At 37.8% G+C, this 62,934-nt stretch overlaps 3 protein-coding genes across 10 annotated transcripts; all 3 read left to right on the top strand.

Moving 5' to 3' along the window:
* Positions 1–20,184: 20,184 nt before the first annotated feature.
* On the top strand, positions 20,185–20,798 carry LOC118347626. The gene is made up of 2 exons (XM_035687289.1): positions 20,185–20,337; positions 20,430–20,798. The coding sequence occupies exons 1-2, from the start codon at positions 20,185–20,187 to the stop codon at positions 20,751–20,753; spliced, it is 477 nt and encodes a 158-aa protein (XP_035543182.1). The 3' UTR covers positions 20,754–20,798.
* Positions 20,799–27,708: 6,910 nt separating this feature from the next.
* On the top strand, positions 27,709–35,777 carry LOC109000478 ((+)-neomenthol dehydrogenase). Of its 7 annotated transcripts, none has more exons than XM_035687590.1 (6): positions 27,709–27,796; positions 28,072–28,217; positions 28,299–28,397; positions 29,196–29,454; positions 33,318–33,512; positions 35,172–35,777. In XM_035687590.1, the coding sequence occupies exons 3-6, from the start codon at positions 28,306–28,308 to the stop codon at positions 35,559–35,561; spliced, it is 936 nt and encodes a 311-aa protein (XP_035543483.1). In that variant the 5' UTR covers positions 27,709–27,796; positions 28,072–28,217; positions 28,299–28,305; the 3' UTR covers positions 35,562–35,777. The 7 variants fall into 7 exon arrangements, with proteins under 7 accessions (XP_035543483.1, XP_035543486.1, XP_035543487.1 ...); XM_035687593.1 differs by having other exon boundaries at positions 27,721–27,796; positions 28,080–28,217; XM_035687594.1 differs by lacking the exon at positions 27,709–27,796 and adding an exon at positions 27,822–27,969 and having other exon boundaries at positions 28,080–28,217.
* An 8,514-nt stretch (positions 35,778–44,291) lies between these two features.
* Positions 44,292–62,934, top strand: LOC109000513 (protein MHF1 homolog). 2 transcript variants are annotated; one of them, XM_018977420.2, is made up of 7 exons: positions 44,292–44,433; positions 44,653–44,880; positions 44,959–45,031; positions 60,643–60,849; positions 61,023–61,094; positions 61,858–61,938; positions 62,472–62,934. In XM_018977420.2, the coding sequence occupies exons 3-7, from the start codon at positions 44,986–44,988 to the stop codon at positions 62,618–62,620; spliced, it is 555 nt and encodes a 184-aa protein (XP_018832965.1). In that variant the 5' UTR covers positions 44,292–44,433; positions 44,653–44,880; positions 44,959–44,985; the 3' UTR covers positions 62,621–62,934. The 2 variants fall into 2 exon arrangements, with proteins under 2 accessions (XP_018832965.1, XP_018832988.1); XM_018977443.2 differs by lacking the exon at positions 44,959–45,031.

Raw genomic sequence — 62,934 nt, 5'->3', positions numbered from 1 at the left:
CTTACAAATGAAACATGAACTATCTTCCACTATTTTCCTCCTTTTTAAGTTAGCTAAGGTGGGAAGAGCCTCGCTACATGCTATCCAGATGAATATATTGGTAGCAGGAGCAACTTCCAGCTTCCAAAGGGTCTTCTACACCAGTTTGTCCTAGGATCTACTTGATGGCTCCCTTTCCAAATTCTTTTCCATTTCTCTGCTGAGGTGATAACCACTCTTTACAGTGTATTGGCCATTATTAGTGAACTGCCAAACCATCATGTTATCTCTCCCACCAAGACTAATAAGTATTGCTTTGATGGCTTCAATATCCTCTGGGGAGAAAAGTTCATAAAGGAAGGGTTCCTTCCACAGTTTTAGGTTAGGTCAATGAGGTCACTTACTGTCTCACACCGGCAGTTTGTAGCTTGAGGGGACAGAACCTTGTATGAGGGAGTAGAGGGTATCCAGCTATCAGTCCAAATATTCACATCGTATCCATTTCCTACCCTCCACATGAGTCCTTTCTTTAGCAAATTCAAACCTACATGAATGCCTCTCCAAGCAAAAGAAGGCCCTGACCCCAACTGTGCTTCTAACAACCCAATTTGACTGAAATATTTCTACTTGAGGACCAAAGCAATGAGAGAGGATGGGTTCTGTTGAATTCTCCAACCTTGTTTTGAGAGCAAAGCTAAGTTAAAACTCCTAAAGTCTCCAAAACCAAGGCCTCTAGAGTCTTTGCTGTAACTATGTTGCTTCCAACTGACCCACTGTATTTTGGAGGTGTCTTCATTATAGCCCCACCAGAATTTCCTAAGCATTTGGTTTAATTTCTTTGTAATTGAGGTTGGTAACAAAAACATTCCTATGGCATAGGTAGGTATGGCTTGAAGTACTGCTTTGAGGAGGATTTTTTTTCCTGTAGCAGATAAATGTTTTTTCTTCCAGTTTGCCACTCGAGCCTAAGTTCTATCAATAAGGGAGTGGAATGCAGCACTTTTTGCTCTACCCACAAATGCAGGCAACCCCCAAGTATCTCTCAAAAGTTCCAGTTGACTTTACCCCTGGCAATTGCAGAATCTGTTGTTATGCCTCCTACTGAGTGTTCTTACTAAAGAAAATTGAGGATTTCTCTTTGTTCAATGCCTGTCCTGATGCCTTTTCATATAGATCAAGTATGTTGAGCACACAAGTGAGTTCCTCAAAGGTTGCTTAACAGAATAGGAGACTGTCATCTGTAAAAAAAAAAAGGTGGTTCACTGTGACTGGGCCTCTCCTTATTAGGGCAGGTGTTAAGACACCACACTGCTCAGCTCGATTCACTAGTGATGTAAGGGCTTCAGCAGAAAGGATGAATATGTAAAAGGACATGGGGTCCCCTTATCTAAGTCCCCTTGAAGGCAAAAATTTTTGTTGAGGCTCCCCATTTACAAGTATTGAGTATGAAACTGAGTTGAGATAGTTCTAGATAAGATTGATCCAGTGCAGAGGGAAATCCATCTTAAGTATCACTTCTTCCACAAACCTTCATTCTACCATATCATAGGCCTTACTCATATCTAATTTAAGGGCCATGAAACCACTACTCCCTTTCATTATTAAAATCATGGAATGGAGGGCCTCGTAAGCTACTAATGTATTGTCTAAGATGAGCCTTCTAGGTACAAAGGCACTTTGATTCAAAGAAATGAGGTTAGGGAGGATGCCTTTCAACCTATTTGCAAGAGTTTTGGATACAATTTTGTACAATACATTGCACAGACTAATGGGTCTATATTCAGGTACTTTCTTTGGGTTTTTTACTTTAGGGATGAAGGAGATATAAGTGTCATTTACCTCAATGAGAGAACCACCTTGGTTGAGGACCTGGAGAGCATAGTTGCACACCTCCTCACCCACCACCACCCAGTGCTTTTGATAGAATTGAGTTGGGAACCCATCAAGACTAAGGGATCCTATTGGGTTGATTTGAAAAACAACAGCTGTGACTTCTTCTCGAGTGAAAGGATTCATGAGCCAAGCTCTCATCTCAAAAGGCAATGTAGTATGTAGTGCATACAGACATTCCTCAAAATTAGTAGGCAGAGGAGTAGTAAAAAGAAAGGAGAAAAAACCTGTAAACACATCACCAATGGCTCCCTACTCAGTTACAACCAATGTTTTGAATATCATACTAGAAGCCGTGTTGGTCAAGGCACTGGAACGAAATATTTTAATATCGGTATCGTTTCGTGTATCGTTTCGAGATAGTCGATATATGAATAAATTATATATATAAATATATATAAATTATATTCCAAAATAATAGTCTATATATGAATAAATTATATATAATTACATATATATAAATTATAAATAGTCTAGTCTGAATTGGGGGTCAAAAAATAAGCTTGTAGTTTGAAAAAATGAAAAAAAAAAATTGAAGGCAGAAATATTGGCCGGTACAGACTAAAATTGAGGCCAGTATGGCCGATATTTGGGCGGTACGAAACATATATGGTACCTGTACGGCAAATATCAGCCATATTGGTCAGTACAGTACGAGATTGAAAATAGTGGTTACAACCCGCCCATGTGGATCTTCTACACATTTGATTCCATTTGTCTTCCTTTTTTGACTTGCCTGCATATGGAAATATTGGGTATTTCTGTCTCCATGTTTAAACTAGTGCTGCTTTACTCTTTGGCACCATTTCAAATCATTCTGTACAAGTGAGAGCTCCAGTACCTTCTGTAGTTGTTTCATGGGTACCAAGTGATGGTCAGTGCTAGTTGATAAGTGTTATTTTTATGTGATTTTTATCACTATTTTATTTATGAAAAATATAATTTTCCTTTCAATATTATTGATTTTATTTTATTTCTATATATTTTTATTTATTTTCTTGGATTTGAAAAATGAGAAGATTTAATGCAAAAAGAGAGCATTTTAGTACAAAAGAAAAGACTACGAATACAGATCGATGAGAGACAGTGAGATCTGAAGAGAGCCGATGAGATTTAGGCAATGAGCATTGTCTCCTGAGAAGAAAAGAGATTTCTCTCACCCAAAAGCGAGAAGACTTACCTCTCGGTAAGCAATGAGACTAACGAACAGAAGGCGCAACCTCAATGGTTCTCTCATTGAGATAAATGACACTTATATTTAAACTTAAAAAGTCAACCTAAACGACATCACAGGCAACAACTAGAAAAAACGAGAGGAGTCTTTTGGTTCTCAATCAGGATGAAAACCAAAAGACTAGTCGCCCAATTTAGCTAACTAGAGCATTGCCGCCAAGTCTTCGTTAGTTGGCTAAAGAAAATTGAGGATTTCTCTTTGTGACTGGGCCGGTACAAGGAGTTCTCGAGCGAGAAGTGTTGAGAATGTTTGTGAATAGTTATAAGTAGAGATTGAAGTGAATTTGTGGGTCCCATTAAGAGTATTTTGAATTGTTTGGATGTGTGAAGTATGTTGAGTTGTTGACTTTTGAGTAGGTAGTTGAAAAATGTGTGGGTCCCATAAATATTATAGTGATTTTATTTTTAGTAATAAATATTATAATGATTTTATTATAGTGATTTTTTAATATTAATAAATATTTTAATGATTTTATTTTACTTTTATATATAATAATGATAAATATTATAATAATTTTATTTTTAATTTATATATAATAGTGATAAATATTATAATGATTTTATTTATATATATATATATAATAGTGATAAATATTATAGTAATGTTATTTTTTATTTATAGATATAATAATGATAAATATTATAGTAGAGTTTCTGTCGAGCTAGCTGTCGTTGACCGTGGAGAGGTGGTTTTTGTCGAACCAAGGAATACAGTCGGAAGCCTCGCACTCTCTCTCTCTCTCTCTCTCTCTCTATGGGCTTTGGTTTTTGTTGGAGAAAGGAGTGTTGAAATGCAGTGAGTCCAAATCTGCAGCATCTAAGGCATGATGGAGGAGATTGGGAGGCGATGGCCTTCGTTCGGCGACATCTACCACAACATGCAAAAAAATAAAATAAAATAAAAGACCAACGCCGCATAAAACAAATTTGAAGATGCAAACACGAAGACGAAGAGAAGATAGAAGATAGAGACAGAGAAGGAAAGGAGTTTGGTAACATTGCAAGACAAAAAAAAAAAATGCAAAAAAGGAAAGTGGAGGGAAAGTGCACCGTTTCCTTTGACGTTGCATGACATCCCAAGGTTTAGATTGCCAAAGGAGCCCTTCTCCTTCATGTACTGACTCAGATTTAACATGCAACCGAGAAATCCAAATAAAAACTCTCTCTTGAGAAAAAAATAAACTCCTGCAAAAATAAAATTTTAGAATTTTACCCTTTTCCTCAAAGGCAACGACAGAGAGGCAAGGAACAACAAGAAAATAACAAAAAAAAAAAAAAAAAAAGAGGAAAACATATGATTGGCGTCATTTCTTGAAGCTTCTTTAAGAGATCGGCGGTGAGCTTTTGCTCCATGCCTTTGGGTGTGTGAGCCAAAAAATAGAGAGAAACCGATTAGGGAGAGCAGAGGAGGCACGGAGGGAGAGCAGAAAAACTTCCTCTTGAGAAAAATGGAGAAAAAAATGCAGAGAAAAGAGAGGGGTCTGAGTTGAGAGAGAAAACTCGAGAGGGAGACTAAGATAGATAGGATTTGTATGGTCTAGGAAAAAAATGCAGAGAAAAGAGAGGGGTCTGAGTTGAGAGAGAAAACTCGAGAGGGAGACGAAGATAGATAGGATTTGTATGGTCTGGGAAAAAAATGCAGAGAAAAGAGAGGGGTTTGAGTTGAGAGAGAAAACTCGAGAGGGAGACGAAGAGAGATAGGATTTGTATGGTCTGGGAAAAAAATGCAGAGAAAAGAGAGGGGTCTGAGTTGAGAAAGAAAACTCGAGAGGGAGACGAAGAGAGATAGGATTTGTGGCGAAGAAAGGTAGGATTTGTGTGGTATGGGAAAAAAATATCACTGACACAACGATGTAAAGACTAAGAAGACGTTTGGATTCGTAAGTCATCTCAGTTCATCTCAGCTTATCTCAACTTATCTTATTACTATTTATTACTATTCAGTAACTTTAACTCACAAATCTCATTACTATTCATAACTCATCTCATTACTATCCACAATCCATCTCAACTCATCTTAGTTCATTTCAAATCATCTCAAATCATCTTCAAATCCAAACGTTTCCTAAAATATCTTTACATAAACATATACAAAACGTTAAAATAGAAGGATAAAAAAGATAAAACAAACAAAAAAGAGACCACATGCACGGAAGATAATAAAAATATTGTTCTATTCACGCTTATTATATATAATATAGATATATAATAGGAAATACTTCGTTTATAATGAAAAGGTTTTACGTACAAAGAAAACCAATTATATAATAACATCTAACAAGATTCAAGATTCTAGAGTTAATTCTATCAAAAAAAAAGATTCTAGAGTTAATGAAATTTGGATATTGATGCCATTGTACAGTGTCATCTATCAATCTAGCATGTCGAGCCAATAAATGAACAGCTTCATTTCCTTATCTTCCAACACGAGTCGCTTCATAATCCATGAACCGACGAAGAATAAGTTAGATTTACATAATCAAAGAATTTTGATATGTTAGACTAGAACCCCATGAGCGAATGACTTCAATAACCATTAATGAATCTCCTTCAAAAATCAAAGCAAAAAAACGCAAATGCATAATCACATATAGTCCTCTTAGAGCAGCCATAGGTTTAATCTCATCAACTTTAAAAACAACTTCCTTACTACACATAGCCAATAAAATTGTATCTTTATCATCGCATACAATCACCCGAAGACCCATAGTTCTAGAAGATATAAGAAAGGCACTATCAAAGTTAAGTTTATCTTTACCTTGTGGTGGTAGAATCCATGAGAACAAACAGTCTGTACATGCAAGCAAGTGATGAGATTTCACATTTACATAACTCTCAACATAATCAATACAATTATCCACAAATTCCATAACCACACATTCAAATTGTTGAAATCGACAATGATTTCTATATTTTCAAATATCTCACCCAACAGGTAAGAAATATTGGAACACACCCCAAATAATCTACCATCAATTGCCAAACCAAACTCCAAAAATCAGAAACAAAATCCAACATTAACATAACCTTGGGGCATTGAGCAAGCCAAACTCCCCATACTACTAGACATTGATAAAGAGCATGAATACAAGTTTCAGAAGTGGAAATACATTGTGCACAAAGATCCAGCTTAGTAGGAAAATTATCTTGACAAGCCCTACACCACAAATTCTTTACTTGATTCGACAATTTTAAATTTCAAAATTTCTTCTAGAACATAGAACTCCACAATGAGTTTGAACTTTCAGCAATAACCCCTTTACCTTTTAGATTCAACAATAAATTATAACTAGACTTTACCGAATACATATCATTTTTGGAATTTTTCCAAAGCAAATGATTCTCTTGAACTTGTGGGAGTAAAGGAACATTTAAAATCTGATCAACTTCAAAAGGAGAAGAATTTCATGTATTAAGGCATGATTCCAAGTTTTGGAAGGAATGTTGGCACCAGCATTTGGGACACCCACATGAACACATTGTTGATTGCCTACACTTAAATATACTTATTTCATTTGTTATTAAGCAAATGTCTTCACATGTTTGTACTAGTTGCCAATTAGGGGAATCCAACAGCTGCCTTTTCTTTCTAATGAATCCAATAATAATGTTCATTTCTTTAAAATCTATTTTAATTTGTGGGGCCCTGTCCCAATTCTCTCCACGAAATAATTTCAATTTCATGCAATATTTGCTTTGATCAAACATCTTATCCGAGACATACCACGATGAAATCATCAAACCAACAACATAATATGGTTTAAAAATGTGTAGAGTGGAATGGACTTTTTGGAGCTGCCTTGGGCCGAGTTGGTCTGCTATGGGTGGGTGGAAACTTCCTCAAGAAGTTTTTCCAAGGTGCCCAATATTTGTGGGCCTTAAATGGGCCTTAGACGAGTGGATTTCATTTTGGGGTTTAAAGAGGGTTTGGTTAGGGTTTAAGATGCTATCAAGCCCAAATATAATTTTTCTTGGCCCAATCGAGTTTTCAAGTTTTAAAGGATTGAATAATGATATCATAACATGAATTTGATTGGTTAATAGCAAGTGAACATGATTTAATTAAGTGATTAAACACTAAGCTAGAAACCAAATCCATTTAGGGTTTGAAGGCAAACTTTAGAGTTTGGAGAAACCGTTTAGAGTTTCGATTTCAACCAATTTTTTGGAGTTTCAATTAGAATTCAAGTATTTATGGTTTCACAAGGGTTAAAACCCTCTTTCGTTTGACACAATTTAGTTGTTGAATGGAATAATGTTTTGCTTAGGTGGCATGATCTCATACCTTGATTTCCTTCATATTTCCATCTCGTGATTCATATTGGTGCCATGTGTCTAATACTATTCAACAAATGTGGCTAAGATCTTACAAAGTGTCCAAACAAAATTTCTCTAACTTAATTTAGACATTTCATACTATGATTTTGAAAACACTGCACTTTGTGCTACTATCGAGGTTACTATTCACTTTGAAAAAGTAAAAAATAAACTTTGCACTAAATAATCATACTAACCTAATAGTCTTTTATCAAAATTTAACTCTGAAATGTCTCAAAATAATCAAAATGCATTTTTGAACAAACGCTTCGTCCGAAATTTGAAAATGAGTTTATTGCACTATAAAATCTTAAATATTCCACTGAGTCTAATGACGTAGATGCATTCTAGCACTTCTAACTATCTCAAATAAATAAAATCTTGCTTTTAGCACCATAATGAGTGGTAAGACTGACTAAACTGACAGACTAAAACCTACACAATTGGTCAATTTGTAAAAACTTACGGAGTTTTCACGAGAATCCTAAAACCTATAGAAATTCTATCATTAAATTTCAAGCTGACTGTTACAAGTTGGCCCAAGGCCCAATCTCAGTTTAGGTTCTCCATATTTGAAAAACCTCTTTCAAAAATTAAAAAAAGACAAAATCACCAATAACCTAGTGAGCTTCCCATTTTTGAACAATATTGTAAAAATAATTTAAAAAAAAACATAAATACAATGAGTAAATTACATACATTACAAAACTAAAGAGAAAAAAAATACATAATCATAAACACAATGTAAATAACAAAAACAAAAGAACTACCAAACAACTAGTACAATCACAAGTTCACAACCTTTGAACCACAACAATTACAATCACAATCACCACCAAACAACTACCTGTCCACCACAATCACAACGAACCTTAGCCAACTTCACCAAAGTCTTCAACCAAAGTATTTCTTCTGGGAGAATTATCTAAGAATTAGAGAGTTCAAAGAGCGTTATTCATACTTGGAGTTTAGCTTTTATACAAGATATTGGGGGTACATCTTGTACCCTGTGTCAGGAGTCTACGTCACACCCACAATTGTAAAAGTCATGGCCTTTAATGCGGCGGTGGCACCATCAATGCGGCCTGGCTCCCAAGGTGGCGTATCAATGGTAGGCGGTCGAAGCGATCACTTCTTGTCTCCATCATCAAAGAATGGAGGGTTGTCAATGTTCTCTGTTTACTTGCCAGCGTAGATCTTTTAATGTTAGGTATCACAGGTGGGTGTCAGGGTTGATGTGTCTCATCTGTCCCCCCACGGACCAGTTTCCTGGGTGATGTATCCCCTTCTTTTAATCTAGCTCATGGTTTGGGTTCTATTGGTCACCCTTGGCCCATAGAAGAGGAGCGACCATAACCAAAATAGGGTTCAGGGCCTTGCTTAGGCTCAACTCAGTGGGCCGAGATGGAAATACTCCTTTCCGTTACCCCTCATACCCCTTCCCGTTATGTCCCTCAATTCTTACCAAACGTGTACAGTGTGCATTCATCTATTTTCAAGGAAGTTTCGGCAGCACGTCTTTAACAAATTGATGTGCACTCGTGTGTGCATGTCTGGCTTCCCTCGTCTGGGTAATGGCTGACAATTCTCCTCCTGCATCGCTTTGTGCAGTGCATATTGAGGGACCTGCGCCCGGCCACACTCCCTTTCGCAGTGCGAATCAGTCTGTGGCTTGGGGATTTCCAATGGACGCGAGAGCCTATTTAAGTCCAACCCCCTTCTATTCTTGGTCTGTTTGCTTGCATTCTCTTGAAGCCTTGTATCCCTGTGTCCTTGCACTCCTGCTTCCTTGCTTTCTTCTCCTTTCCACCCCCTTTTAGCCAGCTTCTTCTACTTCCTTCCATGGCTCCCAAGAACTCTTCTCGTGCTACTCACCAGCGCTTCTGCCCTACTTGTCTGTATGAGTCCTTCGGGACTCCTAGGGGCATGATCCTAGGTTCATACTGAGTCCCAGCATTTAGAGTGGTTCAACTGGTGGTCGGAGGCTTCTACAACGATTTTGAGGCCACTGAGCGCCTCTTTTGGAGTCCCTAACTCTATCATTTTCGTAGTTCCCAAGGCTCGGCAAGGGGAGTGCCATGGACGTGGTGTTATAGCCCATTATATTTTCCAATGGAATGCGACTTACATTTTACCGAATGATTCGTGATGTGCTAGACTACCTCTATGCTCCTGCATAGCTCTACCCCAATGTGTGGAGGATTCTAGTGTGCGGTTGAATCGTTTGGGTCTAGGCGCTAAAGGAGATCGACCTAGAGCACCCGGATCTCATTGCCTGGGAATTCCTCCTCACCCACAGCCTCTTGAGGTAGAAAAGAAACACCTATAGTTTCGTTTGTGTCAAGGGCAAACGATTGCCCGTTTGGAGTTGCAATTTTCTCAAGTCAAAGATTGGACACAACAATTTTTCTTTGTATTCGGCAAGAGGTGGGAGTTCCCCTCAGGACAAACCACTCGGCGAGGGTTTCCCGCACGTGCCATCTAAGAGGTCATGAAGGAGGAGATCTAGCCAAAACCGAGTAAGGAGTTTCCTGCTAGACAAGGAGGTCCAGTCGAAACTAGTTAAAGAGAATAAGGCAAGGTTGGCGATTGTCTAATCTTGGGTGAAGTCACACTAATAGGATGTTTACACTGACGCGCTGTTGGATGAAGTTATCATCGGGCAATACCTGGCACCCCTAGGGGGTGATCACTACAATGATTGTCGTATCCCCATGCCGCCCACAGCCTGCTAGGATCATAAGAGTTCCCTGAGCCCGCTACTGGAGGGGAAGGGGAAGAAGCTTCTAGCCGAGGGTTCTGGGGGCAGCAACTCTGATTCTGCTCCGCCACCCTTCCTGGACAACCTTCCAGTGCTCCCATTGTCCTTCATTGGCCGAGACCATTTTTCGGCCACTGTGGGGGTTGATGCATCCATCCCGACATCTTCTTATTCCAAGACCACGCGACTCTTCACCCCACCAAGCAATACGAGTGTCGCGGGCATGTCCTAGGGGGTTTAGGTCACGTCCAGGATGGCTGAAGTTCCTCGGTCAGTGATACCCCTCCGGTTTCTCAGGTCGTGTCTTCTCCTACTGTGCCAGGCAATCACCTGGGCTGAGGAGGAGCTTAAGCCGTAGTTCTGCTATGCTCTCTTGGAGCCCGCCCCCATGGAGTCCAAGATTGTTGTTCCGCCGCTTGAAATCGACAGAGGGCGAGGGGTTCCCAACTACCAACGAGTAGGTATAAGCAAACAAGGGTGAGGATGCCTTCAATCTTGGAGATGATAGGGTCTCTATCCCTGAGTCCCCCTTTGATTATTCTCTAGAGCATGAAGTCGCCTCGATGGAGGTGGGCCCCCCGACTGTGGTTGGGGCCTTGGACACCCTTTCGGTGGGAGGGGTGAGCTCAATGCTAGAGTCAGCAACTGAGGAAGTGGTCCTCAAGGAGGGCAAGGTTCTTTTGGCCATGCCCGAGGAAGGGGCTGGGGTGGTGGCAGGGAGTTTAAGGAGGTTTTAGGGGGCCGCCCGAGGCTCAGGCCCTGGCGGTGGTGGCACTAGAGGTTAGGGAGGTCTCGAGGGTCCCGCCCGAGACTAAGGCTAAGGTGGTGGTGGTACTAGAGGCCAGGGAGGGCTTGGGGGTCCTGCCCAAGACTGAGGGTGAGGTAGTGGTGGCACTAGAGGTTGGGAGGTCCCCAAGGAACTAGTGGCGGAAGAGGGAGTGGAGATCGTCGTGGTTTCCCTAGAGGCCGAGGTCAAACCGAGTATTGAGAACATTTGGTCCCTAGCTTAAGGGGACAGGAGATAGATGATAGCTTTGGCCACATGGGGTCATCTCATGAGGCAAACGGGAGTGAAGCTCCACGAGCCAAGTCTGGGTTTGAGAGAGCCCGTGCCAAGTCCACCTAAGGGATTTTTGATAAGCTCAAGGCCTTTTTCTCTGGGGTAAGTTTTGGCATACCCTTTCTCTTTTCTCCCTTCTATGTCCTTCTCTTGTTGTCGACTCAGCTTGTTCCCTTGACAGGGGGTGGAGCAATTGGCAACCTTCATCATTGATGATCGGGGAGCTCTAAAGGAGTAAAACCAGGCACTTCGCTCTTTGGCCAACTTGGTTCGGCGGCATGCCTAACAGGTGAGCAAGGAGAAAGAAGAGCTGAAGGAGACCCTCGTCAAGATGGACTTCAACAGTCGACAAAGGTATAAGAGGATTGCCCCGCTTTGTTAGTAACGGGCCCAAGTTAAGTCCAACCTTGCCAAGTTATGGGAAAAGGCCGGCCAGCACCGCCTCTAGGTTGCGCTTTGTGGGGAAGTGCGGCCAACTTGCAGGGCTTGTTGGAACGCCGGGTAGAGGCATTTGACGAGCAAAAGAAGTTAGTGGGGGAACTTTAGGAAGAGAATTCAAAGTTAAAGAAACAGCATGATTTGGACACTAGGTTATACGACTGGCTTTAGAATAATTTTCTAAACCTCTCCGACTACTTGACTAGCAAGTCGACGCTCCTCAAGTCTCGGACCAAAAATGTGAGGGACCAAGAGGTCAAGGTTGCCCTAGCCCGGGCCACGATGCAAACAGCAAACATAGAAGTAGCAGACGGAGGAGTTGGAGGCTAAGCTGGCCAAGACGGAGCGTCAGTTGGCTGCTCACGATTTCGTTATCAAGGACCTGAAGTTAGACTTGGCTGACATCCCATATATTGTCACTCATTGGATAGCCAATTGTCGTTGGCCAAGCTTGTCCACAAATGAGCCTAGTCCTACATTTATACGGAGGGTCTGGAGAGGATGCGAGACCATGTGCTGGTGAACCCAAAGGATGATCTGAGGTCTCTTAACCTGTTGTCTCTCCTCCGGACCTAGCAACTTTGAAGCACAACACCTCTATAGGTAAGGATTTGATGTCGGATGCCTTCGTGGACGACCCTGTTGGCTGATGTTCATTCTTGTTTCCTTGAATTTTATTCTTTATTCTTTGTGTAAAGAGATACTGTAAAGGAATTCTTTTTTTGTATATGTATACTTTAATTGTGCAATATATGTATTGATAACGTTCTCTCTTTGGCAGCTCTTTATCTCTTTTTCTTTTCCCTTTTATTTATCGTTGCCGAGTGTGAGAGGTTGGGATTTAGTGGGGTGTCGACATGGTGAGAAGTGAACTGACTTCCCCCCCACTCATTAAGAGCTAACATGGTAGTTCTCTTCGTTTCTGTACTTGTCATGACCTCGCTATGGGAGTGGTCGGGCAGCAAAAATGGCTAAACCCTCCTACCACCTCTCCTTGGGATGGTAGTGCGGCCAGACAATCAAAAGACTAGACCCGCCATGACTCTGCTGTGATAAAGGTCATGATCTGTCTTTTGTTTGGAAGAGGTCGATAACCATGCTAAGACAAACTAAATCGGTTAACGTAGTAAATCCAAACTATAGATACGAAACTTGCAAACCTAAATTGCCTGAATTGCTTGGTGAAGGTCTGAGGCATGTTGTGGCCTAGCCGTGAGAGAGGTCAGGCTGCCAGAAGGCTGAACCTGCCTGTAGTTTATCAACATGAAGGCTGAGTAGTTGGGCAGCCTAGGCTGAACACGCGCTTCACCGTGAGGGAGGTCGGGTCAATTGAAAGGCTGGACCCGCCTATTGACGCTCACAATGAAGGTAAGTAGTTGGACAGCCTGGGGCTTGGACCTGCACTTTGTCGTGAGGGAGGTCTGGCAATCGAAATGCTAGACCAGCCTCTTGCCCCCAATGAAAAGGTAAGTAGTCGGGAAGTAAGGGCTGGACTCGTGCTTTGTCGTGAGGGAGGTCGGGCAGTCGAAAGGCTAGACTCGCTTGTTGACGCTCATAAGGAAAGTAAGTAGTTGGGCAGCCAAGGGATGAACCCACGCTTCACCATGAGGGAGGTTGGGCAGTCGAAAGGCTAGACTCATCTGCTGACGCTTATAGGAAAGGTAAGTAGTCAAGCAGCCAAAGACTAGACCCATGCTTCGTCGTGAGAGAGGTTTGGCAATCGAAAGACTGGACCCGCTTGTTGACACTCATGAGGAAGGTAAGTTGTTAGGCAGCCTGGGGACTAGATTCGATATTTGCTGTGAGGGAGGTTGGGCAGTTGAAAGTCTAGAATTGCTTGTTAACGCTCACGTGGAAGGTAAGTAGTCGAGCCACCTAGGGGCTCTACTCGATCTTTGTCGTGAGAGAGGTCGAGTAGTTGAAAGGCTAGAACTGTTTGTTGATGCTCACAAGGAAGGTAATTAGTCGAGCCACCTAAGGGTTAGATCCGTGCTTCGGCGTAAGGGACGTTGGGCAGTCAAAAGGCTGGACTTGCCTATTGATGCTCACAGGGATGGTAAGTACTCCAGCAGCCAATGACTAGTTCTGCACTTCGCCATGAAAGAGGTTGAGTCAATCAAAAGGCTAGACCAACCTCTTGACCCCCAACGGGAAGGTAAGTAGTCAAGCAACCAAGGGATGGACCCACGCTTTGCCACGAGGGAGGTCGAGCACTTGAAAGGTTGGACCTGCCTGTTGACTCTCATTGGAAAGGTATGTAGTTAGGTCGCCTGGGGGCTGGACCTGCGCTTTACATGAGGAACGTTGGGTAGTCGAAATGCTGGACCCTCCTCTTAACGCTCATGGTGAAGGTAAGTAGTGGGGCAACCTGGGAGCTGGACTCACGCTTCACCATGAGGGTAGTCAAGTCAGTCGAAAGGCTGGACTCGCCTCTTGACCCCAAATGGGAAGGTAAGTAGTGGGGCAGTCAAGGGTGGACCCACGTTTTGCCATGAGGGTGGTTGGACAATTGAGAGGTTGGACCTGCCTCTTGACCCCTAACATGAAGGTAACTAGTAGGGCAACCAAGGGGTGGACCCATGCTTCACAATGAGGGAGGTCGGGCAGTCAAAAGGCTGGACCTGCCTGTTGATGCTCACAGGGAAGGTAAGTAGTCGGGTAGCCAAGGGCTAGACCAATCTCTTAACCCCCAACAGAATGTAAGTAGTTGAGCAGCCCAGGGCTGGACCCGCATTTTGCCTTGAGGGAGTTCAGGTAGTTGAAAAGCTGGACCCTCATGTTGACGCTCACGAGGAAGCTAAGTAGTCAGGTAGCCAAAGGCTGGACCTACTGTTAGCCGTTAAGAAGGTAGGGTAGTCAAAAGGTTGGACCTGCCTGTTAAAGCTCACGGGGAAGGTAAGTAGTGGTGTAGGCTAGGGCTAGACCCACTCTTCGCCATGGGAGAGGTCGGGCAATCGAAATGATGGACCCTCCTATTGCCACTCACAAGGAAGCTAAAGTTGTCAGGCTTCCTGTGGGCTAGACTCGTGCTTTGCCATGAAGGAGCTCGGGCAGTCAAAAGGCTAGCCCCATCTGTTGATGATCACGAGGAAGGTAAGTAGTCAGGCAACCTAAGGGCTGGACTAGCACTTCGCCTTAAGGGACATCAGGCTGTTGAAAGCCCAGACCTACTTGATGACACTCAAGGCGAAAGTGCGTAGTCGGGCCACATGAGGGCTGGACCCACTCTTCGCCATGAGAGAGGTCGGGCAATTGAAAGGCTAGACCCACTAGTTAATGCTCACAGGAAGAGTAAGTAGTCGGACAACCAAGAGCTAGACATGTGCTTCATCGTGAGGGAGGTCTAGTCAGTCGAAAGGCTGGACTCGCCTTTTGACCACTAAGGGGAAGGTTAGTAGTTGGGTAGCAAAGGGTTGGGCCAATGCTTCGCCGTCAGGGAGGTCTAGTTAATCAAAAGGCTGGACCCACCTTTTAACCACTAAGGGGATGGTTAGTAGTTGGGCAGCAAAGGGTTGGGCCCTTGCTTCGCCGTCAGGGAGGTCTGGAAGCAAAAAATCAGGACATGCTTGTTGACGCTCAGAGGGAAGGTAAGTAGTCGGGTCGCTTGAGGGCTTGACCTGCCCAATTGACCCCCAAGGGGAAGGTAAGTAATCGGGCAGCAAAAGGCTAGACTTGTTATGAGCGAGGTCAGGCAGTTGGAAAGACTAGACCACCTATTGTTGCTCACGGGAAAGGAAAGTAGTAGGGCTGCTTAGGGACTAGACCTGCGCTTCGATGTGAGGGAGTTCGGGCATTCGAAAGGCTGGACCAGCTTGTAAATGCTCCCAGGGAAGGTAAGTAATTGAACTCCGATATTAAAATACTGAGTACCTCCAACTCAGACTCTAAATTTCGACTTCTCTAACTTCATCCGAGTCGAAGCTAAAGCGAATGTCAGTCGGAGTCAGAGCCGAAGCAAAAGCGAGTGCCAATCGAAGTCAGAGCTGGCAAAAGATTTGCCCACCCCTGTCATTTACCCTCCAATGGAAAGTAAACCAAATTTATATTAGGAAAAATGATATATGAACTTTAAATATATAAATTTTGCTTTGGTCTTTTATAAAAAAGTAATATTAATTATAAAAAATGTGAAAATTTTACTTTTTATTAGTGAGGTCCATATTTTTATAAAAAGACTTGGATAAATTTCGTGCATTTGGAATTTAGATTTAGAATTACTAAAGTCATAAGTTTGGTTTGGATAGTGAAACCATCTCAACTTATATAATTTAATCATACAACTTTCTTAAATTTTTAAACAAAATAAAATAATTAATTCAACTTTTATAAATTTTAAAATAAAATTAATATTTAAATAAAAAATTATTTAACTTTCAACTTTGAATTAAATTTCATCTAAACTCAATATCTAAACCATTAAAAAAAATTCCAACTTTTGGGCTTGTGTTGAATAGCCCCGCGCATAGTGGCAGCAATTGTGCGAAATGGCCGGAGTTTGGTTTTGATGTTGGCGTACGAATGCGTTTCACAAGAATGGATTTCTCTAGGGTGACGGTTGCTGGAAAGGTGAGTCAACTCGTCGAGTTTTATTTGTCTTATTTATTTATTTTTATACAGTCTTTGGCCTTATTTGGATTAATAACTCATTTTAACTATTCTTATTTTATTATTATAATTTTTTTAAATTTTTAAATAATAATAATAATATTAAAAATAATATTTTATTTAATTAATTTAAAATTATCTCAACTGAATCCAAATGGAGACTTATTTATTTACTAGCGGTTGGGTAATGTGCGAGGCACATTTGCCCGGTTAAAAAACAACTTATTTTGTAAAATATAAATATGTTTTGGATTAAAAAAAAATATATAATCATAAGTAAAATAAGTAGTATATAGAGAATTTTTTATGAACTCAATTTCTACACCTAACAAGTGAAAAGAGATGTGGAGAATTTTTGTGATAGTGATAGTACTTCATTGCATAAATCGAAGCAATCCAACCGAAGAAAAAAAAAGAAGAAGTGGTAAAATGAAGGGTTGGATTTAAATCTTAAAAATTTTAATGTACCAGCAGCAGCCTCGTCCTTTAAAAAACAACACACGTAGACATCATATCCTTAGATATGATTTGGATCGATGTATTAATAGTAGTGACATGGTTTGTGAATAGTAATATATAAAATTATTTGGATTAAGATGTTTTATTTGATTTTAGAAAATGAGAGAAAAAAAGTTAAAATAAAAATATTATAAAAGTTAAAATATTATTGGGAAGAGATAGATTGTCAATTCCCTCTTGACTCAATGATGTTGTAAATTTTTTATTTTTTTAAAAATATTTATGATGATTAAAAAAATACATGAAAAAAAGAAAAAAAAAATAGAAAAATGAAATACACATTCATGACATATTTTCAGGTTACTTTTTTATTAGTTGTAGCAATTCTCTTTAGTTAATTAAGAATATTATCATATTTAAATTATGTTAAAACTTTAATTATTTATATAGTTATATTTTTTTAAAAATATTTAACAAAATTTTATTATTTATTTCAAATATTAAAATAGTCTAATGTATAAAAATAAAATTATTATTTATTTTTGTTCATCATTTATTATGAAATTTAAATTATATTAAAAATTCAAATTAATTAGATAGTTTTTTTCTCTTAAAAATGTACAGTAAAATTTCATCATTTATTTAATGATAAAAAATTAGTATTTTATAAATTAAAATTGATTTTTAGTGTATGATATAATAAACAGTAATAGGATATGCGAAAAAAACATGCGAAGAAAAAAAAATAGCTTCTTTATTGATCATTTAAAACTCAAAAATCAATATTTTTTTCACTTTTTATTTCTTCCTCTCTCTCATTCCCTACGCATGATTGCGGTATTACGTCGCACATTGACATTCACACGGACAAAAAAAAATCTATACTATTCATCATACTGTCGATGAACAGTAATAAGATATGAAAAAAAAAAAAAGCAGCTGATTTAGATTGTGTATGATATAATAAACAGTCATAGGATATGCGAAAAAAACATGCGAAGAAAAAAAAAACAGTTTCTTCATTGATTATTTAAAACTCAAAAATCAATATTTTTTTTACTTTTTCTTTCTTCCTCTCTCTCATTCCCTACGCACGATTGCGGTATTACGTCGCACATTGGCATTCATAGGAGAAAAAAAAATTACTGTTCATTACTGTTCATCATATTGTCGATGAACAGTAATAAGATATGAAAAAAATATATATATATAGTTATACTTTTTTAAAAATATTTAACAGTTTCTTCATTGATTATTTAAAACTAAAAAATTAATATTTTTTCTATTTTTTCTTTCTTCCTCTCTCTCATTCCCTACGCATGATTACGGTATCACGTCACACATTAGCATTTACACAAAAAAAAAAAAATACTGTTCATTATACTGTCGATAAACAGTTATAAGATATGAATAAAAAAAAAATTAAAAAAAAATTAAAAAAAAAAAAAAAAAAAAAAAACACGGTTGACTTAGATTTACTGTTTATTACTGTTCATGATGAACAGTAATAAATAGTAACGTGATGAACAGTAATGAACAATAACGTTATAGCGACTTTTAAGTACAAAAACTCTATATGCAAACGGGGTGGTGCAGTCGCCATGCAAACGGCTGACGTGGAAAATTGAAAACGGCGTCGTTTTCAATTTTCCACGTTTTCGCCGTTTGCATTTTCGTTTTCCCCCCATTCCCATTTCTCCCTCCTTCCCGCTTTCGAGTCTGAGATCCCCAATCCTCCTTCCCGCTTTCGAGTCTGAGATCCCCAATCCCCCTTTCCATCTCCGTTTCTCACCGCAGCAATCGAAGACCCTTCCATCTCCGTTTCTCACCGCAGCAATCGAAGACCCCATCTCCGTTTCTCACCCCACCAATCGAAGACCACCGGTGCCCTTCCTCTCTGTTTCTCACCCCACCAGTCGAAGCCCACCGGCACACAAAAACTCTAGCCCATCGTCTCTGTGTCGCGGCGAGGCGAAGATCCAGCTCCAGAATCCCACCCGCGCCCTTCCACTCTAGCCCATTCCTCTGTGTCGCGACGCGGAAGCCCATCCCCTTCATCCCGAAACCCTAACCCAAACCCAGCCCATCTCCTTCATCCCGAAACACTAACCCTAACCAGCCAATATCCCTCATCTCGAAACCCTAGCCCTAACCCAGCCAACCCGAACCCTAACCCTAACCCTAACCAGCCCCTTTCCCTCATCCCGAAACCCTAGCCGTGACCCAGCTCATTAAGGAAGAAGGAAGAGAGTCGCCCCTGTCCGGTCCAGGTTGAAGGCAGGTTCAAATTTGTTCTGGCCTTTTGATATATTCTCATTGTAAACAAAAACTCCCAAGGTAGCTAAAACAGGTATGTTTTTTTTTTGTGTGTGTGTGTGTGTGTGATGTTAAGAAACGCCAATTTGAAGTTGGAAACAATAGTGTTCTGTTCAAAGTGGGGTTATCACCTTCAGGGACCATGCAGATTTACATGTTTAATATTAGCAAGTAGAGAACCATATTTTCTAACTGCAAAACATCTCTAGCACCAATCATACTATTGGTTTTGAGCACTAAGCTGTGGCAATAATGTGTTTCCAGTTTAACAAGACTTTGAGTAGCACACTGTAAATCACTGGTTGCATTCTCGTGGAACACCATTCTTAACATGTGATACTTTTTATGTGAGAATATAATCTACCAAAGGTTCCCTTTGAAGTGGAATTCACATTTGAAGAAGTTGAGAAACAAATCTGTTCATCAGACTACATTGGAAAGTATACCTAACCGAATTTGCTTCAAGAAGATGTCATGGCCTCATATTAAAAAAAAAAAAGTTTCCATGGAATGTTTGCTTGCCGATACATAGCTGCAATTGTACTTACAAGTTAGATTTCAAATATATGGATGACTTTTACCTAGTTGATGGGAATTTGATTTATAAAGTTTTGAGCAAAATACTGCATGTATTATGAATTGTTTAGTTTTAGATGTTTATCAACTAGAAATTGAATATGTTCATGGGTTGTTCAGCACTCTGCATCTGCACAATTAGATTCTTCTGCAGGTGCAGAGTGGTTTGAGAAACTTTTTTCAGTTTTGGTTGTAGGAAAAGACTAGAGGCATGATTGCTGGTTGCTATGATACTAGACCCTCAAACCACTCTTAAGGCATTCCAATTTTATTTTATTTGGTATGCTTTTATAATCAGTGCATGAGGGGAATCTCTGTCCTTTTGCCTCTTGTTTTAGTGTTGGAAAAGACTCTGTTTGACTTGTTGCCACTGCTTTTAGAAACAAGAATCCATTGAATGGTTAAGAACTCCATAAAAGTCATGTGACAGAATGGAGGGAATTTTATTTCAAATAAGAAGGGTCGTGCTTTTTTTTTCAGTGCTTCCCTGTATGTGTGTCTTTTTTATATGTGTGGCTTTCTGTAATTAGTTATTTAGGTTCATGTTAGAATGTCGTCGTCATCACTGTCTTCTTCATCCGTTGGCAAACGTACTGCGGCAAAGCCCTTGTGCTTCTGTGACGTTGAAGCTAATTTGAGATACTCAAATACTAAGGCAAATCCTGGACGACCCTTCTTAGGGTGTTCAAAGTACAACACGAAGGTAGCTACAGGACTTACTTTTTGATATAAGTACAATGAATTGATTAATATTACGTATCTAACATTTGAATTGATTTTCTGTGCAAATATTAGGGATTACCACACTGTAATTATTTCAAGTGGGTAGATAGTGAGCAAGACATAAAGCTAGAAGAAAGAAAAAATTTAGTGTCAAGGAAAACCGAGGAAGAGCTCCAAAAGAGACTCAGCGATATCGAAAATAAAGTAACTGAGCTCCTTAAGATAGTGGATGACATCAAGAAGATAGAGTTGGTGCTATATAGTATATCGGAGGAGATCCGGAAAAAGGAGTCGGTGCTTCTTGAGAGAGAAGCTGCCCTAAGGCGTTCACGCATGTTATCCCGTCTGTACTTTGGTGTTTTTGTAATTATTTTTTGCTATTTATACCTTTGGTAGTGGTTTATGTTACATTTAAATATTCGGAAGTTGTAGGTTAAGTGTTATTAGTTATTTACTGTTATATATTACTTATTTAGTGCTGTAAATCTTTAGTTTAAATCTTTAGTTTAAGTGTTATTAGTTGTTAACTGTTATTAGTTATCTACAAAACTGATTTATTAGTTAAGTATTATTTAAGGTGTTATAAGTTATTTAATTTGTATAATTAGATTTGTATAATTAATATAAGGTGTTATAAGTTATTTAATTTTTTTGAAGTTAAATTATTCTCAAATTTAGTTGTTTTTTTTTTATATTATTTAAAGAACTGTAATTATTTCCCGATTCTCTTGTCTTGGAGATCCATGCTCATGACAGTGAGTTTGCATAGACAGTGAGTTTGCATAGATAGATCAAGCTCCATGGCAAGGACATTCGAAAGTGAAGAATGATAGCAATTTCATTCACGTCATTTGAGAAAAAGTGAAGAATACCTAAAACAATCCTTACACTTCATTAGCAATGTACGTGAATGACCATTTGCCAATTGAAAATGCCACCTGCACTGGTTGGCCAACTACTAAATAAATACAACCAACGCAAATCTGCAGCAACTAAAGAAAGTTCTCCAATTGACCATTTGGCAATTAGGGACTTGCTCAAATCTTGGAACTCTACTAATATTAATATAAGTAACAATAAAAATCTGCACACCCATTCAAAAATAATGTGAAATAGTATCACTTTTGAAGCTATGTGAATATAACAAGATTACACAAAATTTAATCACCAACCTTCATACTTACAAGATAAAAATCTGCACACCCATCCAAAAATAATGTGAAATAGTATCACTTTTGAAGCTAGGTGAATATAACAAGATTACACAAAATTTAATCACCAACCTTCATACTTACAAGATAAAAATCTGCACACCCATCCAAAAATAATGTGAAATAGTATCACCTCTTAAGCTATGTGAATATAACAAAATTACACAAAATTTAATCACCAACCTTCATACTTACAAGATAAAAATCAAAATACTTAGTCAATACATTTATACCTTCCTTCTTACAAAATACTTACAAAAACTCATCAAATAACACCAACCTACATTTCTTCTTACAAAATAAATACAAGTCGATGCCACCATAAGACACACGTGGGAAACCTTGATTATTCTTATTCCCGCAATCCTCATTCCCAAGAGCAACATGGCTCAACTCAAAAGTTCTGGATGTCCCATTGCAGCTCGCATAGAACCCCATCTAGAATTAGGATCACATCTAGCAAACTCAATCCTTTTCCAAGGCATTTCTGTAATCAAGCCATTTATCATCATAAAATAAAATTATTGACTTCTTTTTAGCACCAAAAACTAAGGCTGCGTTGTACAGAACATGAATTGATCAACTTAATGTAACTTGGAGTAATTAATGCTAACACTCCACCAAAATCAAATTACATAAAATGCCTACGTGGAGAAACTCAAAGTAACCAAGTCCATCACTTGAGTTCACTCATGGATTCTCTACACCATCAAAAGCACTCCTACTGGAAAATATACTATATAGTCTTGGATCAAGAAGAGAAAATCTTGATAAAAAGCATGACTACTGAGCCTACACCAAGCAACAATCCAGATGGTATCACAACAATTCTTTTTAAAATTCTTTTTTAAAAATCCTACGGCACCAAGTTATTACACTCAGAAGCCTCTATGAAGTTATTAAAATTCTTTTTAATAACTACTACACTACACCAAGCAACAATCAAGAGCAATTGATTTTTGATATGGCTCATAAATTACATTGTAATACCTTGTGTATCTTATAAAGCTTGCAGAGTCACTAATGGTCAACTTCTTGCACTGGTTGTGATCCATCACAATCCAGGGAGGTCCGGTCGTGCGCCATTGAACCCAAAAAAATCTGTTATGATCAATATGAAAATATGAATGCCATTTAAATATTACAATTAAATTGTGTAGAGTTTAGAAGCATTACACTTTCTTGGCTACCCATCACTGTTTCTCGGTGTTCGATTCCACTACTGTGAACTACTGAGCTGTCTATAACAGTCTGTTTATAAATAACAAAATACTTAGTAAATTGTAAAGGGATGAAAAGTTACCATTTCAACTTACGAAAATAATTGTTTGGCTTATAAATAGAGGTATTTTTGATACCTGCACTTCTCCAGGGTAGGTGATATCCACTTCTGATTGCCCAAATAAATTCCTGCGCGTGCCAATGGCTAGTGTATCTCCAACATTGGAACTCACATCTCCCTAACAATAACGTAACAATTAAAGAAACTTTTTCTAAGTTTACATTATAAAAGTACAAGACATTCACACGTTAAAGGAATCAAATAAATATTTTTAATTCTCCCAATGTTAAAACATTCACCTGTTTGGCTTTCCCTCTGGCTTGGGCTTTCTTTTGTTTGGCTTTCACCTTTCGTATGTCTGTCTCCATCCTGGATGCTCTTCTCAGAGATGGGGGTCTTCCTTTCCCTCTGACAACAAGTGGACTCTTGACTTGTTGTGAACCAGCAACTGCAGTTGTGTCCAGTGTCATGTAACCAGCATTCGAGTCTGTTATGGGCAAAGAACTGATTAAATATGACATCATTAAACAACAAAAAATTAAGTAATTTTCTTTCTTCATTCATAAGTAGGAATTAAGTACTTATAAAGAAGTAAACAAGATAAATAGACTTTAAACCTGTTTGGGTCAAAGATCTGTTGCGTGTTTGCTCGCGATAACATTCAGTCATCTCATGTATCCTCTTCTTTGCATCATCGAATTGCTCTTTAGAATCCGCCGCATATGTAATCATCCCATAACACATATTCAACAAAATGGAATATCTATTACCATTAGGCCTCTGATCCCCTGCGTCATAGCTACTGCGGATTAACGTGTATCGCCTCTTGATGTCCTTTCTCCATCGGTCTAAAATGTACCGATTTGGCAATGATTTTATACCGTTACATTTGAATACAGCCAAAATATGCCTACACAGTATCCCCCTCATCTGAAACAACCCACATGAACACTTAGCATTGCAGTCTTCTTCATTAAAGTCCACTGAATATGTAACCATTTTACTGAACTCCTCAATACGAATTTCGTCTTCTACCAAATAACTCTTCATTACACCATCTGATGTACGTAGACATGGATCCAAATCAAGCACACCTATTACTTGCTGCTGCACTTCTCTAAATTTAGCGTTAGTATACAACTCTTGGAATTTCTTTTCAATTGGAGATCTCGATACACAGGGAATGACCTGGGTAAATGATTGGAATTCTGCATGATTTTCATTCTCAATTTTCTTCTTCAGCGCACTGTCAAACTGGTCGACAAACTCCTTCAAGTTTGTTTTTGAATGCACATAACCATCAAAAAAAGCATTCATACTCTCGCTGCGTTGGGTTGTACTCATTCCAGCCCAAAAGTGCTCTTTCAGGAAAACCGGTACCCAATGCTCACGTTCTACATATAAACTTTTCAACCATGGATTCTCATGTAAGTCATATGTGTTAAGAAACTCGGCCCAACATTTCTCAAACTCCTCAATAGTTTGTGTGTCGTACACACATTTCATTAGTTGAATTTTCAGCCCACTTCTGTATGCAGCATATGACCCAAGCTTCTCAGGTACTTTCTTCAGTATATGCCATAGGCATAATCTATGTCGAGTTTCTGGAAAGACAGTAGCAATTGCATTTTTCATTGCTCTGTCTTGATCAGTAATAATAGCCTTTGGAGCTATACCATCCATACACTGCAACCAGGTTTGAAATAACCATGTAAAAGTCTCAGTGTCCTCACTGGAAATTAACCCAGCTCCCAAAAGAATCGACTGCCCGTGATGGTTTACACCAACAAATGGTGCAAATGGCATCCCATACCTATTCGTCAGGTATGTGGTGTCGAATGTAACTACGTCACCAAAATACTGGTAGGCTGCCCGACTACGTGGATCTGCCCAAAAAACATTTTTTAACCTTCCTTCATCGTCTAAATCCATCAATGAAAAAAATCCATTATTCTTGTACTGCATCCTCATAAAATAATCTTGAAGTGCTCCAGCACCACCTGCGCCAAGTCGTAGATGTCGTGCTTTGTCGATGTAATTGCGACAATCCTTTTCTAAAAATGGCAAGTTCTCAAAGCCACCTGCGCCAACGACAAGAGAGCCGTAACTCTTATTCAGTCGGATCCCAGCTAAATCGTTTGTGTCTAGGACTCTTTTAACAGAGTCACTCACTTCTCTGTTACATCGAAAGAAGCGGGATTTCATTGGGCTCAGACCGTGATTATGTGTATTATGGACTGTTGTCAACCGCATCTTTCCCTCAACTCTTAAGGCATTAATCATTGCCTTACAGTCCGTTTTTCCCGTCGGACGTGGGTTGGCAAGATTAGAACTCTTATTTCGGGCCTTCCCTCCCCGTGCACAACCAAGGGTGACATATCTGACACTCTGATCCTCTGACCTCTCACTCCTTTGTGTCATCACCCCAAATCCATATTTTTTACCATAATGCTTATAATAGCTGAACAACTCTTCAAATGAATTGAACTCCATCCCCGACTTTGGTTCCTCAACGATATCATCACCATCCGACGATGGCACTACCTGAGGTGTACCGGTAGTGCCATCGTCAGTTGGTGTACCGGTAGTGCCATCGTCAGTTTCCCGTTCATCTGGTCTAGCAGAAGTACATGGCGCTTCAGTTTGCAGACAATCGGGTCTATCTTCTTCAGTACCAACAGTACCAACTTCTGCGCTCGTTCTAGAGCTTGTACCGATAAATGGCCTCAGAGGTCCCATCCCAAATTGAAATGGGTAACCAACGTTTAGCTTAAAACAAAAAAACTAAAACATTTAATTTGTTTAAAAAATTATTATCTTATAACTAAAAAACAATAAAGGAGTTGAAAAATCACCTGCATGTTGCTTGGATTATTGGTCCTATCTGGATATGGCAAGAAAGCTGGTGGCCATGCAGGCACTGGTCCAAAATAACCGTGCATGTAATTTTGATAGTTTAGTATACCAGTTTGAGGGATGTCCTAACAAAATAATAATAATATTAATAATTATAATGTTAAACATAAAGTAACAATTAATTTTCTTAATTATGAAACAACATACTGAATTTGACGGATTTGAGTTAGATGGTGTTAGCGGAAATTGGTGTTCTTCTCCTTTTCCCATGCCCTGTACAAGTTGTTCAATATCCAAGATCAGTCTTTGATAAGTTATCAAGAAAATTATTTCAATCAACCAGAAGACTAATATTGTACATACTGCTTTCAACAAAAAAAAAAATGATAAAAATATTAGCATGAAATATTTTTATCATCAATATTAGCATCAACCAAAAGACTAAGTTGTTCAATATTAGCATCAAATACTGTTTATACATGATGGAGATGATTGATGCCTTTCTTCTCAACTAAATTTTGAGAAGTTGTAAAATCAATTTTAGAATTTAAGGTACCACATTATAATTTTTTTAATAACAATTACATTGACCATTGGAATTCTGCAACACAAATTATATGTATGGATGATGGAGTTGCACACGTGGGAATCAATGGAGGGACAAATTTGACTCGTATAACACGAACATCCAAAATCTCGTCTCATAATCCATTAAGGAAACATTAAATTCAAAGATATCATTTGACTCCCAAAGGTAGTCACAGCCACTCATTGACTTTTCTCTCCAAATTGGGATCAGTGATTAGTTATTCTATTTCCATCTCCTTAATTAATAATCTTAAGCTCCTCCAAAAATAAATCTGGGCCTCCTTTTTCCGGCATTTATTATCAGTGTATTTCATCTCCAGCTCATATTATGATAGAGTTGGTTTTGTTTCTTTTGCATGATGCTTTAATTTGGATTTTTCTATAGAAAATATAATCCCCAAGTAAAATGCAGAAAACAATTTCATACACAAAATTATTGATGTTTCCTGTTGTATATTTAACGACAACTAAACCATAATATTTAAACCACAATATTAATATTTAACCACTAAATTAATTGTTCAGCTAACAAATTTTCACATAAACAACTCTATGCAATGCAAAAATTTTGAATTTAACAATATCAAATCTAAATCATAACAGGTTGTGTAAGGAAAAAATTAACTAAATTACAACAGAAAAAAATCACCTAAATCATAACGTGCTGTGAACAAAAAAACTAATTTATGGAAGAAAAAAATCACCTAAATCATAACGTGCTGTGAACAAAAAAACTAATCTATGGAAGAAAAAAATCACCTAAATCACAGAAGAAAAAAAATAAGCAAACTAAATCCTTGCTTCATGTCAGTGACCACAACATTTAATCAAATAAATGGCAGAATTCCAGATCAAAGTAGAGATGAAGTTGACCCACAGTGCGACGGAATGGGGACGAAGATGACCGTCAAACCGACCCACGTCGCTGACCCGAAACGCTCGCCCACAGCTGACCCGAGATGATGGCCCACGAACCTGACCCACCAAAGCCCACGAACCTGACCCGTCGAAGCCCACGAAACTGACCCGCTGAAGCCCACGAAACGAACCCAAACGAAGCCCATGAACCTGACCCAGCCCAACGCAGACCGGCCGTGACCCAGCCCAACGCACCCACCGACGATCTCTGGGTTTCAATCTGCAGACCAAACTCGCTCCAGCATACACGAAGAATCAATGGCTTCTGTTTCTCCAAATCGCCCGGCGCATACACGAAGAACCACGAGCGGGAAACGAAATGAACTGACCCAGCTCCGCTTTTCATTTTCGTTTCATTTCATTTTTTTTTTTTTTTTAAAGGCTGACGTGGCATGACGCCACATCAGACGACTGCACAGCCGACTACGCGAGGCGACTGTATATAGAACTATTGTTTAAGTATAGGCAGGATTTTAGATATCTATTATTTTGGTAGACGGAATAGTTGGCTAATTAGTTACGAAGAGGCAAAATTGGGTCAATTTGGGACGCGCGCGTGTTGCTGAAGGCCATTTTGTACTTTGGTAATTCTACTCCTGACTCCTGAGCGTATTTTTGTCCTCTTGAAGAATTTTGTTATTTATTCCGTTTCCATTTCCAGTAATGTTAGATGCTAGGGTTTTGTTTAGGGACCTGGATGTATGCAATCATGTACTCCGTTCGTGCTTGATGAGTAATCTGACTAGTAATTTAAGTGGTGATAGTTTCTTAGGGCTTGTTGTGGCGCTTTTTTAAAAAGAATGATGAAAAGCTTGACGTTCTTGGCGATTGCAACTTCCAATAACTAGTTTCATTTCAGTTTTTCAGGTTTTTTGGGTTGCTTATGATTGGATTTTGTGATGAAGCTGTTTTTCGTCTCTTTTGAGCCAATGAATACACATGAGCCAACCCGTTAGTTACATGGTTCAAACGTCGGTGGTTCTTCAGCCGCGGTGTCTCTGAAAGGTATCCTTCTCCGGGGGTCTCGAACCACAATTATTGTTTACACTGAATTTTTAATATTCTAATTTTAATTTGGGAAAGAAGCGAAGAGATGGGTAGCAAAGAACGAGCAAAGGAGAGAAGAGAGAAGAGATTACAGGAAATATCGCTTCTCAGGACCATTCCCTATTCCGATCACCAGAGGTTTATTTTTCGCTTGTTTTGACTTAAATATCCCAATCTCATTTTAACGTTCTGGGTACGTTTGGCTTTGTTCGATTCTTTTACAAATTGCAATCATTCACCGGTTATCTAAAATGGAACTCTCAATTTTTTGGGTTACGACTGTTGAATAACGAACACGTCTATTCCAATACTTTTTTTTTTATAGGTATGTCTATTCCAATACTTTTCAAATGCATTATAAGATGATTAATAGTTGGCCAAACCAAACGCGATGATGGCCTAGGAACTGCTCGTTAGGCTCCTCAAGCTTTAATCGGCCTATAAATGGACTGATATACCCGTCTCCTCATGCATGCACACACACAAATATATATATATATATGAAAAATTCTATTCTCAAGCTGGTACGTGGAGTACATTTTATTCTTACATGTCATGATTAGATTTGGAAGATAAATTTTGAATTTTGAATCTTACAATTCAAATCTTACTATTTAAGTTATATGGATTTTGTGCTCCACACACCAGTTTGAGAACATAATAACTCTCTCTCTCTCACTTTCTCTTTTTATATATATATATATATATATATATATATATATAATATTATGTTATCAATGATAGATGCAATGACCACATCTCATTATGAAACAAGTGTAAATATCCTCTTTTTTTTAATGGTGGGCATCAACTTTGAGTTTGCACAAAAAATGGCATTTATTTGTTATATTCATCCTTGCTTTCTTGGTTTTAATACAACAATTCCTCATAACAGACAGTTCATAGTATCGTAAATCTTGTTGGATGTATTTGTAGGTGGTGGTCCTCAGAAACCATTGTAGTTGTAACTGGTGGTAATAGAGGAATTGGATTTGAGATTTCAAGGCAGCTTGCGGTGAATGGATTGATAGTTATATTGACAGCAAGAGACAATAATGTTGGCCTTGAAGCAACCAGGGTTCTACAAGAAGGTGGTCTTAATGTGCTCTTCCATCAACTAGATGTCTTAGATCCTTTATCTGTCAAAGAACTTTCTGAGTGGCTACAGCAAAATTATGGTGGTTTAGATATCCTGGTAATATTTCAATACCTTAATGTCCCTTGTATCATATTTTGTTGGATATAAGTTACTGTGTTATGGCTATACTTTAAGCTTACAAGACAGGCAGTACCAATCTTATCGTGCAACTCATTGCGAAAGGACTTCCGTTTGGATAAGCTATGGAAAAAGGAAATGGTTGAATTGAAAAAGGAAATGTTACTTATATGGGATAAAGAGTGGTTGAATTGACTGAGGAGTGTATTGGAGAGTTCTCGGTTGCGACCCTTTTCAAAAATGTGGTTGATGGATGGGAATGGAAATTTGCAGGATCCTATGATCCCAATGTGGATAGGGATATGAGAAGGTTGTGGGAGAAGCTGGTGGGTCTGTATGCCTTATGGGAGGTACCGTGGTGCATGGGGGGTATTTTAACACTATTTGCTTTCCTAGTGAGCGATCAAGACAATGTCGACATTCTTTGGCCATGGAAGAATTCAGTGAGTTCATCTTTGATCTGAATCTCATGGATCTCCCTTTGGTAGGGGTGAGTATACTTGGTCTAATGGGAGGGTTTGGTTGAGATTTGATAGATTCTTTGTATCTCCTTCGTGGGAAGCTAAATATCCGGAAGTAAGGCAGTAACGACTAGCTCGAGTTAGTTTAGATCATTTTCCTATCCTTTTGGATTGTGGGTGTATGCATAGGGGGCGCCGGTATTTTAAGTTTGAAAATATGTGGCTAACAGCGGAGGGGTTTGTAGAAATGGTGCGTGATTGGTGGTCTTCTTATCAATTCGTTGCTACTCCAAGTTACATTCTTGTAGACAAGTTGAAGGCACTAAATCAAGATCTGAAGAAGTGGAATTTGGAGATTTTTGGTCACATTGACAATCAGAAGACTACATTGTTGGAGGAATTGCAAGACTTTGAGGATAAAGAGTTATTGGGTGAAAACTCGGAGGAGGTGTTATTGAGGAAGGGCACAGTTATGGCAAACTTGGAGAGGGTTTTGTTGTCAGAAGAGACTTCATGGCGTCAAAAATCCAAGGCCCTTTGGTTGAAAGAAGGTGATAGGTGTTCGAATGTTTATTCACAAAGTGGCTAATTCGCATCGGCGTAATAATGCTATCGAGTCATTGCAATCGGGTACTCAGGTACTATCTTCTCCTCCCGAGTTAGAAAGCCATATAATATAGTACTATGAGACCCTTCTCACAGAATCAGCTCCTTGAAGGACGAAGCTTGATGCCTTGCATTTTGAGGCAATTGACTCGCAGAGTGTGAGTGCACTGGAGAGACCTTTTGTTGAAGAAGAAATTTACAAGGTCATATCTGGCATGGCAAAGGATAAAGCGCCGGGGCCGGATGGGTTTTCAATGGGTTTCTTCCAAACTTGTTGAGACATTGTGAAATGTGACGTTATGCAGGTTTTTAGTGAATTTCACGCTTTTCAAAAGTTTGAAAAATCACTTAATGCGATTTGTATTGCTCTCATCCCAAGAAACACGTGGCTTTGATTATTGAAGACTTTCGGCCTATAAGTCTAGTTAGTAGTATTTATAAGATTATCTCGAAGGTTCTTGCTAATCGACTTAGCTCGGTGTTGGAACACATTATTTCCAAGTCCCAGAATGCATTTATTCGAGGAAGACAAATCCTTGATTCAGTACTCATTGCAAATAAGTGCTTGGATTACAAAGTACGAGAGGGAGGTTCAGGTGTTCTGTGCAAGTTTGACATGGAGAAGGCATATGATCATGTGAATTGGGAATTTATTTTATATGTGCTTGAGAGATGTGGTTTTGGGGATAGGTGATTGCATGGATGTGTCATTGTATTTCAACAGCTCGGTTTTCAATTTTGGTTAATGGCATGCCTACTAGTTTTTTTGATAGTTAGCGGGGATTGCGGCAGGGAGATCCCTTATCTCATTTTCTTTTTGTTATAGTTATGGAGGTCTTAAGTAGGATGGTGCAGACTGTAGTTGGGGGAGGTTTCTTATCAGGCTTTTAGGTGGGCAATGGTTCTGGTGGCCCTATTATGATTTCACACCTCCTATTTGCAGATGATACGTTAGTCTTTTGTGAAGCAAATAGAAGCTAGATCCAAACTCTACGAGCATTGTTACTTTGCTTTGAAGCTGTGTCAGAGTTAAAGGTGAATCTAGGCAAGTCTGAGATGGTTCCTGTGGGTGCGGTCTCTAATATCCTCAGCTTAGCAAGTCTTCTGGATTGTAAGGTGTCCTCTTTCCCAATGAAATATTTAGGACTTTCGTTGGTAGCAACCTTTAAGAATAGAGCTATATGGGATGGAGTAGTAGAGAAGATAGAGAAAATGTTGGCTAGCTGGAAACAGATGTATTTATCAAAAAGGGGTTGCCTCACTCTTATCAAGAGTACTCTCACTAATCTCCCAACTTATTTTTTATCTTTGTTTCCTATACCTGAAGGGGTGGCGAATATAATAGATAAACTCTTTAGGGCGTTCTTATGGGGAGGTATGGGGGAGGAGAAGAAATTCCATTTGGTTAGATGGAAGACTGTATGTGCATCACTTGTGAATGGGGGTTTGGGTGTGTGTAACCTGAGAACTTTTAATAAAGCGTTATTGGGAAAGTACTTTGGAGATATCAGTTGGAGGGGGGATCTTTGTGGAAGGATATTATTGACGCTAGATATGGTGTCGCTTGGGGTGGCTGGTGCTCTAAGGAAGTGAGAGGGGCGTATGGTGTGGGTTTATGGAAGTATATAAGGAAGTGATGGCCATGTTTTGCAAACCAAATTCGCTTTGTAGTTGGTGAGGGCATTCGAATTAGATTTTGGAGGGGTGTGTGGTGTGGAGACCACGCTTTGGAAAGGGTTTTTCTGGCCTTATATCATATTGCAGTGAATAGGGAGGCTTCAGTGGTGGACGTGCGTTTATTTTCTCATGGTGCGCATCAGTAGAATATTCTTTTTAATAGGGATTTACATGATTGGGAATTACCTATTGTCTCAGAATTTTTCAGCTTATTATATTCCATGGAGATTCCTTTGTTACATCGAGATAGTTTGAAGTGGAGGTCTAATAACCACAAGTTATGTACAGTTAAGGCATATTATAGCATCCTGACAACACAAGTCGATACTACGTCGTTCTCCTGGAAGAATATTTGGAGGTCTCGTGTGCCTTCTAAAGTAGCTTTTTTTGTTTGGAGTGCTGGTCTGGGAAAAATATTGACCACGGACAATCTAAGGAATAGAGGATGTGTAGTGTTGGATTGGTGCTACATGTGCAAGAAGAATGGAGAATTTGTGGATCATCTCTTATTGCATTGTGAGATAACAAGGGTGCTGTGGGATAAGATCTTTTTAAGGGTAGATGTTGCTTAGGTTATGCTTATGAGGGTGGTGGATTTGTTGGGTTGTTGGTCAAAGATGCAAGGATGCCATCAAGTGGCAGAAGGGTGGAAGATGATTCCGTTGTGTATTATGTGGTGCATTTGGACATAAAGGAATGTGCGGTGCTTTGAAGATAAGGAACGCACTATGACCGAGCTAAAGAATTTTTTTCTCGACACTCTAATGTGTTGGTTTTCCACTATTGTATTATATGAGGATAATGTCCAGGATTTCTTGTCTTTAATTGATCGTTCTTAGAATGTAATTAGTAGTTCTTATGTGTACTTCCTGTGTATAAGGGCTATGCCTATTTTATTTATATATATAATATCTATCTTTTACTGATAAAAAAAAAAAAGAAAAGGAAATGGACGTAAGATTTTATTGAATTTTGGCTTAAAACATGTTAAATGCTATGCATCAATTTTAGATGGAGCCAAAAGATTGCAAAGTATAGTAGTAGAGGGGTAATTTCAATTTTCATTTATATTGTACTTTAGCTACTGATATTTTGCAGGTAAACAATGCTGGTGTTAATTTCAATCTCGGGTGTGATAATTCTGTTGAATATGCCGAGAAGGTTGTTGAAACCAATTATTTTGGTACCAAAAATATGATTCAAGCTATGATCCCATTAATGAAGCCTTCTACTTCCGGTGCTCGAATTATTAATGTGAGCTCACGTTTAGGCAGACTAAATGGCAGAAGGAATGTAAGTATTGCGTTAAAACCCTTCATGTCCTTGCTATCCACTTTTCTCATTTTTCTGAACCTCTGTTAAACTATCTTGCTTCTTCTTCTTGCAACAATATGCATGTTCTATCATTTTAATCAAACCACTTACAATTAAGGGCTCATTTGGACACTTAGAATATATCAGAATATCTGTGAATAGTAGTGAAATTGTTTGAGTTGAAATGTTTTATCGGGTTTTAGGAAAGGAGAGAGAAAATGTTGAATAAAAATATTATAAAGTTAAAAAATCGTTCGAATGTAATTTTTTAATATTATTTTTGTTTTGAAATTTGAAAAAATTGTATTGTTTTTTGTATTTTGTTTTGAAATTTGTAAAAATTGTATTAGGTTTTGTATTTGGATAATGATTAGATGAAAAAGTTAAAAATTTGAAATTGAAAAGTCTTTTGTTTTTTAGTGATGTTTGGAAATGAAATATTTAAGAATATCTTAGTGTCCAAACTAGCCTAAAATGTAGATGCATGTTGTGCCATGTGGTAGATTGTAGCTTCCTAATTGATAGGAATTGGAACTGGCTTGATATGGAAGAACATTTTGACTCTCTTTTAACTATCCTTACTGCTCTGTATGTACAAAAGCTTTTTATTTTAATATTCAAATGATACTAGTTGTTTAGTCTCTAGTGAACAAGTTTCCTTTGCTTACTCTTTGTTATTATTTTATTTTTTTTAGCAAGATAATGTTTTTATTAAAGAGCAATGCTAGATACAGTTTTAGGGTGTGCAAACACTGCACAATCCCTTTGGAAAAAAATGATTTTTTATATGAGTCCTAGATTATCCACTTTTTTCAAAAGGAGTGTGCAGGGCTTGCAAATCATAGAACTGCAAATATCATTTCTCCTTATTAAATTAAAATATATACAAACAGAGGAGAACCCGAATCAACATTTCAGACAAGTTAATTCAAAGCGAAAAATAAAACCAACAAATGTGAAATGGCTACAAAAAGTTAGTCCCATATTTCTTGGTGTGAAGCCAATAATATATCCCCAGTCAGGTGATTTTAGTGTAAGAGGCGCATGTGCTTCACATGCTGGGAACCACCAGCAAAAGTCCCATGTTCCTGGCATGTTTGGTAGATTGGAGGAGTCTAGTTGTGGTGGTCGTGTAAATTAAAGAAGAGTGGAAGGCAGTGCCTTGACCAGGAACAATGAGGGCCATGAGAGTGGTTTAGAAAGAGAGGCAACTAGAAGAAGAAAAAGAGGAGAAAACAAGTGAGAAGAAAGAAGAGGTGGGCGGGAGGGAGTGACCCCTCTCCCAGGCAATTTTGGCTTTGGGGAGGGGGACTTGTTGCACTTTATTTTTTTAACTCTTTGTTAGTATTTACCGTTGTTGAAATCCTGCCATCCTATTCCTCTTTTTATATGCTTGTTTATGTGATAAGAGAATTTCAGAGTCGTGTACCATATGGTGATCTGAGGTGTAGTTTTTTTGGTGTTATCCAAATGCCCATTTTATACTATCACGTGATGCTATTCTACTGGAAAAATAATAATAATATGTGGTTTAAAAGACTGGTCGTTTTTTCTCAATGATTCTTCCAAGTTCCATACCAAACTACTCATGGTTTGCCTGTCTGAAAGATTTCTATTCTCGTTGGTCGGGATTGACAGAGACTTGAAGATGTAAATCTCAGACAACAACTAGGCGATTTGGACTCGCTCTCAATTGACCTGATTGATAAGACCGTATCTACTTTTTTACAACAAGTAGAAGACGGCACTTGGACATCAGCTGGCTGGCCTCAAACTTTTACTGACTACTCGGTGTCAAAACTTGCAGTTAATGCTTACACCAGGCTAATGGCAAAATTACTTTCTGATCAAGGTCACAGAATCTATATCAACTGCTATTGTCCGGGCTGGGTGAAAACTGCCATGACAGGTTATGCTGGTAACATTTCAGCTGAGGAAGGAGCTGATACTGGAGTATGGCTTGCCTTGCTTCCTGACCAGGCAATAACTGGGAAATTTTTTGCAGAGAGACGTGAGATAAACTTCTAAAGCAGTTATGCCAATTCTAGAGTTTGAGAATGGGTTGTTTTTTCCGCATTGAGCTAGTATAAAACCCAAAACAGCCATAGGAGAGTTTGAACTGTTGTAGAATATGTTTCTTGCACTAAATTACACTGCAGGATTGGTTTGCGGATTTTATCGGTGAATGAGAGCCAGGAACTGTAACCGCAATGAAAAATGGCCCTAAACGTTTTACAAGGTGTTGCTAGTTACAGTAGCTAGTTACAGTATTGGAAAATTTGGATGTCTCGATGTAAGGTTCCTGATGTCAAGAACCGTGCTGCATTGCTGTTTTCACCAAGAACACAGAAGAATTAACAAGGAATGAGTAATCAGAGGAAATTCTAGACAAGAAGTGATCTCCAAACTCAAGATTCCCTTCGTGAAACTTGATAGGGAATTTTCAAGGAATTCTCAACCTCAAATTTCTTATTGAACTCAAATGATCAAAATCTGAAGATTACACAGGCTATGCATTGCTTTTATACACGCAGTTGCAGATCATGAAGAGTATCAAAATCCAAGGACTTAAATTGTAAAATGCAGCTAAAATCTCCTAAAGACAAAACATATTGTTTAACTAAACTTCAGTTTGGATAGTGAGATGAGATAAGATGATTTGAAATAAAAGTTAAAAGTTGAATAAAATATTGTTAGAATATTATTTTTTTAATATTATTTTAGAATTTGAAAAAGTTGAATTGAGATTTGAAAAAGTTGAATTATTTATAGTATTTTGTGTAAAAATTTGAGAAAGTTGTAATGATGAAATAAAACGAATTGAGATGGTTTCTCAATCCAAACGGGGTCGTTCAAAACTGAAGATCCTACCAGCGAAATGACACCAACAACCTTCTAATTCAATACGCACCGCATTACTAAAACTAAAACTCCCCGTTTAGATTCCGTGGTAGTTAAAGTTGCTATCTTCCACCTCCTTCCTACTAGCCTTTTGCAAAACACGCAACCTTCCTTCTTCTTCAAGACCCTGTCCTGAAGCACCCTTGACAATCTCCAACTCTTCAAGGCCTTGCCACCAAAGCACCCGTGACCATTACAAGACAGTGCCCACCAAATGAGGATACAAGGACCTTAGCTTGTACAACAACTCCCAAGAGTTATCCTCTATACCAACACCCACCCATTTGATTAACACTACAGTAGCAGCATGGTCACCCACCTTCTTCATTCTTCTCTCAAGATTTCTTCCAGGCTCAGGCTGAATAGCACCCTTATCATCAATTGGAAGCAGAGTAGGCAAAGGCGAAATCTGGTCCCCCAATTTTTTCTTAAGGCAAGAATACATGGAAAAGTGGATGGATTTTTAATGTTGAAGGCAATTTCAACTTATAAGCCATTGAACCAATTCTTTGAATGACTTGAAAGGGTCCATAACAATGATGAGCAAGTTTCATGTTATGCCTCATGGCCACTGATTTTTGCCTATAAAGTTGAAGTTTAAGAAAAACCTTATCACCCTCTACAAAAGATCTTTTTGACCTTCTCTTGTCAGCAAACACCTTTATTCTATCCTAAGCTTTAGCCAAGTTTTCCTTCAACAAAGATAACACTTATTCAAGAGTCTTCAAGTACTGATCTACTGTAACATTAGCAATGGTACCTGCTACATAAGACAACAATCTTGGTGGTGACATCCCATACAAAACTTGAAATGGAGAAACACCTATGGGAGCATGCATAGTTGTATTATAATGCCACTCAGCCATAGGTAGCCAAGTACTCCAGCTTTTTGGTTTAGAACCACTATAAGCTCTTAAGTAGGATTCAACAGCCTTATTTAAAGCATCAACTTTCCCATCAGATTGAGGATGGTAAGCTAAGCTCATGGTTAAGATGGTACCCTGCAACTTAAACAGCTCTTGCCAAAACAAACTTGTGAAGATAACATCACGATCTGATACAATGGTCCTAGGCAGACCATGAAGCTTGAAAACCCTAGAGAGAAAAACCTCTGCCACCTTAGATGCTGTGTATGGATGAGACAAAGGAAAGAAATGACCAAACTTGATCAATCTGGAATAGGCAAGGGTTGGAGCAATCTTGCTGGAAGAACATTATCAGATTTGTTAACCTGATAGATTTCACATTCATTCACCAATTTCTTGATATCCTTTCTCATGCCAGGCCGAAAAAAAAAAATTTGTCTTAGGGTACGTTTGGGTGTTGAAAAATGTTGAGAAGTGTTGAGAATGTTTGTGAATAGTTATGAGTAGAGATTAGAGTGAGTTTGTGGGTCCCATTGAGAGTATTTTGAGTTGTTTGGATGTGTGAAGTATGTTGAGTTGTTGACTTTTGAGTAAGTAGTTGATAAATGTGTGGGTCCCATAAATATTATAGTGATTTTATTTTTAGTAATAAATATTATAATGATTTTATTATAGTGATTTTTTAATATTAATAAATATTGTAGTGATTTTATTTTACTTTTATATATAATAATGATAAATAGTATAATGATTTTATTTTTAATTTATATATAATTGTGATAAATATTATAATGCTTTTATTTATATATATATATAATAGTTATAAATATTATAGTAATGTTATTTTTTATTTATATATTATAGTGATTTTATTTTTAATTTATATATAATAGTGATAAATATTATAGTAGTTTATTTTTTATTTATATATAATAGTGATTTTATTTATTATTTATATATTATAGTGATTTTATTTTTTATTTATATATTATAATGATTTTATTTTTTATTTATATTTAATAGTGATAAATATTATAGTGATTTTATTTTTTATTTATATATTATAGCGATTTTATTTTTTATTTATATATAATAGTGATAAATATTTTTTATTTATATATTATAGTGATTTTTATTTATTTATATATTATAATGATTTTTTTTATATTTAATAGTGATAAATATTATAGTGATTTTATTTATTATTTATATATTATAGTGATTTTATTTATTATTTATATATTATAATGATTTTATTTTTTTATTTATATTTAATAGTGATAAATATTATAGTGATTTTATTTTTTATTTATATATTATAGTGATTTTATTTTTTATTTATATATTATAGTGATTTTATTTTAATTTATATATTATAGTGATTTTATTTTTTATTTATATATAATAGTGATAAATATTTCTTATTTATATATTATAGTGATTTTTTATTATTTATATATTATAATAATTTTTTTATTTATATTTAATAGTGATAAATATTATAGCGATTTTATTTTTTATTTATATATAATAGTGATAAATATTTTTTATTTATATATTATAGTGATTTTATTTTTTATTTATATATTATAGTGATTTTATTTTTTATTTATATATTATAGAGATTTTATTTTTTATTTATATATAATAGTGATAAATATTTTTTTGTTTATATATTATAGTGATTTTTTATTATTTATATATTATAATGATTTTTTTATTTATATTTAAAAGTGATAAATATTATAGTGATTTTATTTTTTATTTATATATAATAGTGATAAATATTTTTTATTTATATATTATAGTGATTTTATTTTTTATTTATATATTATAGTGATTTTATTTTTTATTTATATATTATAGTGACGATTTTTTTATTTATATTTAATAGTTATAAATATTATAGTGATTTTATTTTTTATTTATATATAATAGTGATAAGTATTATAGAATGTTTGTGAATAGTTATGAGTAGAGATTGAAGTGAGTTTATGGGTCCCATTGAGAGTATTTTAAGTTGTTTGGTATGTGAAGTATTTTTAAAAGTACGAGAATATTTGGAAAGTGTTGAGGACACTTGGTCACCCAAACACAGCCTTAAGCTTTCTGTAGAGTTTTATGGTAATCCACATGATCTGCCCTGGAATGTAGTGGATATGCTGTAATACCTTCTTTTGAAATGAAGAATCAGGAACAATCAACATTTTGCCTTTTCTAAGTAAAAGGCCTTGCTGCATAGAAAATTATTTAGGAACGTGTTCTCCCTTCCTTAATGCATCAATTAAATGAGTAATGTGAGAGAACTCTGAATAGCTTTGCTTCAATTCAGTTATCTAGACAGGTGTAGGAAAAGAAATTAATGCCAAAGAAGCAGTATCTTCCTTGAAAGTGCATCAGCCACTTTATTATCCCTCCCCCTTTTATACTCCACTTTAAAATCATATCCCATGAGCTTCGAGATCCACTTGTGTTGTGCCTCTGTAACTATCTTCTGCTCCAACAAATGTTTTAAAGCTTGCTAGTCAATTTTAATTTTAAATGGCTGACCAAGCAAGTAAGGTCTTCATTTCCCCACTGCACTTACAAGTCCAAGAAATTCTTTTTCATAAGTTAGGCTTTACCTTTAAGTGCCTTGCTAAAATTTCTTCTGAGGCAGCACATTCAATGACAAATTTCTTAGAAAAGTTTGGCAACTTCAAAACTAGAGGATGAGCTACAACATGCTTGAGTTGCAAAAAAGCTCTCTCAGCTTCCTCAGTCCAAACAAAACAATTCTTTTTTAATAACATGGTCAATGGGGTAGCTATTGAACCATAATTCCTGATAAATTTCCTATAATAACCAGTTAGGCCTAGAAACCCTCTTAAAGCCTTAACTGTTTTAGGAAGAGACCACTCCACCATGGCTGATATCTTGGCAGGATCTGCTTTTACACCATCCCCAAAAATAATATGGCCTAAGTAATCAACCTCCATGACACCAAATCGACATTTAGACCTTTTAGCAAACAATGTTTGTTGCTGTAATAAGGCTGTTTTCAAATGCTCAAGATGTTGAGTTAAATCTTGGCTGTAAACCAAGATATGATAAAAAAACACTAAGACAAATTTTTGAAGAAAATGTTTAAAGACATGATTCATTAAACCTTAAAAAGTGGCATGTGCATTAGTAAGCCCAAAAGGTATTACTAAGAACTCATAATGACCTTCATGAGTTATAAATATTGTCTTAGGAATATCTTCTTCCCTCACCCTTATTTGATGATACCCCGATCTTAAATCAAGTTTAGAAAAATACCTTGCTCCATATAGCTCATCAAGGAGCTCATCAATCATGGGAATTGAAAATTTGTCATGTATAGTTTCCTGATTGAGAGCTCTATAATTCATGCACATCCTCCATGTGCCATCAGTTTTCTTCACCAAGAGGACATGTGAGGAGAAAGGACTTTGACTTTGTCTAATCACCCCATTAGTTAACAAGTCTTGCACAATTTTTTCAATTTCTATTTTTTGGTAGTGAGGATACCTATAAGGCCTTACAGAAATTGGAGTAGTGCCCTCTTTCAAGATAATTCGATGATCAAATTCTCGAGGTGGAGGCAACCCCACTAGTTCTCAAAAATAGATTTGAACTGTTGCATAACCTCTGTAGCTTCTGCTAAAGGCTGTATTTTCTTAGTATTATTTTGAACTGCTATAAGCTGCAGTAGCCAACCCTGATGTCCAATGAAGGAAGACTTCATCATGTGAACTCCAACTTCTACATGAACCTTCTCAGACAACAAACCTTGCAGAAACAGTTTCTTACTAGCAACCTCAAAGTGCATTGACATATTTATAAAATCCCATTGAATAGGACCTAACGTTTTAAGTTATTGAACTCCTAATACAATGTCACACCCTCCAAGAGTTAGAACATGGACAGGAACTAGAAACTTAGTTCTTTGCACCTTAATCATTTCCTCACATATGCCTTGACTGATTATGCTAGTACCATTTGCTACTTTTCACCTGAAGACCTCCATCTTCAACCACTTTCAACTTTACTGCTTCTACCACCAAAGGTTCTAGGAAGTTGTGAGCACTTCCTAAATTCACAAGAATTTCAACAGAAAATGAGCCTATTTTATCCAACAGTTTCATGGCATTACTGTTAACACAACCAGAAATGGCATGGATAGAAACCTCAAGTTCCTCAATTCCCTTCTTTACCAATTCATTAGATTCTTGCAGTGACTGAGCCTCAATTTCATCCCCACTATCAACTATCTCTTGCATTTCACTACTTTCTCCATGTAAGAAATACACCCTCAGGTTCTTGCATACATGATTGAGATTTCACTTTTCCTCACAGTGGTAACATAATCACTTTTTTCTTTTTTCATCCATCTGAGATGAATTCACCTTCTTCAGAGGAAACAAACTCTTTTGACCACTATTAGCTAGATCAACCAGCCCCATGTTATCAACTGGCCACTTCTCAGCATAATGGGCATTTTGTCTCCAAGATTTTCTTGAAAACAACACATACTCCTCTTGCAACTTTGCCAAGCCAAAAGCAGCCCCAAGATTCAGTGGAATAAACATTTTCACAGGTATTTGAATATCATCTTTTAATCTACTAATAAAGCAACTCATCTTATGTTTATCAGACAAGCCTTTCAACCTATTGGACAAGGCCTCATATTTTGATGTATACAAACTAACAGAAGTAGTTTGTTTCAATCTAGTTAAAGCTTCCATTGGATCATCAAATGCTAATGGCCCAAACCTTCCTTGCATTGCCACAGCTAAGGTCTCCCATGAGTTGAACTGCACAGAGTCCAAGGCATTTTGGTACCACACCAATGCCTCACATTCCATATGGTGCGAGGCCACCATTAGCTTCTGATGGAAAGGTAGTTGAAAACAATCAAAGTACTGATTGGCCTTAAAGATCCAATCAGCAGGATCACTACCACTAAAATGTGAAAAATCCAACCTAAAATTTCTCTGGAAAACTCCCATCTCTTCATGATTCCTAGGCTTATTAAACACTTCTCTATCTCTATGAGACATAACATTTACAGATTCAACCAAAGATCTCAACATTTCTGAAACTTAGTCTAAACTTTATATTATCCCAATAATGACCCGTTGATGATGTTCCAACTGCTTCTACATCATTTCATGCTACCTTTGAGATCTTTCAATGATGCACGTGTACCATCCGCCATCAGAATCACCGTTGCAAGGATTGATTGCTACTAATACCACTTGTAAGGTTCTTGATATCAAGAACACTGTTGCATTGCTATTTTCACAAGGAACACAGAAGAATTAACAAGGAAAGAGTAACTAGAGGAAAATTGAGACAAGAACTAATCTCCAAACTCAAGATTCCTTTCATGAATCTTGATAGGACATTTTCGAGGAATTCCCAACCTCCAATTTCTTATTGAACTCAAATGATCAAAGTTTGAAAAATACACAGGCCAGGCACTGCTTTTATACACGCAGAGCATGAAGAGTATCAAAGCGCAAAGACTTAAATCGTAAAATGCAGCTAAAAACTTCCTAAAGACACACACAGTTTAACTAAAATACAAAACTCAAGATCCTACAAGCAAAACGACACCAAAAACCTTCTAATTCAATACGCACCGTGTTACTAAAACCAAAACTCCCCAGTTAAATCCACTGGCAGTTAAAGCCTCTATTTTCAATCTCCTTCTTGCTAGCCTTCTGCAGAACACACAACCTTCATTCTTCTTCAAGACCCTGCCCCCAAGCACCTGTGACACTCGATGACTGAGTTTTATTTGATATGGTGAGTTTATGCTCAGGTCACCATATAATTTACCTCAATAACGATGGATAGTATCACATAAACTAATTTTATTCCCTCAAATTTTATCCCTTTTGGAACATGCTCAAACATAGGGGTCAGATAAGACATAGGGGTCAGATAAGGATCTGGATATCGGACATTGGTGCTTGGCAGGGCCAATTGACTCTTGGAATGACTTCATCAATTTTTGGTAAAGTAAAATAAAATAATAATACATTGGTGATGGAATTGCTGGTGAATGGTGAAAAATATAGATAACTGCTTTCGTTGTGTTTGGGCTATCTGGGTTTCCAAGGTCCTTAGTATCTGGTTTCATCAATTTTGAATATTTGAGATGAGGCCCTGTTGCCATCTGCACATACACTCCATTGTGTTTATCTCCAGTTGTTTTCTCTGCATGCTAATTTTTCTATGTCGTGGATGTTCCAGTTTGTGTCATCATCGGAATCCTGCATATATTCATGTTTTAAACAAAACTCAGATCAAATTCTTTGTGAATTCAATTAATGTGGTAATGAAAGCTTTGGGCTAACGTAGTTACCTACTTCATTTGCTTATTAAGATCCAAACTAAAGTATCTCCTTGCTTCCAAAACAGGTCCGGTTTTGAATAAAATTTAGGACTAAACCGGTATGAACCGATTTTGCATTTTCAAAAATCAATTCCGTACCGGTTACCTCCCTAAACCGGTTCGGTCTAGTTTTCCAGTTTTAATATACTATATTATATATTATGATACCAAAAGAAGTAGAACAGAAGCAGAACAGAAGAATAAATAGAGTATGCACAGTTAATAGCAGGCAGTAATACCGACCATATGCATGTATTCAGAATGTATAAAGTAGATTAAACTGAAAATAACAATTTTCATTGAAATATAAGCAGAATTGGTTGAAAAATGACTCATTTGGATATAGAAACGGTTTTATCTCATCTTATTATTATAATTTTTTCAAATTCTTACATAAAATATAATAAACAATTCAATATTTTTAAATTTTAAAATAATAATAATTTTAAAAAATAATATTTTATTTAATTTTTAACTTTTATTTAAACTCATCTCATTTCATCTTATCTTACCAATCAAAAAATAATTAGGACGAGGCGGTTCTTAATAAAAAAAAAAAAAACTAAAAACTAGAAACTCTTGAGTTTTCCGCGCGCTTCTTTAATTTCTGGCCCTCCTTTCTCTCTTTGCCGCCGCAAGACCATAACACAGATTCAGCTCTAGACTCTAGTTCCACAGCAGTACAGCATCCCACCTCTCTCAGTCTCTGAATCTCCTTGCAAATCTGGTGAATCTATTCTTATACATTTTACTTTTCTTTCTTCTTTACCTTTTTAATGATTTCGATTTGTTCGCTTATACATATGTTGTCTACTTCTTTTGGGGATATTTGTTCTGCAGATTCATTTGGTTTTTCTGAGCTAAACTTGTTACATTTATTTTAGTTTGATTTTTTTTTTTTAATTTGGTTTTAATTTCTTGGGTATGAATGTTGTGAATCGCGTAGAACTCCGGCTCATTCACTCCGACTCCGTTCCAACGACGTTAAGGCTGAACAAAGCCGGACTTGGCTCCGAATCTCTGTTGCTGTTGGAGCCCGGATCCAACTTTGACTCTGTCCTTATAATTCGAATTATACGGAGTTTTGGGCTGTCGAAGGGAGCTTGGGCCCGATGTTGGCAGACGGATGCGTTTCACGGGGATGGATTTCTCTAGGGGGACGGTTGCTGGAAAGGTCAGTCAACTCGTCGAGTTATATTTCTCTTATTTGTTTATTTATTTTAGATCTCTATTGTTTTGGTGGATGGAATAGTTGGCTAATTAGTTACGAAGAGGCAAAATGGGGTCAATTTGGGACGCGTTGCTGAAGGCCATTTTGTACTCTGGTAATTTTACTCCTGAGCGTATTTTCTCCCTCTTGAAGAAATTTTTTGTTATTTATTCCGTTTCCATTTCTAGTAATGTTAGATGCTAGGGTTTTTGTTTGGGGACCTGGATGTATGCAATCATGTACTCTGTTCGCGCTTGATGAGTAATCTGACTGGTAATTTAAGTGGGTGATAGTCTTTTAGGGTTTGTTGTGGCGCTTTTTTAAAAAGCCTGATGAAAAGCTTGATGTTCTTGGCGATTTCAACTTTCAATGGCTAGTTTTATTTCAGTTTTTCAGGTTTTTTGAGTTGCTTATGATTGGATTTTGTTGATGAAGCTGTTTTTCGTCTCTTTTGAGCCAATGTATACACATGATCCCACTCTTTTGGATGCTATTTTTTTAATGATCTCTTGTTATAAGGTTAATAGGATGTACTCTGGTGCTTATTATTATCTTCAAAATTTGGTGGTTGAGTAGACTCTATCCGCGGCCATCCAAGTGTTGGCATTGGTGGTCGAGTGAGCTCAGTTTCATCATCTAAATTGAGTTCATCTTCCAAATTTGGGTTCTTTTTTATGTGCTGCGGAATAAATACTAAAACCTTTTAGTAGGCTTGTGTTTGCTGTTTAGGTATAATATTTTATGTCTAGATTTAGGTGACTTTTGAGTTATTACTCACACAATTCTGAGTTACCATGTATTTGTTTTGAGGATGTTTGTTCTGCGTTGTTTGCTTTTGGAATTTGTAATTACCATCTATTTTGAATTACCAGGATTCCTTGTGTTGGATTTTTTTTTGCATTGTTTGCTCAGTTTTAGCACGTATGAATTGATCAACACTTGCCACTTTAACAGTTAAAATATGATAATATAAACATAATGGTCCACATAACAATGGCAGCTGGATCAATTATCAATGGTTTATCAATGCACATGAAGGAATTTTATGCAGAAACATTACTGGTGTTGATAAGAAACAGTATTTTATATACTTCCAAAAAAGAAGTGGAACTTTTTCAGTTTTCGCTTATTTTTTTTCCTAAATGAAAAGTTGGATCACTTTAGAAAAGTATGAAATGAGCTATAAAGAGAATTTCATTTTTTGTTAATGATTTTATATTTTCTCTGCTCAAGTAGTGTATTTCGGTCTTTTTAGTGTAATTACAACTTATGCTTGCAAAGTCTATACTAGCAGGAAAAATGCCATGAAATAAAACTTAGGGTCTATACAAGAGAGATTAAAAATTAGAAGATTACCTGTAACTAACCCAGCCTAGTGAGAGTTTTTCTGAAGATTAGGGTCAGATTTGATCCTTACAAGCTTCTTACTTGTTTACTTTCAAATGTTTTACGGTTCTTGAGAAGATGCTCAAACATAATTTTTGTCAAGCAGACTAACTTAATCTTGTGAGGATTCAAGGCAGCAAAACAGCTTTTTAGAGTTCTCGAAAACTTTTCTTCTGATGGGTTCTCTCCAAACCCAAGATACTCTCCAATTCATGCCTCCGTAGTATTCTCACCCTCATTATAGCCGTGTGAAAAATTATCATCTTAGTCCTCTTAGTTTCTACAAAAGTGTTATTCCAGCAAGTCATATTTTTATTCAGCTAACTGTTTTCCTTCCAAAAATTGAATGAAGCCACTCATCACATAGACTACTATTTTTTGCAGGGTCAAGAAGGTTTTTCTTATTAAGACAGTAATTTATAATGTTGGTAGCATCATATTGAGAGATGCTCGCACACATTTTCTTAATTGATTTAAGGAATTTGATGTTCGGTTAGTATCGGTGTGTTTTGGCTATTCCAGTCGATTTTTGGCATTTTGGCTCTGGTATATGGCTAAATGGCATCAGCATCGATAAAAAAAGAAGTCTAAATGGCATCGGTTATATTTTTTTCAATTAATCTTAAAATAGGATGTGGTGTAAAAGTCACTATTACATTCTCCACTCAAAGCAGTCACATTAATGTTTTAATGATAAGTGAAATAGACTCACTCACACAATTAAAACACAAATTTGTAAAAAAATTAAAAACAAAAATTTGTAAAAAAGGTTTAAAAACACAAATTTATGTCTAAATATGTATTCATGGGCTATTCTAGCAAAACAAAAAATGTATTCAAGGGCTATGTATGTATTTTCAAGAAGCTTTAAGATTTTCCAACTCAAGTCTAGGACTTTGATACATATACCAATTTTACTAATCCTACTCTTCATACAAAATAAGTCACATACGACCAATGTGGTGCATTTTAATTGAGTCTCTATTTAAGTGATTCCTATAAAGTCACTTAAAATAAGTCATATTAGTTGGTGTAACTGATGTGTAACAACCTTTCCGTAGTCAAGAATGTTATGTACATTCTCAAACTTATGCTTGGTAAAGAGTTCAACATCATAATAGTACCTCATTTATTGAATCATAAAACTAGCTTGGCATAGCAAGGTTTTATAACATGAAGACAAAAGCATAGTAATGTAAGCGTAAACTAGTCCTATGTGGCAATAACACTTATTTGAAGGTCTAAGACTGAAAAATAAATCTACTCTTGGCCCTTTTGCTCGGTGTCCATGCCATCATTATTTGGGACATTAAAACATAAAAACAAACAAATAAATGAGTAAAAAACTCAGTAATAGCACATCATACTGTAAATGTAATTTAACTCGACCTTAGGCTTGGCTTTGAAAACTTTCATGCATAATCATACATATATATAGAATATGGATCATTCAATAGTAACTTGGCGGAATTTAAGAAGTGATCATGGCAATTCATATAACATGGATGAGTGAATGATTGACTCCATGCATCTAATATGTTTCATGCATGACTTGTTAATCTTGTCTTTCACTTGCATAGCGACCATCATAACATATGTGGATCGGTCCAATTGTCTTTGACCGCATAAATCATAGCATAACATATGGTGGACCACACTTAGGTCTGTGACTTGCACATCCACCCATAACATAAGGCCAAGCATTAAAGCTTACTTATTGTTCACATGACTTATTTCTTATCTTATCATGATGCATGTGAATATGTTGACTTCATGATATTCATGGAGTTTCATACTCATATGCATGGCATAGCACTAAACATGACATATTAACATGAGCATATTTATCATGACATGGCATCCACTTATGGCAATCAATAAGCATTACAACATGAGAGTGATTTTCATGACATAGCATCCATTCTAGACAAACAACCAAATCAGCATAGCATAATTGCATTCACTAGCACATTGTCACAATTCATCGAGGGTTCATAAAAAGGGGCTAACATTGAATATGGCTCTACACAACACATTTTCTTGCAAAACAGAATAGTTACAGCACACATGAAGGTTATGATCATGCCACTTACCTTATTTACATGTCAATCTATACTAAAATTCTTATTACTGCGTTTGGATGTTGAGATGAGTTGAGTTGAGTTGTGAATGGTAGTATTCTGTGGGTCCCATTGAGATAGGTTTAACTTTTTAGGTTGAGATGTATGAAGTAAGTTGAGATGAGTTTAACTTTTTTATGGAAAATTGAAAAAGTAGTGGGTCTCATCAATGATTGGTTTGAGATGAGTTGAGTTGGGTCTAATAATTGACTAAGGTATGAGCCTATACTCCATAGAGTTGCTTGCTGCCTACCTAGTGGCAGTGAGCTAAAATTGACCATGGGTCATGCATTCTACTCTTAAATTTAACCACATGCTGTGTATGGATGTGTAGGCATGCCTTTATGATTTTTGGTAAGTTAAAATGTATGTAAATCTCAAAACAGATGCTTTTTTTTTTTTTATAAGTAAGAGATAGATATTATTGATATGAATGAAGCAGGTGTAGCCCTTGTACACAAAAAGTATACAGAAAGACCCCTAAATACATTCTAAGAGCGATAAATTAAAGATAGGAAATCATAAACATTGTTCCCATTTAGTAAAATAGCAGAAAACCAAAGCATTAAATTGTGAAAGAAAAAATTCTTCAGTTTCGCCATAGTGCGTTCCTTGTCTTCAAAACATCGCGCATTCTGTTCTGCCCAAATACACCATATAATGCACAACGGAATCATCTTCCACACTGCAGTCACTTGATGACAACCTTGCATCTTCCTCCAACACCCCAACAAATCCACCAACCTCAAAGACATAACCCAAACAATATCAACCCTTTGGAAAATCTCATCCCACAATATCCTTGTTACCTCAATGCAATAAGAGATGATCCACAGATTCTCCATGCTTTTTATTCATAGAACACCAATCCATCACAATACATCCTCAAATTGTCCGTGGTCAAGATTTTCCCTACCATACAAAAAAGGCAACTTTAGAAGGCACTCGAGACCTCCAAATATTCTTCCAAGGAAACGGAATAGGATCCTGTGTTGTCAAGATTTTATAATACGCCTTAACCGTACATTTCTTATGATCCTTGTTTCTCCACTTCAATATGTCGTGTTGTGCCGTAGGAGTCCATAGTAGACTGAAAAAATCTGATACACTAGATAATTCCCAATCATGAAAGTCTTTGTTAAAAAGTACATTCCACTGGTGAGCGCCATGAGAAAAAAACCGTATATCCGCCACTGAAGTCTCCCTATTAGCTGCAATACGATAGAGAGCCGGAAAAGCCCTTTCCAATGCATGTTTTCCACACCACATATCCCGCCAAAAACTGATTCGATTACCCTCTCCAACTACCAACCGAATGTGTTTTTCGAAACAAGGCCACCCCCCCTTATGAACTTCCATAAACCCACACCATGCCCCCCTTGCACTTCATTGGAACACCAACCGCCCCAAGCAACTCCATGTCTAATGTTAATAATTTCTTTCCATAATGATCCCTCCTCCGAGTGATATCTCCAAAGCCATTTCCCCAGTAAGGCTTTATTAAAAGTTCTTAGATCACTCACTCCTAACCCCCCATACACCACTGGAGCACAAACTGTCTTTTATCTAACCAAATGAAATTTCTTTTCCTCCCCCATACCTAGGGGTGTCAAATCGTATTAACTGGTCGTGTTCGTGTTGTTTCAAGACATGTATATTATACTATATAGGTCAACCCTAACCCGACCCATTAAGCTTATCGTATCAAAATCTCAAACCCTAACACGACCCAATAACATAACGGATCGTGTCGTGTCAACCCGTTTTGACTTATTTATGTAAATAGATTGAAACAAATCCAAAATTAACCTCTTTAATCTAGTTAAGTTTAGCATACTTTTATATAAATGTTAAAATCACAATATCTATAAAAAATATACAACTAACTACAAGTCCAAAATTACAATCTAAACAATAAAAATATCGAAATTAAAATCTCAACAATTTTATTCTTTAGGTATAAGGGTATAATTGTAATTTTAACTTTCTTAACGGGTTGACCTGTTATTAATCCGTTAATATATTGTGTCTTAACGGGTCAACCCGTTTTGATCCAAACCCGTTAAGGGTAAACCCTAACCCGCTTTTATCGTGTCGTGTTTGTGTTGGGTTAATGGGTCGTGTCACATATTGACACCCCTACGCCATACCCTCTCATAAAAAAGCCCTAAAGAGTTTTTCAATTTTGTTCACCACCCCTATAGGCATCGGAAACAGAGATAAAAAATATGTAGGAAGGTTAGTAAGGGTGCTCTTCAATAGAGTGAGACAACTCCCTTTTGATAAATACATCCGTTTTCATCCAGCCAACCTAGTCTTTATCTTCTCTACCACCCCATCCCATATAGCTCTAGCTTTAAAAGATGCTCCCAAAGGAAGACCCAAGTATTTCATTAGTAGAAAGGACACCTTGTAGTCTAAAAGGCTAACTAGACTGAGGATATTAGAAACTGCACCCACCGGAACCATCTTAGACTTACCAAGATTCATCTTGAGCCCAAACACTGCTTCAAAACAAAGTAGTAGTGCTCGTAAAGTTTGGATCTGGTTGTTATCTGCTTAACAAAAGAGTAGAGTATCATCTGTAAATAAAAGATGAGAGATGATGATAGAACCACCAGTACCATTACCCACCTGAAACCCAGATAAGAAACCTCCACCAACAGTAGACCTGTACCATCCGGCTCAGGGCCTTCATAACTATAACAAACAACAGAGGAGATAGTGGATCTCCTTGTCGCAAGCCCCAAGAACTATCAAAGAAACCAACAGGTGTACTGTTAACTAGAACTGAGAATTGAGTGGTAGAAATACAATGACTCATCCAGGAAATCCACCTATCACCAAAACCACACCTCCCAAGCAGATATAACAGGAAATCCCAATTCACATGATCATAGGCCTTCTCCATGTCAAGCTTGCACAGGATGCCTGAACCTCCCTCCCTCCCTCAATTTATGATCCAAGCACTCATTTGCAATAAGTACCGAATCAAGAATTTGTCTCTCACGAATAAAGGCATTCTGGGACTTGGAAATGATCTGATCCAACACAGGACTTAACCGGTTAGCAAGAACCTTTGAAATAATCTTATAAACACTACAAACCAGGCTTATAGGGCAAAAATCCTCAATAATCGAAGCCCATGCTTTTTAGGAATGAGCGCAATGTACGTCGCATTAAAGGATTTTTCAAATTTTTGGAAAGAGTGAAATTCACTAAAAACTTGCAAAACATCACATTTCACAATGTCCCAACAAGTTTGAAAGAAACCCATTGAAAAACCATTTGGATCCGGCGCTTTATCCTTAGCCATACCAGAAATAACCTTATAAATCTCATCTTCATCAAAGGTCTCTCCAACGCATCAAGCTTCTGCCTATAAGCCTGAGAATTCAATTGCCTCGAAAGACAACGCATCAAGCTTTGGCCTCCAACTAGCTGATTTAGTGAGAAGGGCCTCATAATAATGAACAATATGATTTTCTAGTTCGGAAGGAGAGGATAAGACCTGAGTACCTGAATATAGCGACTCGGTAGTGTTGCTACGCCGATGTGAGTTAGCCACTTTGTGAAAATACTTCGTACACTTATCTCCTTCTTTCAACCAAAGGGCCCAGGATTTTTGACGCAAAGAAATCTCCTCCAACAACAAAACCCTCTCCAAATTTGCCATCACCGTGGCCTTCCTCAATAACACCTCCTCCGAAATATCACCCAAAAATTCCTTACCCTTTATCTCTAGCAATTCCTCCAACAAAGTTGACTTTTGATTGTTAGTGTGGCCAAAAACTTCCAAGTTCCACTTCTTCAGGTCTTTCTTCAAGGCCTTCAATTTACTTGCAAGAATAAAACTTGGAGTGCCTAAATATTGATATGCTGACCACCAGACATGCACCATCTCTACAAATCCATCCGCTAAAAGCCACATGTTTTCAAATTTAAAAGACTGGCGACCCCTGTTCATACTCCCCCACTCTAGAGTAATAGGAAAATGATTTGAGTTGACTTGAGCTAGCCACTTCTGACATACTTCCGGAAAGTGAGCTTACCACAATGGATAGACAAGAAATCTATCCAATTTGGACCAAACCCGACCATTTGACCAAGTATACTCACCCCCTACCAATGGAAGATCCATAAGTTCCAGATCAAAGATGAACTCTGAAAACTCCTCCATAGCCACTAAATTCCGATAATGCCCCGATCGCTCACTAGGGAAGCGAGTTACGTTAAAATCACCCCCATACACCACTGCACATCCCCAACGGAATGTCGGCCCGCCAACTCCTCCCACAACCTTCTTCTATCCCTGCCCACATTAGGGTCATATGTGCCTAAAAAAGCCCATTCCCATCCATCAACAACATTTCTAAAAAGAGTCGCTACTGAGAAATCTCCAATACACTTCTCAATCGCCTCAATTAATCTTTTATCCCACATAAGTAACACTCCGCCTGAGGCACCCTCAGAGGCCAAGTAAGACCAACCCACATACGAGCATCCCCATAGGCTTCGCACAATACTTCTATCAATAAGTTGCAGCTTTGTTTCTTGAAAGCACACTGCATCACCCTTCCACATCCGCAATAATAATTTGATACGGAGGCGTTTATTGTGATTATTGAGCTCCCGCACATTTCATGATATGATCTTAGGCTTCATGTAAACATAAATTGCCCCTCCCTTTCGATCTATCCCTTCTGCCACTCCCTTCCTTCACAATCATAGTTAATGGAGCAAGTTAGCCTTCTAAGTTCCCTATCCCGCTTAGAGGCTGACTATGAACGATCAAAACAGATGCTAACATACTCAAATGTGACTTTTAGAGTCATTTAGGGTTGTTAACAGTAATCCCTTTTTAAAACTTTAGAGAGTATTGATAAATCTTTTAAACAATTATGCATGTGATGTCTTAGGTATGCACATGGCTTAAAACATTTTCCTTCCTAGTCACTAGCTGCTGTGTGTGTATTATACACTAGTGACCTAATCGATCATGACATGTCAATATGCAAGAAAGCGTTGAAATTTCTACCTTTGATAAGAAATCTGGTTTTTGATTTATAAAATTATATTTAAAACATTTTACATGCAGTTTGTGGTGTCATGCATGTGCTTTAAGTGTTTCCTTACCTCTAAACATGTCAAGCATGAAAATCCATGACTTTACTAGCTGTGTGATGTTGCTGTGCTTCTGTCAGGCTACTGACAGCATGTGTTTTATGTGTGCCATATCTATGATGTCCAGGTAGTATGTATGGGAAACTCTCCTGCATGTTTCTAAGCCTCTATACAGGTAAGACTAGGTAGGGGTAGGGTTCTAAGGGTTTTCTAAGTTGCTGTTATCAACCTAGATTCTTAGTGCTTCTAAAAGTTGGGTATTTCTCACCTTTTCTAACCCAAGGTGGGTGTCGGAAGAAATCCTTGGCTGCTTTGACAGCAGCAGTGCCCTGCAAAGTCACTAACGCTATGCCCTGTGAGTTCTAAGTCGAACTTCCATAATATAACATAGGGGATTTTCTAACACTTAGGACATGGAAGTTTTAATGTATTAAAGAGAAATCCTTACCTATTACAGCAGAGATTAGGAGATTCCTCCTAGTTTGTTTGGCGGGGAGAACTTGAGAAAGGGCTGTAGGATGGCTGCCACTGGAAAGTGACAGCACATGATTTGAAGCACAAAAAAAAAAAAAAAAAAAAAAGAGTAGATAGCTCACTTGGAGTTGCTGTCACTGTGGGGAAGTTGAATAAATTTGGTTATATTCTGTGCCAGTCTGGAACAGCCTACAATAGAATGTCTTAAGAGTTAAAACCAATGTTCTAGAGGGAGAAGAGAGAGTGCTTGTGGGGCTGCATCTTACCTAGGGTGGTAGAGAGTGGCGGCACAATGGCGGCAGCAGCCTTGAGAATCCTTTAACACTTTGATGGTTTGCAACTTAGTGAAGTGTATGGGGCTGCCTCTGGTTTGCTTTTAGTCTTAAGAGGCTGTAGGGTTAGGGTTTCACTTAGATAGAGAATGCTTTAGGGTTTCTGGATGTAAGAGAATCCTTTGTACGAATTTTGATTTGAGTAATTGCTGGGTTTCTAAGCTGGCTGCAGATCCCTCAATCCTAGAAATTTCCATTTGAGTTGTAAAATGAAAATCTCCTACACTTGCTATAATGGGTTGAGAGTGATTGCTGGAGATTTCAATGCTGGCCGGACAGCTATTTCAAGAGTCAGCTTCCTTCCTAATTAGTCCTAAAAATCTTGGCGGTCTCTTCCTTACTTAGCTCCTATGCTAATAAGAATAAATTCTTGCCTAATGTATTTAGGAATTTCGAACTCCTGCTGCCCAATAGATTTTGGAAGCTCACCAGGTCCTATTTTTAGCAATAAAACACATAATACCTTCTTTAACAGATGCTTCTCTTGGAAGATTGCTCACTACTGATAATTTGAGGAAAGGTAGTCTCATCATTATGGATTGGTGTTTCTTGTGTAAGGAAAATGGGGAATATGTGGATCATCTTTTGTTACATTGTGAGGTGGTTCGGTTCTTGTGGAATGATATCTTTAACTGGACTGGTGTGGGAAGAGTTAAGGATATGCTTAGGTTGTTGGAAGGGAATTAGGGGAAATGCTCACATTGTTGCTGTGTAAAATGATTTCCCTCTGCATTATGTGGTGTTTGTGGATGGAGAGAAATAAGATGTGTTTTGAAGATTGGGAACGTTCCTTGGAGGAGCTGAAGAGTTTCTTTTATAATACTTTATTTTCTTGGGCTTTAGTCATTAGTTGTAATGAGGACTGAAAAAGCAGTGGTTCTATCCCATACAACACCTAGAGGGGGGTGAATAAGTGCAGTTCAAATTTTGTGGACTAATAAAAATTAATGGCAAGAAGCAAATAAAAGATGACACAAATCATACAAATAATCAACACAGGGATTTGGTCACGAAGTGGAAACTCATTTGAAGAACATCTTCAAATTCTAAAACCACTCCGGGTGTAAGCCACCACCTAAAATTCACTATAGAAAAGTTCATTACAACCAATATAGAAACACTCACAAAACCTTTGTAGTTTCTAAACTTGGCTTGCAACATCACGAGTGACCCACTCGATCTTTACACGCATGTAGTGTCGGAACTCCGACCTTTTATAGCCTTCCACGAGAACCTCTCGATCTCTGCATCAACAGCAGCTCCGGAAACCTTCCGGCCAACAAAATGTCCACTTCAATGGACTTTGAATGAGATTTGATCTTGAGTGTGGTGTGGTGGATTTGTGTTTGCTCAAGAGAGATTCACAAGGTGAGGAATAGGTTTCTCCCTTTGGCTCTTGAAACACTTAGGGTTTTGCTCTATTTTTCCACCCCACAGAATAGAAATAATCTGTTCTATTTATAGTCCCAGCAAATCACGGCGCTCAAAACATGAATTTTAGGTTGTCTTGAACATTGGCTCGAGCGAGGTGTCGAGCGAAGGTCGAGCGCACGTTATCTTCTGAAACCGCTCGAGCGAGGTGTCGAGCGAAGGTCGAGCGCACGTCTCTGGCTGAGTTCTGCTCGAGCGCACATCGAGGGAACCACTTTGGATGGGTTCCGCTCGAGCGCCAAGTCAAGCGCACATCGAGCGAACCACTCTGGATGGGTTGTTCTCGAGCGCCACGTCAAGCTCACCTCAAGCGAACCACTCTGTTTGGGTTCCGCTCGAGCGCTGCGTCGAGCGCTCATCGAGCGAACCTCTCTGGAAGGTTCCGCTCGAGCGCCAGTCGAGCGCTAGTCGAGCCATGTTGAGCACACTTCAATCTTTTTCATGTAACAATGCATCAACACTTGTTACAACTCAACTTTATATAGGTTTTCACAAGAATATGCCAATTAACTAATTTTTCCCTCAACAAGGACAACTTTCATGAAATCGGTGGGTTGGTCCGGTACCGAGTTTGGTTCGTTCTGGTACTGGTTTTATTTTTCTTAAAATCGGTCAAAATAGTTTTGTATTATATGATAAATTACTAATTAATATAATATTAAATTTTAAAATCTTATATCACTATAGTCTATTGTATTAATAGTTATACTAATACTATATAGTGCTTATTAATAGTTATACTAATACTATATCACTATATATTATATTATACTATAATACATCACTATGGTCTATAATACAATTATAATATGTATTATAATATACGACAATATATTATCACTATAGTATTATATACTATAATATACTATTATATATATTATATAATATATAATATAGTATATTAAAATCAGAAAACTAGAATGAACCGGACCGGAACTGGTAAAATCGGAAGTACCGGTTTAGGGGGGTAACCGGTGCAAAATCAGTTCTTGAAAATGCAAAACCGGTGCATACCGGTTCGGTCCCAAATTTTGTCCAACATCGGACCAAACTGGACTGGTTACACCCTTAATTTGGACTATGCCTATTTCTATCAATAAAATTTTACTTTTACTTATCAAAAGAGAGGGATGGTTAGGGATGAAGGAAGATGGCGGAGGCACTGTGGGAGTTTGTAGAACAGGGAGGAAATAAGAGTTGTCCTAGAGGCGGGGTACCTCTGAGGCCAGTGGTAGTAGTGGATCGACATCAAACTTGATCATATAGGGAGGCCTTGGTGCATACAGTGGCGCCGTTGCAGTCTCGTGAGCGGAACAAGGGTGGAGAGAGGTGTGCTATGGCAACTTAGAGAGGATACACCGTAAGACGCAACAATGGCTATGGGACTGGAAACTTTATTCATATAGTTGGTACAACAAGTACACAACGGAAAGGAGGTGGTGGTAGGCACCACGCTGGTCTGGTAGAGGATGGCATGCACAAAACACTTCTGGACATAAAATCCCATCTGAGTGCACTGTAGGAGAAAGTAGACTCCTTAATACTATGCATTGAGGAGAAGTATGACTTGGGCCTGGGCTTGGAGGCAATTGGTCCTAATAAATATAGTGCTAATTGGCCCATCTTGCTTGATTGCGGTGGTATCTGTGGTGGTAGAAGGTATTTTAAATTCGAAAAAATGTGGTTAAAATCTGAAGGCTTTGTAGCAAGAGTAAGACAGTGGTGGTCTTCATACCAACTTCAGGGCACCCCTAGTTTTGTCCTTGCAGGAAAATTGAAAGCACTAAAAAGAGATATGAAATTATGGAATATGCAATCTTTTGGGGACCTAGGGGAAAACAAGAAGGGTAAGTTGGAGATCTTGGATATTGAGAGGATCCAAGAGGCGAGGCCCCTTAACCAAGACGAAGTAGAATGGAAGACCATGTTGGGTGAGGAGCTTGAGAGAATTATCTTGCTAGAAGAGATTTCTTGGCGGCAAAAATCAAGAGCCTTGTGGCTCAGGGAAGGAGACCGAAGTGCCAAGTTCTTTCATCGAGTTGCAAATTCTCACAGGAGAAACAATAACGTTGAGATGCTGAAGATTGACGGTGTTGATTGCAGAGAATAACATGTTATTCAGGATCATGTAGTTGGCTTCTATGAGCAACTCCTAACTCAACCAATGTGTTGGCAGCCGCCCCTTGATGGGCTGGGTTTTGACGCCATTGGTACGAGTGATGCCTCTCGGATGGAGAGGGCTTTTGAGGAAGATGAGTTGGTGGAGGTAGTGCGGAAAATGGCTAAGGACAAGGCACGGGGGCCGGATGGTTTCTCTATGGGTTATTTTCAAGATTGTTGGGATGTTGTAAAGGAAGATATTATGAAAGTGTTTCAAGAGCTCTTCGTGGCCGGAAAATTCGAAAAAAGCTTAAATAATACTTTTCTTGCATTGATCCCAAAGAAGGTAGGGGCTATTGAGATAAAGGAGTATTGTCCCATCAGCTTAGTGGGAGGGGTTTATAAGATCATTTCTAAAGTGCTAGCAAACCGACGTAGTGAGGTGGTGGGGAATATTATTACCAAGTCCCAAAATGCCTTTGGGGTGGTCTAGGGGATGAATTCAAATTCCACTTGGTATGGTCCCCAATTTCTTCTAGTGGGTTGGGCATTAGAAATCTGAGGGTTTTCAATCAGACCCTTATTGGAAAATGGTTGTGGAGATACAATCAAGAATAGGAAGCTTTATGGAAGTCAGTAATTAAATATAAATATGGAGGTATGTGGGGGAGGCGGAGCACTAGGGAGGTACCAGGGGCGTATTGAGTGGGAGTGTGGAGGCATATTAGACGAGGATGGGGGTGTTTGCCTGTCATACTAGACTTGTATTGGGTGATGGCTAAAGAATAAAATTCCGGTACAACTTATGGTGTGGTGATAATGCCCTCGATGACTTATTTCCTTCAGTCTTTAGGATTGCAAGTGAGAAAGAAGCTTCAGTGGCGGAACTCAAGGAGATATCTAGGGGCCTAATCCAATGGAATGTGAGTTTTACTAGGGTGGCCCAAGATTGGGAAGTTGACAGCTTTGAGGACTTCTTTAGACTCTTGTCCTCCATAAAACCAAGCCCTCAAAGAGTTGACACATTGTGGTTGGTACCTGCAGGTAAAGGTATATTCTCGGTTCGCTCTTTTTATAAGTCTCTCATACAATATCCGAGCAACCACTTTCCATGGAGAACGATTTGGAGAAATAAAGCGCCTCCCAAAATGGTGTTTCTTGCTTGGACAACTTCCCTTGGCAAGATTCTGACAATAGATAACTTGCGGAAACATAGGGTGATTGTAGTGGACTGCTGTTGCGTGTATAAAAACAATGGCAAGACTGTGGATCGTCTCCTCTTGCGTTGTTAGGTTGCCAGAGCATTATGGGACGATATATTCAAACGGTTAGAGTTAGCCTGGGTTATGCCTGCTACAACGGTTTAGTTTTTGGCTAGTTGGACAAATCTAGGCGGTATTCCACAGATTACAGCTATATGGAAGATGGTACCTATTTGTATTCTGTGGTGTATATGGCAGAAGTGTAATGACAGGACGTTTGAGGACAAGGAGCGCACATTAGAGGAGCTGAGATTATTTTTTGTCAGAACTTTGCTTTTATGGGCCAAAGCTGTTGATTTTAATGGCCTTGATCTTCATGATTTTCTTATTTCCATTTCCCCCTCCTAGAGAGGTGTTGCCTCTTGTATACCATCTTGTGTACTTGGCCTATGCCTATTCTTTTTAATACAATCGTTTAATTATATAAAAAAAAAACTTCTCAAATATAAAATAAAATTAGATGACCAATTTCTAAATAGTTTACTGTTATTGAATAGGGGGATCTAATGCATGTACCCTCCACAGTACTCTAGTATATATGTACAAAACCATTATTACTCTTTAGTCAAATTTTACAGTTTGAAATTGGTTGACAGTTAAATTTCCATTTAACTCCTACAATTCCCTTACTACATCCTTTTTATTTTATTTTTTCTTTAATTTGAAACTTTTCATATGTATATATTTTTTTTGGTGCATGTGCAGGAAGATTTTACCACTGAGAAGCCATTTTAACCATGACATGAATTTTAAAATTCTTATGCTTTGTTGGCAACAAACATGTTTTACACTGATTTGGTTAGGTGCGAAGAGAAATTAAAAAGGACAACGGCTATCCTCATTTTACTGAGCATGCTAGGATATCAATTGTTTTCTGGTGAATGTTTTCAGCTCCAGATTCTCTATTGTGGACTAGTTTTGTCTTGTGTTGCATAGATAATCTGTTGTCGCTCATTTAGGATTTTCTCATGTAAATGTACTAAGTTTCTTTTCTAGTTAATTAACATTTTACTTTACCAGAAAAGGGAGGTCTTTTCCCTTACTAGTCAAGTGGTAAGGTAGGGCGCTATTCGATGAAGAAAATAGACTTTAGGAAAGTGGTTCAGGTAGCTCAGCTGGTCTGAGCAAAGGACTGAAAATCCTTGTGGCAGTGGTTTGAATCCACTTGTAGATCAGGTGCAGTGGGAGGTGCATCAGGAAACTCATCCTAGATGGCTGTAATAGGACTGCAGCAATCAGCCTTAAACATACAATTTGTTCTTTTAACGAATTAGTTTTGACCCTATACTAAACCTTAGTTTCCGATCGTGGAGATGTTACTTTATAGTGCTGATTAATTTTCTGTGAGTTGGTGGTGCTGCTTGGTTCCTTTTTCCCCCTTTTGCTTTTGTGGATTGCTCTCGAATCGATAGTAATGTTTTTTTTTTGCTGCTAATGAAATCTGGATATGTAACTCTCGAATATATAGTATTGATTGGTTTTACTGTTGCTGCTTAGTGAATCCTTGTGATAGAAGAGAGCAGTTACGTTTCAAGCCCAGCCATTCTGTGTGCATTTCCAGGTCGAGGAGGGCAAAACTTGAACATTATTTTGTAATGGAAGCAGATGGAGCTGGGAGTGACGTGGAAAGAGAAGACGAATCAGTGATTGAGCTCTTGAGAGATCGATTTCGCCTCTTAACCATCTCTATCGCTGAGGCCCAAGGTTATTTTTTCTACCCTATTTGGTTGCTCAGGAAACTCGGGAAACTGAGACTAATCAAAATTACCCAATATAAGTGATTACTAGATTGATCTTGTATGCACATATACTTAATGATCAGACAGAGAGATTTGTAGATTATCTCATTCTATGTTTGATTTACTTGGTATGCTCAGCAAAGAGAAATGACCTGGAAATATCTCTACCTATTGCGGCTTGCATTGCCGATTTGGCCTTCAAATACACAGGTAATTACTTTTTCCATTTTAATTTTTATCTTGTTTTCCTTAATTTATGTTTCCGTACAAGAACCTGTGGATATTTTACTCGTCCATTCTCATTCCTGTGAAAATCAAAGTCCCTTCTTTATGCACTCCTTGCAACTACAATACAATACAATAATTTTGATCTAATAAGATTTTGAAGTTCTTCTCAACTTGTGTTTGGGGACTCTTTTTTTGTGTGTTGGATTGGAAAGGAAATATTCGTGTGGGAAGATAGATTTTGCTTTTATCTAATGACATTGAATTGTATGGATTTAAGAAACTGCTGATTGATTCAATTGGGATCCATCCCTCTTTAGAATACTAAGTGGTTGCTTGAGGGCCTAGCTCTTTGTTCTTGAATTTGATAATAAGCACATCTCTGTTCCATGCGAATCTGGTTTTCTTCACTGCTGGGAATGGATATATCACTTATAAGCATCTATATACTTTTGTTGGAGAACATGAAATGGTTAAGCGTTTTTATCGGTTTATTGAATTTTTGTCCCACATATGTATCAAGTCAAGGGGTGTTAGCTTAAAGGTGGCATTAACAGAATCTCTTAGCAAGAGAAACACCCAAAGGAACCTCATTAATTTAGAACGAAAATCAATTTCATAACTTTCATTGGTTGCATTTAAGTGACGTACAAGTCCAAGGTGTTGCAATAACATGGAGCATGTTATTTATGGGCTTCATTCATTTTTTCGCGACACTCGTGACTAACAAAAGAAATAATGTTTTCAGAGCAGCTGGCAAAGGACCTTGAGCTATTTGCACAACACGCGAGTCGTAAATCTATAAACATGGAAGATGTCATACTTTCTGGTGAGTTTTCCAAATCCTCATTCACAAGGAGTATTATCATCCCTAAAATTAATATATTATTAATCATTTTCTATTACCTCTAACTGTCTATGCTTTTAATCTACCTTTACTTGGGTATGAATGCTTTTGCAAATTGTCACAGACGATTTTCCCATTAACCAAGTTCCTTTCCCTTTTTTGCTTCCTTCTTTCTTGGGATGTGGAAGAAGGAAGTAGCAAGCCTTTTTCTTTTTGGAAAATGATACTTGGCCCCATGAGTTTGCCTCTTCAAATTTACCACTTGTGTATTTTATTTTTTATTTTTTCATAATGGTTAAAGACGTGACGTGACTATTGGTGAAGTGATGTATTTTTTAAAAAAAAAAAAAAGTTTTAAGGATGTTTAAAAAATGGTCGAAAGAAAAAAGAAGTGCAATTTGCACTAGTGGTAAGTTTGAGGGGTCAAACTCATGGGGCTGAGTAGTAGCACCCTTCGTTTTTGGTTTTTTTTTTTTTGGATTCAGCACAAACTTATAAAAAAGACTTGGTTTCAGCGCATAGAAATGAACATCTAGCCACCTCTTTGAGGTCTTTCGGCACTGATCTGAAATCTAAAGAAGCCCAATCTGAGAGGAAGCGAAAGAAGCCGTCAAGAAAAGAGGACAAAGCAACTACCAGTGTAGTTCATATTCCTGATAATTGAAGCATCCTTTGACCTGACGTACTACTGCCTAGATCTCGCAAACGCTTTCCTTATATCAGCAAAGCTGCAATCTTTCTCTGGGTTATGGTGTCAAACAACTTCTGCATCATGTAAATTACTTGCAGTTCCTGATTAAATGCATATGATACCTTAGCTTGAAGTTTAAAGGCAATTAGGTTAAATACAATAATCATTCTCTGTAGTGTTCTTTGCTATCACACATGTAGGGCTGTGTTCAAGTTGAGTTTGGGTGAGTTGAGGCTGTTCGAGTTCCTCTCAAATATCTCAAAAATTGGCTCGAGTTCAGCTTGTAT

The sequence above is a fragment of the Juglans regia genome, chromosome 2 (genome assembly GCF_001411555.2).
Source record: "Juglans regia cultivar Chandler chromosome 2, Walnut 2.0, whole genome shotgun sequence".
Classification (NCBI taxonomy): Eukaryota; Viridiplantae; Streptophyta; class Magnoliopsida; order Fagales; family Juglandaceae; genus Juglans; species Juglans regia.
Note: the sequence above shows the minus strand (reverse complement) of the source record. Positions and strands in the feature narration are given on the sequence as shown.

What these genes read in the sequence shown, in the direction of transcription:
- LOC118347626 (XM_035687289.1), top strand. Translation starts at nt 20,185, where the DNA reads ATGTCGTCGTCATCACTGTCTTCTTCATCCGTTGGCAAACGTACTGCG. An exon ending in GTTCAAAGTACAACACGAAG is followed by an intron (nt 20,338 to 20,429) that starts GTAGCTACAGGA and finishes TGCAAATATTAG; the next exon opens with GGATTACCACACTGTAATTA.
- LOC109000478 (XM_035687590.1), top strand. Translation starts at nt 28,306, where the DNA reads ATGGGTAGCAAAGAACGAGCAAAGGAGAGAAGAGAGAAGAGATTACAG. An exon ending in CCCTATTCCGATCACCAGAG is followed by an intron (nt 28,398 to 29,195) that starts GTTTATTTTTCG and finishes ATGTATTTGTAG; the next exon opens with GTGGTGGTCCTCAGAAACCA. An exon ending in GACTAAATGGCAGAAGGAAT is followed by an intron (nt 33,513 to 35,171) that starts GTAAGTATTGCG and finishes CGGGATTGACAG; the next exon opens with AGACTTGAAGATGTAAATCT.
- LOC109000513 (XM_018977420.2), top strand. Translation starts at nt 44,986, where the DNA reads ATGGGGTCAATTTGGGACGCGTTGCTGAAGGCCATTTTGTACTCTG. An exon ending in CTCTATCGCTGAGGCCCAAG is followed by an intron (nt 60,850 to 61,022) that starts GTTATTTTTTCT and finishes TGGTATGCTCAG; the next exon opens with CAAAGAGAAATGACCTGGAA. An exon ending in TTTGGCCTTCAAATACACAG is followed by an intron (nt 61,095 to 61,857) that starts GTAATTACTTTT and finishes TAATGTTTTCAG; the next exon opens with AGCAGCTGGCAAAGGACCTT.